General features: G+C 37.8%; 9 protein-coding genes across 11 annotated transcripts in view; 6 read left to right on the top strand and 3 right to left on the bottom strand.

Annotated features, from left to right (window-relative positions):
- The first annotated feature begins 2,523 nt into the window (after positions 1-2,523).
- LOC18013697 (DNA mismatch repair protein MSH1, mitochondrial) lies at positions 2,524-9,555 on the top strand. 3 transcript variants are annotated; one of them, XM_006418697.2, is made up of 22 exons: positions 2,524-2,723; positions 2,943-3,090; positions 3,253-3,350; positions 3,583-3,658; positions 3,844-3,963; positions 4,379-4,426; positions 4,529-4,593; positions 4,726-4,811; positions 4,904-5,068; positions 5,272-5,381; positions 5,481-5,586; positions 5,673-5,748; positions 5,857-5,915; positions 6,020-6,087; positions 6,181-6,354; positions 6,492-6,701; positions 6,807-7,063; positions 7,158-7,301; positions 7,765-7,822; positions 7,906-8,205; positions 8,282-8,929; positions 9,011-9,555. In XM_006418697.2, exons 1-22 carry the CDS (start codon positions 2,605-2,607, stop codon positions 9,242-9,244), a joined length of 3,369 nt encoding a protein of 1,122 aa, XP_006418760.1. In that variant the 5' UTR covers positions 2,524-2,604; the 3' UTR covers positions 9,245-9,555. The 3 variants fall into 3 exon arrangements, with proteins under 3 accessions (XP_006418760.1, XP_024009620.1, XP_024009621.1); XM_024153852.1 differs by having other exon boundaries at positions 2,946-3,090; XM_024153853.1 differs by having other exon boundaries at positions 2,955-3,090.
- A 492-nt stretch (positions 9,556-10,047) lies between these two features.
- LOC18013698 lies at positions 10,048-12,467 on the top strand. Its single transcript, XM_006418698.2, has 8 exons — positions 10,048-10,247; positions 10,376-10,677; positions 11,157-11,226; positions 11,324-11,379; positions 11,520-11,595; positions 11,709-11,745; positions 11,849-11,963; positions 12,056-12,467. Exons 2-8 carry the CDS (start codon positions 10,391-10,393, stop codon positions 12,282-12,284), a joined length of 870 nt encoding a protein of 289 aa, XP_006418761.1. The 5' UTR covers positions 10,048-10,247; positions 10,376-10,390; the 3' UTR covers positions 12,285-12,467.
- A 96-nt stretch (positions 12,468-12,563) lies between these two features.
- Positions 12,564-15,662, bottom strand: LOC18013804 (glutamyl-tRNA(Gln) amidotransferase subunit B, chloroplastic/mitochondrial). The gene is made up of 8 exons (XM_006418699.2): positions 14,897-15,662; positions 14,328-14,537; positions 14,037-14,177; positions 13,738-13,941; positions 13,386-13,583; positions 13,242-13,310; positions 12,992-13,108; positions 12,564-12,911 (listed from the first exon to the last, which is right to left on the bottom strand). The coding sequence occupies exons 1-8, from the start codon at positions 15,530-15,532 to the stop codon at positions 12,831-12,833; spliced, it is 1,656 nt and encodes a 551-aa protein (XP_006418762.1). The 5' UTR covers positions 15,533-15,662; the 3' UTR covers positions 12,564-12,830.
- A 12,502-nt stretch (positions 15,663-28,164) lies between these two features.
- On the bottom strand, positions 28,165-29,184 carry LOC18013572 (sm-like protein LSM1A). The gene is made up of 5 exons (XM_006418701.2): positions 29,169-29,184; positions 28,747-28,829; positions 28,594-28,656; positions 28,343-28,423; positions 28,165-28,233 (listed from the first exon to the last, which is right to left on the bottom strand). Exons 1-5 carry the CDS (start codon positions 29,182-29,184, stop codon positions 28,165-28,167), a joined length of 312 nt encoding a protein of 103 aa, XP_006418764.2.
- Positions 29,185-45,552: 16,368 nt separating this feature from the next.
- LOC18013573 (transcription factor MYB13) lies at positions 45,553-46,550 on the top strand. The gene is given in 3 exon segments (XM_006418702.2): positions 45,553-45,833; positions 46,005-46,501; positions 46,504-46,550. Coding segments are annotated over 3 exon segments (825 nt in total).
- Positions 46,551-51,443: 4,893 nt separating this feature from the next.
- LOC18013794 (putative ammonium transporter 1 member 5) lies at positions 51,444-53,129 on the top strand. The gene is given in 2 exon segments (XM_024153833.1): positions 51,444-51,879; positions 51,882-53,129. Coding segments are annotated over 2 exon segments (1,506 nt in total). The 5' UTR covers positions 51,444-51,470; the 3' UTR covers positions 52,979-53,129.
- A 1,054-nt stretch (positions 53,130-54,183) lies between these two features.
- On the top strand, positions 54,184-55,665 carry LOC18013795 (glucan endo-1,3-beta-glucosidase 8). The gene has a single exon (XM_006418704.2). The coding sequence runs from the start codon at positions 54,184-54,186 to the stop codon at positions 55,663-55,665; it is 1,482 nt and encodes a 493-aa protein (XP_006418767.2).
- A 3,378-nt stretch (positions 55,666-59,043) lies between these two features.
- LOC112084421 lies at positions 59,044-61,258 on the top strand. Its single transcript, XM_024153551.1, has 6 exons — positions 59,044-59,575; positions 59,649-59,855; positions 59,942-60,108; positions 60,165-60,488; positions 60,555-60,911; positions 60,959-61,258. Exons 1-6 carry the CDS (start codon positions 59,044-59,046, stop codon positions 61,256-61,258), a joined length of 1,887 nt encoding a protein of 628 aa, XP_024009319.1.
- A 7,672-nt stretch (positions 61,259-68,930) lies between these two features.
- Positions 68,931-70,146, bottom strand: part of LOC112084422 — a 2,214-nt gene continuing 998 nt past the window's right edge. Inside the window, exons 3-6 of the mRNA XM_024153552.1 lie at positions 70,128-70,146; positions 69,705-70,073; positions 69,416-69,631; positions 68,931-69,311 (exon numbers count right to left, since the gene is read on the bottom strand). The exon at positions 70,128-70,146 is cut by the window's right edge and continues 100 nt beyond it. Of these exons, the coding sequence (XP_024009320.1) occupies positions 68,931-69,311; positions 69,416-69,631; positions 69,705-70,073; positions 70,128-70,146 (985 nt within the window). The remainder of the gene's footprint in view (positions 69,312-69,415; positions 69,632-69,704; positions 70,074-70,127) is intronic.

A 70,146-nucleotide genomic window follows, 5' to 3' on the forward strand; every position in this document is an offset into this window, starting at 1 on the left:
GAGAGTTGTGCACAAACTTTTAGCACACACGATTTTCTCTAGAGCCAACATGGGAGGTGTTTTGAAGACTGAGCTCATCACACTTCAGATTTTGACCATTTTTATGGATCACTTTAATATCTTTTACAGGTGTTTTTACTCCCTTTTCAAAGGTTTTCAAAGGATTTCTATGTTTCCGGATTTTAAAAGACTTTTCAGGTAATTTGGGATAAAGAGGCACAAAATGGAACAAAAAGACTTTTTTGGATAAATGCAGACCGTCAGAACTCTCATGGAGAGACGAAGACCTTCTCACCGTCTGATCACCCTCAAAATTGGACAACTTATAGAAGAATCAACCAGCTTTCAAATGCACTTGGTTTGGAGACATTCCAACAGTTGGATCTCAAGATATTCCATTAGCCCCGGAGCCACTCGAAGTCGGCCAGCAAGTCACGCGACCGCGGCCAACAACCTATTTCCCGCGGTCAGAAGCTTCCCGACCGCGGCCAACCACTCAATCCTCGCGGTCACGACACTCCCGACCGCGGCCAACCACTCAATCCCCACGGTCACGACACTCCCGACCGCGGCAATCAATCTCCGAATTAAAGCCCATGTATCTGAAGCCCAAAGTCATTCTCAGCCTCAATTCCGGAACCCTAGAGACCATGGAGTATTGAAGACTATAAATACATGTCATTTAGGTCGTTTTTAGAGAGAACAATTGATACTTTACTGAAACTCTTTTCCTTTTGCCGTTTTTATGAGATTTTTGTAGAAGATTGTTCAAGTTCGAGTTCTTCAATAGAGAAGCTTTCTTTATCTCTTTTCTTTACTGTTTTTCATTACTTTTGTTAAAACCGATGATGATGTCGACCTCAGCTATGTCTGAGTAGATCCCGAGTTGGGCTTAGGGTTCCCGAAAGGGGCTCTCATAATCGATTAAGACATCTAGGTTTATAGATATGGGATTTCGACCTGTTCTCTGTTTATTCTTGTTCTTATTGCATGTATGCTTGATTGATCACCTAGTATCTGATCTAGATAGTTAGTGTTGCGAAAGTTTTCATTAAGTATCAGTCCTAGAATGAAACAGGCGATTTTTCCGTAGGAGTGGAAACCTACCTGCGGCGAGATCGTGAGTATTGACGAGTCTTGTGCATCTCTTGCGTTCTCTCCCTTCCAGGGCCAGAGTGGAAACCTACTGGTCAGGGTTGCGAGAAACAGTTGGTTATAATCACGACAGTGACGTAGTCATACCGCCGTACTCTAGCTCTAGAACCCATATATTGTTCTCCGTCAATCCCAGTCTATCTACCTTAGTGTTAAAACCGATTATGATCCCTTAGAGTTCCCAAAAGCTCAACGTTTTTAGCCATAGTTTACAATTCATTCGATTTTTATTTGCTTACTTAGACCTGCATTTCAATTCCCTTAGTTCGATATTTTACCTGCTTTAATTGCCTTTCATTCGATATTTTACTTGCTTTATTTGCCTTCTATTCAATATTTTACCTGCTTTAATTGCCTTTCATTCGATATTTTACTTGCTTTATTTGCCTTCCATTCAATATTTTACTTGCTTTACTTGTCTTTCATTCGATTTCTTTACTTGCTTTTTAGGATATATTTATTTGCTTTCTTTTGTTTTAGTTTAATTCGCGAAAAACAACCAACCTTTAAAACCAATTTAGTCTAGACATAAAGTTAAAAACCGTAGAAGAATACTAGGCACACAAATCTCTGTGGATTCGATCCCTAAATACTACAACTGATTAGCTGTGCACTTGCGGCTTTCATTTGTTTTGTTAAGGGTAAAACTTGTTCCCTCACGCAGTTGACACGACATCAGCATTCTACGCAAATCCGACCAACTTTCTAGTCGTTTCATTTCATTTCTCCTCCACGGTGGTTCCTAAACCGTGGAGCACTATCATTCTCAAAATCTTTTTTTTCTTTCTTTTCATTGCAAAAAGCCCATTCTCACTCTTACGCCCGAGTAAATCCATCTTTCTCAAGGACTCTCAGTCTATCTTCTTTCTTATAGTTTTTCGACTTCTTTCTAGTCTCCGAACATTTATTTTGTGGTCTTTTGGACTTGCTTTCTGATTTGAGTGTTCTCGGAAAACACATTCCATCATGTTTTTCGAATCTTTGACGTCTTTTTTGTTTTGCAAGAAACTTATCTCTCCAAGAGAAAGACTGAAAATTTTCTAAACAAAAACTATTAAAATATTACCCAAGTTTTTTTGTAAAATTTGTTTGGTTATTTGTTTTTTATTTTATATTTTGGCAAGGCCTCAAGTACTAGGTTTAACAACTTTGCTATTTTGTAATGTTTTTTTTTCGCTTTTATTTTGTAATGATATTTTACATGTAGCCATAGAATAAACTTTATTAAATAAATAAAACTTTATTACAAGCAAAAAGGATACTGGCCGTAATTTCTGAAGATAATTCCGACAAAAAAAAAAACAAAAAAAACGAAATTTCGTGTTCTGACTCGGTGACTCCTCGTCTGTCTCCGTCTTCTGGCGGGAAGCTACTCTCTCCTGAATTAGAGACAGAGACAAAAAGCCCTAGAAAAAAAGTCGAACACTTGTGGTGGAGCAGAGCACGAGGATGCATTGGGTTGCGACCAGAAACGCCGTCGTTTCGTTCCCTAAATGGCGTTCCTTCGCCTTCCTCTTCCGCTCGCCATTTCGCAATTACTCCTCCTTCAAACCCTCGCCACTTCTACTGTAATTTCCTTTTTCGCAAGCTTTACTATTAGGAATTTTGTTATTGAACATGGTGCAAGTTTAGATTTTGTAGACATGAGTTGCTGTAATTTGAAATTTTGGACTTAGATTTTCCCCAAATTTTCAAATTCTTTTGTTTTTTTCTTGCGATTTCGTACGAGTGCTTGTGTTTTTCTTGTTCTTAGAATCCGTTGTGAAATTGTATATGGTGTTGATAAGTAGCAATACAAGGTACTCTGTGAGGACATACTGTCTTGGAGATCGAAAGGCTGTGAAAGGAATCACTACGGCTTCTAGGAAAGTTAAGACCAAGCCAAGTGATGCTCTCACTGACAAAGATCTCTCTCATTTGGTCTGGTGGAAAGAGGTAAGGCTGTTTTGTGTCTTGTGATGTTTCTCAAGTCATTCGTTAAATAAAAAGAAAAAGAGTGTGTTTTTTTTTCATAACTGTTGATGATAGAAGTTGACTGATGCACACAATCACGATATACTGATTTGTTTTTCTATATCTTCCTTGAACACTTTTCAGAGATTGCAGACATGTAAGAAACCATCTACTCTTCAGCTTATCGAAAGGCTCATGTACACTAACTTATTGGGTTTGGACCCCAGCCTGAGGAATGGAAGGTTAGTTCCTTAACTGAAACTATTAGAAGATCTAATTGAGCTTAGTTATCGAATGACAAGCAATTAGTATATCTTAGTAATGACTTAGGAGACTTAACATACTTCCTTGATGAAGATTTATTGAGAATCAGAAAGATTTTTATTAAGTCGTAAGGCTTTAAGCAATCTAGTTGGAAGTAACTTTGTGGCATTTGTTTATGTAATCTTTTGTTAATGGCTTCTTACGTTTCAGTCTAAAAGATGGAAACCTCAACTGGGAGATGTTGCAGTTCAAGTCAAGGTTTCCACGCGAGGTTTTGCTCTGCAGAGTATGCCGCTTTCTCTCTTATGTTATCTTTGTTAACTTCAATCAAAATGGACAGTTCTGTAAACGATTTTTTTTTGCTGTTTTTCCTAATCCCATGAGTTTTGTTACTTTAGAACAACTAGTAGAATTTTGCCGTTTAACTCTCATATTATGAAGAAATTTTCTGCAACCGTTCTTTCTTTTCAGGTTGGAGACTTCTATGAGGCTCTTGGCATAGATGCATGTATACTCGTTGAGTACGCTGGTCTAAATCCATTTGGTGGTCTTCGTTCAGACAGTGTTCCAAAAGCTGGTTGCCCAGTTGTGGTAAAAAAACGTCCTTCTGTTTTATTTTTTAATGTGAATAGCATGACTCAAGTGGACATTTTGTTTATATGTCTCTTTAACAAGAGATAGGCCGGACCTTCTTATGGGAAAATGGATTGTTTGCAGGATCTCAGTATGCTCATACAGTAGATAGATATCTCAGTTTCTGAATCTTTTCTTTTATTAAAGGATAGATGTGAAGCTCTTTAGTTGTTGAGGAAGAACTTGTGCACATTACATAAGCTGCTTCTTTAGTAGCCATTGCTTACAAAAGTTGGTGTAGATATATACTGGACCACTGCTGCATTTTGTCATTCTTACGCTTTCCTTCAGATCTTCATTGTCTAAAATTGATCTTTCTTTTGTCACAAATTCTTCTTTTCGATCCAGTTTTAAATCTTTGTTCTTTCTGTAGAATCTTCGTCAGACTTTGGATGACCTAACACGCAACGGTTATTCAGTGGTGAGCTGAGTGTGATCAATTTATTTCCATTCTCTTAATCTTAAGCATGTAGAATTAAAACGGTTCTATAAGACTGTCGTTGCATGTTTTTCTCGACTGTAGTGTATTGTGGAGGAAGTTCAGGGGCCAACACCAGCTCGTTCTCGTAAAGGTCGATTTATTTCAGGGTATGTAATAAGTTAGAATCCGAAAATCTGATTTCAAAGCAGAAAAAATCATTTTCCTACTACTTAGCAAACCACACTGACATTTTGTTCCCTTCACATTCAGCTTTCTGACATGTATTTGTAAGTGTCTAGGCATGCCCATCCAGGAAGTCCTTATGTATATGGGCTCGTTGGTGCTGACCACGATCTTGACTTTCCGGAGCCTATGCCTGTTGTTGGTAAGTGAGTCTTTTCTTATGTTGTCAGTCACTTGAAGTCTTCATTTTTTTGTACATAAGTTACATGATTTGCTTTTGTTTTGTAATTACAGGGATATCTCGCTCAGCAAGGGGGTATTGCATGATATCTATATTCGAGACTATGAAAGCATACTCGCTAGATGATGGTCTTACAGAAGAAGCCTTGGTCACTAAGCTCCGCACCCATCGCTGTCATCATCTTTTCTTACATGCATCATTGAGGCACAATGCATCAGGTTTTGCATAATCTCTACAGTTCTACATTGTACTCATTTTCAGATAAGTAAAATGTTGGCGTGTAGCATATGGTCTAGGTATCAGTTTGATGTGTCAGGAGACTATTATAAACAAACTACTAACCATGATTTGTGTAAGCTTAAATAACTTTTGAGCTTTGTGGTCTTTGATGATACAATTCTTGAAATTTTTTACCATGCAGGGACATGCCGCTGGGGAGAGTTTGGGGAAGGAGGTCTGCTCTGGGGAGAATGCAGTGGCAGGAATTTTGAATGGTTTGAAGGAGATGCTCTTTCCGAGCTCTTATCAAAGGTCACAACTACAGACTTTGGATGCTGTTAAAATATGAAATTTACTTGAGACATTTCAGTTTGGTGAGAAAACAACGGTATACCTTTTTTTTCCCCGCAGGTCAAAGCTGTGTATGGTCTTGATGATGAAGTTTCCTTTAGAAATGTCAACGTACCTTCAGAAAATCGGCCACGTCCGTTGCATCTTGGAACGGCTACACAAATTGGTTGGCATAGGTCACAGTGTTTCACTAGGATGTTTGGGAGTTTTGGAATGGTAAAGATTGCTAATATATGTTTTGTTGTAATTTAGGTGCCTTACCCACTGAAGGCATACCTTGTTTGTTGAAAGTGTTGCTTCCATCTACATGCAGTGGCCTGCCTTCCTTGTAAGCAAAAAATATTGAAAAGAAAAAAAGAAAAATTTGCTACATTCTCCAAAGCATCATCTTTGAGTGGAAATCTGATTGCGTTTTTTTTTTTTTTGTCCTTTCCAGGTATGTCCGGGATCTTCTTCTAAACCCACCTGCTTATGATATTGCTCTGAAAATTCAAGGTATAATTTGACCAGTGGTGAAGAATTTTCTTCGTTTATCTCCTTTTGGGTTTGTTATGATTTAAGGCTTCTCATTCTTCCTGCCAAACAATTGTTATTTGCAGAAACGTGCAAGCTCATGAGCACAATAACATGCTCAGTTCCGGAGTTTACATGTGTCTCTTCTGCTAAGGTTTAAGTCAATTACCTTTATCACTGGGTTCTTTTGTGACTATAGCAGCATAATGCAAAACTGCTCCTAACATCTTTATACATCTTTGTGCAGCTTGTGAAGCTTCTTGAACAACGGGAAGCCAACTACATTGAGTTCTGCCGAATAAAAAATGTGCTTGATGAAGTATTACATATGCATAGACATCCCGAGCTTGTGGAAATCCTGGAGTTGTTGATGGAGCCTACCTGGGTGGCAACTGGTTTGAAGATTGACTTTGAAACTTTTGTAAGTTTATGCATTCTAGCACGAGTATGAGTTTGTGTTTTGCATGCTTTGTTAAATGTCTCTATCTAGTTTTAACAATTTCTGGTTTCCTCAGCTGATGAATATGAGGATTAAGTTGAAGTTTTCGGTCTTGCCAGGTCAACGAATGTCATTGGGCTTCTGAGTCAATTGGTGAAATGATCTCTCTAGACGACGATGAAAGTCATCAGAGTGTAAGTAAATGTGCTAATGTCCCGAACGAGTTCTTTTATGATATGGAGTCTTCTTGGCGAGGCCGCGTTAAAGGAATCCATATAGAGGAAGAAATCAGTCAAGTGGAAAAATCAGCTGAGGCTTTATCTTTAGCGGTAAGTATTCAAGAACTGAACCTTGTTTCCTTTAATGATGATCTGTAAATAGTATTGTTTTTGCTTAATCTTTTCTGACTCTCAAGAAACAAAACATCGGAGTAGGTAACTGAGGATTTTCACCCAATTATATCAAGAATTAAGGCCATGGCTTCATCACTTGGCGGCTCGAAGGGCGAAATAGCGTATGCAAGAGAACATGAGTCTGTTTGGTTCAAGGGGAAACGGTTTACACCATCTGTTTGGGGTGGTACTGCAGGGGAAGACCAAATTAAGCAGCTGAAACCTGCTTTGGACTCGAAAGGCAAAAAGGTTGGAGAAGAATGGTTTACGACCCAAAAGGTTGAAGCTGCTTTAGTCAGGTTGCTTTCTCCTTTTATTTGTACGTTCCATAAGGATTTTTTATCCAATAATACTGTATCTACGTATTGATATCATAACATGATTTCATCGCAGATATCATGAAGCTAGTGAGAACGCAAATGCCCGGGTCTTGGAGCTGTTGAGGGAGCTATCTGCTAAGTTGCAAACAAAAATAAATGTCCTCGTCTTTGCATCTATGCTTCTCGTCATTGCAAAAGCATTATTTGCTCATGCTTGGTACGTATGTGCTTAAATATGCTCACGGGTACGGTAGTTTGTAGACGTCTCACGTCCGAAACGTTTCGGGGACGGGTACTGATTGGGGACAGCTCGGAAACGTTTCTCTAACGTTTCTAGGAATTTGGGAAGGGTTATATTAATATGAAATTTTTCCTAGTATATATTAATGATCAAGAGTGGTTATTTCCCTTAGTAGTATAATATTTGTGGATTTAGGAAATGATAAAACTCTCTTGAAGTATTAAAAAAAAAATTTAGCTCAAATGTATGTGTATTATTTTGTTATATACATATATATTTTACGTATACATACCGTACCCGTATCTATAAATTTTTAATTTGCCGTTTCCCGTCCCCGTTCCCGTCCCAGTTTCCCGACCCCGTACCCGTCTCAGTGCAGCATAGGCTCCCATTAAGTAAATATTGATTTCTTTAGTTTTAATGTAAGTTCTGTGCACAGTGAAGGGAGACGACGAAAGTGGGTTTTTCCAACTCTTGTTGGATTCAGTACAGAGGAGGTAACTCATGGCTTTGGTCGTTTGCTTGGGGCTGTCTTATTCTTGTATCTCATATGTTTCTCTCACGTATTTTGATAATGTAGGGCGCAAAACCATTGGATGGTGCTGGTCGAATGAAGCTGTCTGGTCTATCACCTTATTGGTTTGATGTAGCTTCTGGGACTGCTGTTCACAATACGGTTGACATGCAATCACTGTTTCTCCTAACTGGTCCTAACGGTGGTGGTAAATCGAGTTTGCTCAGATCGATTTGCGCGGCTGCTCTACTTGGAATCTGCGGGTTTATGGTTCCTGCTGAATCAGCTTATATCCCTCACTTTGATTCCATCATGCTTCATATGAAATCTTATGACAGCCCTGTAGATGGAAAAAGCTCGTTCCAGGTATGTACCAAACTGAATTTGTTTCTTGAACTGGAATGTTTAGTGCTCTCTCTCTTACCTGTTCCTGTGCCATCAGGTAGAAATGTCGGAAATACGGTCTATTGTAAGCCAGGCTACTTCGAGAAGCCTAGTGCTTATAGACGAGATATGCAGAGGGACAGAGACAGCTAAAGGAACCTGTATTGCCGGTAGTGTGATCGAGTGTCTTGACGCAACTGGTTGTTTGGGTATTGTTTCTACACATCTCCATGGAATCTTCAGTTTGCCTCTTACAGCCAAAAACGTCACTTACAAAGCCATGGGAGCTAAAAATGTGGAAGGGCAGACAAAGCCAACTTGGAGATTGACAGATGGAGTCTGCAGAGAGAGTCTTGCGTTTGAAACAGCTAAGAGAGAAGGCGTTCCAGAGACAATCATCCAGAGAGCCGAAGCTCTTTACCTCTCTGTTTATACAAAAGATGCATCGTCTGGAGTTGTCAAACCAGACAAAACCGAAACTTCATCCAACAATGAACAGCAGATCCACAAACCAGTCAGCTCTGAGAGAAGCTTGGAGAAGGAACTAGCAAAAGCTATACTCAAAATCTGTGGAAGAAAGATGGTTGAGCCTGTAACTCTAGAATGTCTTTTCATCGGTGCTCGAGAGCTCCCGCCTCCATCTACAGTTGGTTCTTCATGCGTGTACGTGATGCAGAGACCTGACAAGAGGTTGTACATTGGACAGGTAATGTACATGCTTACCATATCAACATTAGTGATTGAAAGTTTATGATTCTGAGGATTTGTGGTTGTTATGAAACTGCAGACGGATGATCTTGAAGGACGGATACGTGCACATAGGGCAAAGGAAGGATTGCAAGGGTCAAGTTTTTTATACCTTGTGGTGCAAGGTAAGAGTATGGCTTGTCAGCTAGAGACTCTGTTGATTAACCAGCTCCATGAACAAGGCTACTCTCTAGCTAACCTAGCCGATGGGAAGCACCGCAATTTTGGGACGTCCTCAAGCTTGAGTACAACAGATGTAGTCAGTATCTCCTAGTTATTAACCTTAGCTTTGACTGTAGTCTGTTATTGATCACCTCTCTATTTGGGTTAGTGTAATTGCACAAGTTAGTTTAGATGTAGAGAGAGAGCTTGAGGACAGGAAAGAATGCATGCCGGTTTGCTTTTTGAGGCTTTTTTTGAGATTTAGCAAACGGCACGCAGTTCTAGGCTTGCAAGCAGATGCAGCAATTACAAATTTTGGGTCTTCGGTGTAACTGTCATTTTCATGTATCCGATCATGTAATATTTTTAACAAAACATTATTTGTAATGTACTAATTGTTCTGCATTTGTTTATTTATTTTTATCGAGTTAACTTCTTTATTCCTTGTTACAAATTTTAACCATGAGAATTTTCCGTAAAACGAATATTGGGACTCGTTTTTTCTCTTTGTTTAGATGATTTTCACCAGCCTTAATATGGTTTTATAAGATCTTGCATAGTTGCATTCGGTGTAGACAACAAATATCCAAATGAAATGGAGGATTAAGAATGTCTTAGGATCTAAAACCTGAAAAAAATCAAGTGGATAGTGGTCTAATGGTATTTGAACCTATTCAATGTCACTAGTTTAATTTCACGTAAAACAAAGTGATTTATGCCTTAAACGTGGTAATTATTATCAAAGACTTTCCGAACACCAAGAAAGATTGAATTACTTTACCCCAATTGCAAGATAACCGATATCAATTAAAACCAATAATAAAAAAGATAACCGATATTAATTAAAACCAAACAAAAAAAGATAACCGATATCCCCAGTCTCATATCCCCAACGTAATGTACCGAAAAACTACGTCGTTTTCAGTTATTTCTCATTTAATTAAAATTCTCCAGTCGCTTCTTTGCTTTACCGAGAGGCCAGATCCGAGCTCCGGCAGAGAACGATGACTGATGTTTGAGGCACAAATTTGCAGAGAATGGTGAATTAGGAGTTTTCGTTTGTGGGTTTTGAAGAGAATCTTGATTAGAAGTTTCGCAGAGCCACGATCGTTCGAGTACGCTCTCTAATCAAACAATGGCGTTTCTCAATGCTCAAAAGTTTTGACCTTTGATCTGTATTTGTTTAAAAAATTCATAGATGCAAATTACGATTTCACTCTACTTTCTTTCTGATTTTATATAGTTCTCAGTGAGAGACATGGATGAGGTTGTTGTAGAAGTGGAGAAGACGAAGAGGGAATGGGAAGATGCGTACGAGAAGACGATCGAACATATCATGGCGATACAAGAGTACGGAAAATCAAGGAGAGGAGACGGCGAGGGAAAGGTTTCGTTACAAAGACTCAACGGATTGGCTCAGGATGGTCTCTCTCTTCTCAATTCTCTGCAATTCAATCTCGACCTTCTCGCTCCACAGCTTCCTTCTGTTGACCAGGTCCAATCCACTCAGTCACTGCTTGAAACCTGGAAGAATCAATATCAAAGGTAATTTCACTCAAATCAAATTTGGCTCCTTTCTGCTTGTGGAATCTACAACAGTCTCTTGGATTGATCAATTCAATTGATAGAGTAATGCAATTTGTAAGACCAGTTATGTGATAGTGAGTTATTGATGGAGTAGTTTGGAATCTCGTTCAATGCTACATGAGTGTTGATCATCAATTGATAAAGTAGTGCAATCTATAAGAAAACTGTTGTGTTAGTGAGTCACATTGAGTAGTGTGGAATCTCGTTCAATGCTACGTGAGTGTATTAAAGTATCTCCTTTGCGATTGAGTTTGTTCTAAAGTTAGAATCCTGGTGTAAGCATGGGTTTAGGAAAACATAAATGGGTGATTAGTTTGAGTTTTGCCTATCCTATTAACTCTGTCAAGCAATTTTCAGATCAGGGTGTGAAAAGTAATGTTCACATAAATATGTTTTGTCTTTTTATTGAATTTGGATTTTTATTTGTTTGTGGTCAGTTTGAGGGTAAACTTGAGAAGTGCTAATTTGCAAGCAAAGAATAACATCAGGAAAACAGCTCAAGAAGAGGTAAATCTCATGGCTTAAGCACTTTCTCTGACGCTGTTTTTAGCAGCCATCTCCTTTGAAATATCTTGTATAAGGAGTGTGTTTACAATGGTTGTAGAGAGAGCTTCTCCTCGGTGGTGGAACAGAGTCCACAGCTCTCAGACGTAAACGACAGTATGTACTTCTCGGAAACTCTGTTACATCAATCCTGCTTAACCCAGCTTATTATTTGAATTTTTTGTTGAAATGGTGGTCTAACATGTACACACTTAAATGTTAGTTCTGGTGAATCTATTGTTCTTGGTTGTTTGTAGAGCAAATGCTGGCGTGACGTCGGATGCTGAAAGCATAACTGAAAGTCTCAGGCGTTCACGGCAGCTGATGGTTCAGGTCAGAAAATGTATTGTGCATTTACATCTTGTTTGCTTTTTCTGCTTAAAACCAACCCATAAAGAAAAGGTATAATGTTTGATCAAATACTCTCTTGACCTTTGGGGTTACAGGAAGTGGAGAGAAGCACAAACACGCTCGTGGCTTTTGGTATGTCATTCATAGTGTGCCAATATTACCTGATATGATTAAGTGTTCAGTGAAAACAGTAAAGACATCAAAACTGACATCTAATCCATGTTTACATTCATAGATGAATCTACTGGAGTACTTAAAAAAGCCGAGAGTGAATACAAAGGACACAGGTCTTTGTTGTCGAGGACCCGGAATCTACTTTCTACAATGCAACGTCAAGACGTAATTGACAGGTACTTGAGAAAGAAAACAGATTGTGGTTTATCAATAACTCCTCCTGTGAATAATAGTAAATAATAACTCTTTTTGGCACTATCAACAACAGGTTAATCCTCATAATTGGATTTTCTCTCTTCGTCTGCGCTGTTGTTTACGTTGTTTCAAAGCGCATAGGGATTCTGAGGCTGCAACAGATGGCTACTGCCGCCATTAAAGCTCGAATGGCTGGAAAAGCAGCAAATGATGATGCTATGCCACTCGGACAACAGTTTGATGGAAATACAGTTCCAAATGTTAATATTCCTCTACAACAACGCCTGCATGATGAACTCTGAAGCTTAAGTTCCTGCCTGATAATGACACTGTATCAAAAGTACCATTTGCTTGTTACATTTGAGTTCATGAATATATTACTATATCACTTAGGAATGTTCTCTCTATGTATACATGTAGGCTCTCTTTGTTCCTTTTTCTGACTCAGTGAGAGTTATATACAGTATGTTTTTGTTCCTCCTTAATTTCACTTGTTTGAATAACTAGAATAGAAATTGCAAAGTTCACCTTTATTTCATATATGCAAAGAGAAAAGGTAGGAAAAGAACACTCTAGTTGAAGGGGATTTGTAACTTTGAGAGTCAAAATCATCATGTACCAATTCAATGTCCATTTAAGACAATCTATCTAAAATCAACTCTTTTCAGAAGATTTTCAACATAAATCTTTAAAGCTTAACCGTAATTGGAGACGACACTTTCACTATTCTCATCTGCAATTTTGCTTCTTTATTCTTTTTTTTTTTTTTAATCAAAATCTGCCAGAAAGCTAAAAGTTGTAAATAACTTGAGCTTCTTCAATCAGTCCTTGGCATTGAGCTTCTTCAATCAGTCCTTGGCATTGAGCTTCTCCTGGAGAATCTTGTTAAGCAAGGCAGGGTTTGCCTTACCTTTCGACATTTTCATTACCTGACCAAAGCAATATATGAGTTTTAAACTGATTCACGGGGTACAAGTTTTCAAGCAAAGACGGATCGTATCTGCCATACCTGGCCAGCAAAATAGCCTTCAAGCTTGGTTTTCCCACTTCGGTACTGCTCAAGCTGCTTTGGGTTCTCTGAGACCACCTTTAAAACCATTTTCTCGATCTCCGCAGGATCGGTTATCTGCAATGTGTGTCACACAGAAGCAAAAATCATTCATGGTTTCTTTACAATAGGGTAAACCTACTCATTTCAGTTTGATACCCTGCTCAACTACCCTATAGCAACATATTTATGTAGAATAGCATGGACTTGCCTGAACCAAGTCTTTTGCCTTTATCATTCCTTGGACGGTTCCACCTTTGGCCAATAGCTCAAACAGTATCTGCGAAATGGAATAAATCACATTGATCCAATTCCAAACGAAAGATGATACATTTTTGGATAAAACTGAACTGACCTGTTTGCCAATCTTTCCGCTAATGGTTCCATCTTTGATGGCAGCTATCAGCTCAGCCAACTCTTGGGGAGTAAGTTTAGCATCGTTGATAGAAAGTTCCTCATTTTTCAAGTAAGCTGCAATATCGCTCATTATCCAATTTGCCGCCGACTTCACATCAGCACCCTTACCAATGACTGCTTCGAAATATTCTGCAACCTAAGCCATTCATTCTAACAACAGTTTACACGTCTAGCTGTGCTACAAAAAGTAGATATTCTCACCAAATAGATGAGAAAGTTCAACTCTTTTGCTCTCAGCATTGTCTTCTAGTGAAGATAGTTACTATCAACGTCAAGCGAATAGGACTTACACTGACGTCATTCGCGAGGAAAAGAACATCTTGCATGCCTAGACCCATCGCCTCGTACCTCCTGCGCTTTGCTTCAGGAAGTTCAGGTAAAGAAGCACGGATGCTATCAACGTATTCTTGGGTGAGGATCACTTCTGGAAGATCTGGTTCTGGAAAGTACCGGTAATCAGCAAGCCCTTCTTTTTTCCTCATTGTTACTGTTTTCTGAACATCTACTCAAGTTAGTTGCTGGTGGATATGATCAAAGAAAAAACAGATATAGCTATTGCAACGTAATGCAAGTTTATTTTGCTTAGAACCTGAGCTCCTTCTTCCCAAAGCCGAGTCTCGGTTACAATCTGGTCGGCTTGGCCCTGATTGTGGAGAAGTGCCTGTCTTGATATCTCAAAGTCAATTGCTCTGCTCACTGCTGAAAACGCATTCAAATTCTTAATTTCCACCTGAAAACAACAAAAAACTCAAACCATCAACTAGATAAAAATGAAAATGCATTGAATTAGATCATCCCTTCACTGGTTAAACTCAGAATCTACAAATGACAAAGAAAGAAACACACACAAAATTTGATGCAGTAAAGGAAACTTCTTGACCTTGGTGCCAAACTCAGTTTGCCCAATTGGACGGATTGAGATATTGACATCGCAGCGAAGAGAGCCTTCTTGCATATTCCCATTACTAACTCCCAAATACCTCACAATCCGTTGCATTTCACTAGCGTATTCAGCGGCTTCTATCCCAGTTCTCATATCAGGTTCAGAAACAATCTCAAGCAAAGGTACTCCTGCTCTATTCAGATCTACCTGCACCATAGAGTACACCAAAAATAAGAAACAAAGACATCTTGCAGGTTCCACATAAACCCCTAAAACCTAAACCAAGAATCTGTTTGCATAGCAATGATCCCATTTTTGCTTTGATCATTTTGGTTATCGCAAGCCTTACATGTAAGCAAAATCAATTTTTTCCTGCTTTATAAGACACAGGGACAAAGATTCGTGAAAGTATAATGATACAGTCATTGCTTAGTATTCATGATATTCAAACATTTCAATGACGTCTTATGAGCTTCCTACAAGATGTTCTACTTAAGCCCCTAAAGCCTAAAACCCTTAGCATCCTAACAATAAACCAAACTGAGGTTTTTTCATAAACTCCTTGCCTGAGAGTAATCTCCAGTGTCTGAATGGAGCAACTTGCCAGCATCTTCTTCCATGTGAACCCTAGTGATACCAAATCTCCTGTGTCCCCCACCAAACTCAAGAGGAATATCCACATCCACAAAACCACCAGATGCAATTGGTATATCAAACTGAGAAATCTGATAACCTTTAGGAAGATCTGGGTAGAAATACTGCTTCCTATCAAACTTGGACTTGAGAGAGAGATCGCAATTCAAAGCTAAACCCAATCTAACACCAAATTCGACAACTTTTGAGTTCAAAACAGGCAAAGCACCAGGCAAACCCATACAAACGGGACAGATACTTGTGTTCGGATGCGACCCGTAACTGTTGGGGCAATTGCAAAAGGCCTTTGTTAATGTCGAGAGCTGAACATGAGTCTCTATGCCGATTACAGCCTCGTAATCTCTCAGAATCTCATCAAGCTTGTTGCTTCCATGGTTTTTTGGTGCGATTCTCGATTGAGAAGGCTGTTTAATTTTCTGGGTCGTCGTCGTTGTTTGGCTTCCGCAACACCTCACGGAGAAGTTGCTACTCCTTCTCCATCTTAACAAGGTGCTTCCGAAAAGCGAGAACTGGTTTGGCTGAATCGTTCTGAACAATGTGGTAGACATCTCTTAACGATGGATTATAGAATCAGTTCATGAGGAAATGCTTCTTCTCACCGGAATCGTTTCTTACGAATTCAAAAAAGTAAGAAACGAAAAAAAGTTCGTAATTTTGGGCTTTGCAAAGGAGCAAATTTTTGATGTGGGAAGAAGATAGTCGTCATGACTGAGTGGTCAGATTCCGCCGATAAAATATTTCATTTTTGGTGACCTACATCTTTCCGATTATTAAACATTCACCCAATAACTTTATAATATCTATCCTAAGACCCTGATTAAGATCCATTAAAAGGAGAAAACATATAATTAGTTTCTATGTTTTTAATTCATAAAAGCATTATATTTATGTATTTGAATCTAATTTTATTATATAAAATTGGACGTTTTAAATTTATTAATTCATATAATCTTCATAAATACATGCCAAGTCAATCGATCCTGTTGTAACATATAAAGAAAAAAATTGATTAAATTATATCATATAATATTAATATAATAAACAAATTATAATCATAGATAAAGTTAAAAAGATAAAAAAGTAAATTTATCTTAAAATAAAAATTAATAAAAAAATATTTTAAAGTTAATAAGATATCTATTGGAGATATTCGTAAGCATATAAGTTGAGTGATTAGAATTAACATGATTTCATTAGAAAACTTTATTTATAAAATTAATAATAGTAATTATTCTTAAATACATATATATAATATATGTTATAGTTTTAGTGATAATACTACAATTTGTCTACAACATGGATCGTCATACTATTCAGCGAAAGTTTTTGGATATAATAGTTTAGTTAGAAATATGAAGTTGACCGGAGATGAATCGATGTAAAAAATGAAGTTAGATCTGAAAGTTATGGTTGTTGTTTCCCTCAAGAAAGCAATCGACCACATTTTTGAAAAGAATTGAATTTTTTTTTTTTTGAGAATTGTAAACTCATATACATACTTAATTTATATGTTTGCCTACATATATATACTAGATTGGATCATATGTGTTATGCAGATAATATATAAAATATTTATAATCAAAATGGGTAATCTTTATAATTTTGAACCATATAATTCGATTGTAAATTAGATTTTATAATTCATAAATAAAAAATTTCAAATTGATTAATATAACCTATAACCAATCTTTCTAAATGAATGAAAAAACTCAAATTTTTTTTTAATAGGATATATATGTTTATGTTAAATCATTTAGCTTTTTTGTAAACTTATTTTTACAATCAAAGCGTCTGAAATCCTATTACTAATAAAACTTGAAGCTAAATGCCTTAAAAAGTGTCAATATAAGATTAAAAATGATAATTCTATTGGTCCATATCAATATCTAAAATAAGAAAGTTTTTTAAATTCTAATATTATTGCTAATAAAAAACAAATAAAAAATAAGAAAATTATGTATAAAATTTTCATTAACAACAAAAAACAAACATGATATCAAATTAGAAACATTTCTTAAACAAAATAGTGGTCCCAATATAAATAACTAAAACTAAATATACTAGTAAAATATTTTTAAATATGTGTATATTGTATATGTACATGTTTAAAGAATACTTTCTTTATTATGAAAAAATAATTTTACCACCATTTTTGTTACAAACATATTAGCTATAAAAATATACATGTTAATTCTAAAAGCTGAAGTTATTTGATTCTAAGGTTTTCCAAAAAATATTAACCAATAATTATAATTATAATCTATATTAACATCTAAATTATTACCACATGTCCATAAAAATATCCACAAGTTCGCATAAAATAGATAATGCAGAGAAAGATATAAGAAATTACATGTTAGATTCAGTTTATGATTTCAATAGATTAGTGTAAAATATTTGTTTTAATTTTTTTAATTTTTTATTCAGTTTCTTAATTTCTATGTAAGTTGTACTGATTTTGCCTACTTATTTGTCTTCTTAATCAAAATTATGCTTTGACGAAATATATAAAAAATAAAGAATAATTTGAGAAAAAATTCAACTATAAGTTGAAAAAAAAACGACTACAATGAAGGGAAAGAGACTATTTATATATCAAAGTTCTCAGATATAAAATAATATACAATCAATTAGAGAAAGAAAGTAAATTTTAACATTATTTTTCTTTTACTAGTTTCTTATAAAGATGATTTAAAGAGAATGAAATTGAAGATGATGAAAAAATCTTATTTTCTTTGATCAGAAGAAGTAATGTATACTATTTTATTTCGTGTTAATATTATTTTTCATGTCAACTTTTATTAATACTAAGATTCATTTATTGTTTTAGTTTTAAAATATATGAAAGCAAAAGTTGTGTTTATTAGTTTATTTTTTTCAAATTTCTATTAAATTAAAAAATTTGTATTGATGAAACTAGCTAAGAGAATAATTTTTAATTTTATTACTTTTTCATGAAACATACATAACGAAGATGCAACTAAAAGAAAAAAAATTCTTGATTGAATAAGTGATATAATACTTTATCTTTGTATCAATACTAATTAAGTATTATTTAATTAATTTGTTATATTTTGTTTGATTTTAGTATCCAAACTTTTTAAGCGTTCGACAAAATAATATTTTTTAAATGACACATATATAGATTCAAACAAGATTGTTAAAACCTCAAATACTAGATATAAATTCTAAAATTAAAACTCAAGTAATATAATTTTATCAATAGAATGTAGAGAAAATTGCTGAATGAGATGTTTTTAAGTTTTAAATTTGAGGAATAGGATGTTTTGAAAACCGTAGAAGGAAAAGGGTGTTTTTACTGTTTGTCTTCCCACAAGGGCCCTTAGGCAATTTTTATTTTCAAAATTGCCATTATCGAAGTAAAATAACTAAAAATGCCTGATTAAATCCGATTTGGTAAACTGATTACACAAAATTATCAACCGAAGTCCAATATCATAAACCGAAGTAAAACCAAATTAAAAACCGAAGTATAATTTATCGACACCCTAACATTTAAATTAAAAATTTAATTCGGGATCCACATCTGGACGTCGTCTATCTACCATCTCCGGCAATCCAGCTCCGATTAGCCTCCGATAGACCTTTATAATGGCGGGGAAAGTTAAAAAATCGTTAACGCGGAACAACACCGTGCATCCGGTGTCGAGGCGAGTGCTCCGGAGTAACTCGAAGACAGCTCCGACGGACCACTCGCCCATGCTGCCCATGCCACCGCGACGGAGTGACCGGGTTGAACATCCCATTCACTCGAGTCGTCTGAATCCACGCCGGCGGTGTAGAGCCAAAGTACAATTCGCTCCTCTTCTTCTAGAATGGCCTTCTCAGAATTCTAAAAGTAAGTTACATTTATGAACTTCGACCTTGTCTGAACTGTACTGGCGGTTTGTAATTCAAATTAAGATTGTAATTAAGATTAAGATTGAAACGGGGCGCCTGATTGGCTTGATTTATGTATTGGCGGTTATGAACTGTAGTACTTATGTCTATATATTGATTTCAAACGGTTGGATTACTCTTATATCATCTAGAAACAGTTACAGAAGTTTTTATAGGAGACCATACGAATAGGGTAGTTTTCCGTTTATCCAGAATACTATATCTTTTCGTGCATTTCGGAATTGTTGTTTTCGTTCAAATACAGGTATGGAAGACGGAGAACCTTTAAATACAGGCATGGAAGATGGAGAAGCTTCAAATAACCTTTCGGAAAAACTAGCAAAACGAGTCCTCGGCGATGGTTGCTACCCCGTTGGTGCTCGGTTGAACATATATCAAAGGCCAATGTCATTGGCCTCCTTGTCGAGGCGTTAAAGGGTACTGAAGATCTTGAGAAGCTACTTCATTCCCAGTTTGGGAAGTTGTTCCATCTACCTATTGCAAGATGTTGCAACAGCGCCAAACTTGTCCATGCTCTTCTATCACGACAACTTGTGACCACGAAGAAACACGAGATTTGGTTCCTCTTTGGTGGACAGCCTCTGAGATATTCGATACGGGAGTTCAAGGAAATCACTGGATTGAATTGCAATCCCGAACCTGATAGCACAGAAGAAGAAGACGATGTGGGAAAAACAGGAATCTGGAAAGACCTGTTCGGAAGAGCGAAGGCGATGAACGTGTTTGATGTGCTTGAAATGCTAAAGGACCCGGATCTACCCCGATGGAAACGGCTTCCATTGGCCCTAATCGTTCTTGTCGACGGTGTTCTGTTTTGCAATAGCAAAAATCTGGCCCTCACCGAGAAATACGTTGCGATGCTGACTGACTTGGATAGGTTCATGCTGTATCCATGGGGGAGGGTATCCTATAACAAAACAGTATCTCGTTTTCAAGCTCCGAAGGCAATCAGGATGCCGAGAAAAGGGAGAATCCTGTAACATGATTGCGCCGTCAACTTAAACAGAAAACCAGTGCATGCTATGGATTCCCTCTATCACTACAACTCATGGCCCTCCAATCTATACCAATGTTGGTTTCCAAAATTCCTCAACCTGATAACTTGAAGACATTCCTTGAAGATCCCGAAGGCTGTCAAAACGTTATCACACTGTTGCATCTTGGGGACATACATGCCGTGGAATCCGACCCTCTGGTAAATTATTTGTAGTATTATATTTAGTAGTATTTGTAGTCTTATTTTGTAGTACTTGTCTTAAAAGATAAGTGCTCTGTCATTTTGGTTGGCAATTTTACAATTTTATTTTTTTGTCTTAGTTGTCTGTGAAACAGATGGTACTGGATGATGGTGACAATGACCAACAGAATGAATTGCGTTGGGTAGATGAGGTAGAGGATGCCGAAGTTGCATTCATGCAAGAACTCATGGCCGAGGGGTACACATTCACACCTTCGGATTTTGCAGTGGCACCGGCCCCTATCGTGGATATTAGTGATGCAGAGGACAAGGTTACCAATGAACAGGAACCTGAGCCATCCACCAGACCGAAGAAGAAACAGAAAACTCATCAAACTGAAAAACGCCCCATGCAGAGGAAGAGAGGCATGGGCAAGAACTCTTCTAATCTATCGGAAGATGAATCCCTTGATAGTGGACCCATTAAAGAGCTTAAAAGATGGATAGTACGTCAGAATACTTTGCTCCTTCGTGACATTAAGACCGAGTTGGACAAGAGATTGGGCGTATACCAAGAGGACGAAGAAGATGACGATGTACACCAGTCAAAAGAAGATGGGGAACAGGATGACGAAGGACAGAATACAAAAAAAGATGGTAAAAAACCGGATGAAGATGAAGACAAAGCCGAAGATGGAGGTGAAGAAGGAGGTTATGATGGGGCACAGTCTAGCGTACGCCATAACGATGGTGTACACCCCGAAGCTGGTGTACACCAGAAAGAAAGAGATGATGAAGAAGGGACATCTACTTACTACGGCGGGGACCATTATTCTCCCAGGGACCATGCGTACTTGAAGATTCCAGAAGCTCCGACGATGACCCCTGAACCGGGACAAGCCAATTCAGGAACAAGTCGTCCATCTCCTTACTTCGTCATTCCGGATGAAGATCCACCTACTGGCCTCAACGAGGTGAGCTAATTGTTTAGGCAGCAGCTGACTCTATTAAGTTTCATAACGTGGGTGTATTGTGCTATGTTATTTATGACTTATTCAGGTGGATGGTGGTAGAACAAATTTGGTGTCAGGCCCCTTAGTAGTCTACAAACCTCAGACTCCTCACCCATTGAGCTACGCATATAAGAAACATGAAGCGCAGACAGATGCGCAGGATGCCGAGGTCAGACATTAAAGTTGTTCATATGATATGGATGTGTATACAGTAGTGTTTAGGTATACGCTAGGTATACGATTGATATGTTATACGCTTTATTGTTACGGTGGTTTGTAGGCTGTGGCTAATGAGGACGACTCAAATTTGGGGAAAGATTACCATACTGCGCCTGAGGATGCAAGTGATGCTTCGCAGAAGACACCTTGTACTCCTAAACCCCCACAAGAAGTTGAAGGATCGTCTGGTGTGAGGCGAAAAAGTGGAGGAACAGGAAGAGGAGGAAGAGGAAGAGGAAGAGGTAGAGGAGGAAGAGGTAGAGGAAAACGTGCACGTGTACGGTCGGACAAGATTCGAGATATTTACTCCGCTGATTCAAAGGTGAAAGCTCTATTTGTATACCACTTCAAGGCATTTCAGGAGTTATTATCGCGTGAAAGAAACATGTAAGTTATATCGTATTGAAGGCAATTTATCCATAAACTTTCATTCTAATCAATTACCAATTGCTCTCAGAACAGCGACTTTTGCATTGTCACTGGTCATACTGTGAACAATCAGCGACTTTTGCATTGTCACTGGTCATACTGTGAACAATCAATTCTTCCTACAAATTGCGAAGCCTACTGAGTGTTTAATTATATGTAATATATGTTATTTATGTTTTGTTATTTGTCAGCACATGCAAGTAATAATGGCCATGCTTTGGAGACGTAGAGGTGAAATCTACTTGAAAGACAGGGTAGCATTTGTAGACACCTTGTTCATATCCATCATCGGCAACTACTACAACGATTTCATATCGCGAGACAAAAATCAGTATGACTGGGGGAAAACCATTCAGGGTATTGTATTGGGAAAACCAGCAAAATGGGCTAATCAGCGGCAGAGGCAAATGTTTCTACGGTTTGTGGATGTTGTATGCGTCCCGATGAACTGGGGGTCTGAGCATTGGGTGGGCCTTGTAATTGACTTTAAAACGGGCAACATAAAGATTTTGGACTCTTTCATCAGTCATAATGATGAAGCGGCTGTGGAGCAGTATATGGCGCCCGTGTGTCAAAGTATGCCATTTATATTGAAGCGTTATTTGGATAGCAAATTAACGGAAGGCGTACGCACCACCCCTTACACATGGAGTCGTTTGGAGGGCATATATCAGAACAAAAGATCCGGTGACTGTGGGCCATGTGCGGCCAAATTCTTAGAGATGCATGCTGCAGGGCTTGGAGTGGAGGATATGGCTTTGATAACGGACGATGCCGTTGACAGGTTAAGGGAGAAATACGCCATGGACTCATACGAAGAGTTTTTCGGGAATCCGGCTATTGCCAACGCTTAGGACGAATGTTGAAGTTTAATGTTGAACTTGACAATTTATGGAAGGGTTATTTGTTGGATTATGTGTTTGATAATGTTTAGGATGTGGGTTTATTTGAGAATTTTTATGGTTATACTTTAGGGTTTACTTTAGTATCTATTAAATGGTGTGTCAATTATTTAGTTTGGTTACAATTTAGTTTACTTTAATAATTGCGCATCCGTACACCTAACAGCGTTTAGTTGTACACCAATATGCATGAAATGGGAGTACATCAAGAAAAATTTGTTCATAGTTCACTTTATTTTAGTACTTATTAATTGGTGTGTGAATACTGTGTTCCAGGAGAAATATGTACCTGTACACCAATATCCATTTAGGTGTACATCTACTGGGTGTACAAGGAAATTTATGGTTTATGCAATAATTTTACAAACTCATTTACAATCTTAACGGTAACCGCATTTAATGTATACGCTCAATTAGTGGGCTTTTTTATTATTATATATATGCAACATAAAGAACCGTTCCGCTTCACAAATCTTAAACCGCAGTTATTCTATCTCCATAAACAACCGTTTTCATCACAATTGAACCTCACAAATTAACTATGGCACCAAAGAGAGGGCGATGTGATGCGGATATCCGTGATTGTCAATCCCCTCTGATGGCGCTTCCCGACGAACTATTGGAGAAGGTTCTCGCATACAGTTGCAACTCCGTCCAAAAAATTTTCACACTGAAGCAAGTTTGCAAACGGTTCCAGGCCTGCACTTTAACCCAAAATTTTCTGGCATCGGTTGATCCCGTGGAATTAGAGATGCCTATTCCCGAAGATTTCGATATGCCTTTTATCGCGTTTTGGGAATTTCCCAACTTGTTGAGGAGGATGTATGACGCACGCAATCCTGGTTTGCTGTTCATGAAGGGGATGCAAGACTACTTCTGCTGCCGTGGAGACAAAGGTGGCATAAAACTCATCAAGGAATCGGCAGATATGGGATACGAAACAGGTATTTACATGTATGGCATGTACATGAAAGCAGTGGTCGAAGACCCCGTGGGTTTAGAGTATCTTTCAAAACTAAGCAGGGGGGCAATGAGGAGAATAATTCGGAAAATTATTGATGGAGGTGAGCGTGGTTATGTTAATTTGCATGATGAGTTTTCGAGGAGGAGATTTGAGACTAATGCTCAGTTTTCCACACTTTGGTCTTGTCGATGTGGTGTTGCCAATGCTCAACTTGATTGGCATGACGAATTGTTAAAGGGGCCAAGCATGTGCACGTCGTGTTTCTGGGCACAGGAAACGCAAAAGTTCTTCGTATTTGTTTGGTATGCAGCGCGTTCTGGGCCGTCAATGGAAGAATGGTGACTGATTGGTGAAAGACAACCAGTTTCGGTGTGTACACCTGCATTGTGTACACCTTGGTGTGTACACCTTGGTGTGTAATCGATTAGATTCCATATTTCGTACTTTATGATTTAATCTTTTATTTAGGCCTGTATGTATGTAGGTGTACTTTGTTTTGCTTTCTATCTATGTATACTTTAATTGTGTTGACAATATTTAATTTCGGTGGGTGGTAGTTTCAGTTTTTCGAGAACCATTCTGTTATATCTTTAAAGTCTCAGTTTACCTCTCTTTGTACGTCTAATAACTACAAAAAAAGAACACCTCAATCTGGACTCAATATGTACACCTAAATTTGTACACCTGAATGTTACATTTATCACATATTATATATTTGTGTATACAAACGACATTATCTCTTTTGTGGGTATTTTCGGAGAATATGGATATACAAACGACATTATTTATTAAAAGTCTTACCTTACCTATTTCTGTACGCATATTTTAAAAAATATGCATGATTTCGTCTATGTGGACAATCTGTACTCTATATCTCGGTTTACGTGATGTTGAGAAAACGTCTGTAATGATGACAAGAAATTTAGTTTCCAACAAATAAATAAAGGGCTGGGTTGTCAATGAAATTTCGATATTATCATAAATACTAATAGTATTGTCTCAGATATCATAAATGTATTGTGGTATATCAAAAATTAAATTAAATCATTCGTCAAAAAAGTTTAATGGTGAAATTTGCTTTTATTTGGTAATTCTCTGTATTTATTGTGGTAATTTAATTTTGCCGGTAAACGAAAAGACACATTTTCGTCTCTTTTCAACGTCTCTCTTCAAAGACATCTATTCGGCTCTATTAAAACTGCACTACTACCTCTTTAAATTCAATCCCTTCACCATAACTGCCTACTTAGCACCATAATATTATATTCGGAGAGAACAATCGCAGGTAGCTGACTCGCACATGACCCAACTATTGCATTCTCATACTTAGACTTCAGCAGAGCCGCCATGACTTTAGAAGTAGCATGTTTAGAAAATTTCTTTCTTGTATCCGGGTGGCATGTATGCTTCAAACACGCCTTCCTCACCTCATACAACGCCGAGTCGCCAACTTGACCCCCCAACACTCTCCAATCACAAATCTTTGATGGACATTCGGCGACTGTGTACTTCTTCGCATGCTTTTTGAAATTGAACGTCACTATATTCTTCAGCGCATTGATGGCCAACGTGATTTTAAAGTGTTCCTTGTTCCTGAACTTTTTTCCAACCCATATCTCTCCATCTTCATTTGACAAATCAAGTTCATCGAAATCCCCTGCCATTTCATCAGAGACTGGTGCCACATCCGGAAATCCATATAGTTCTGTACGTTTAATCGCTTTCTTCAGCTCTGCACCGCCATTCTGACGCCCCCAACTGACATCACCTGTCGGAGTCTGCACAAAATCATCATCATCTCTATGGGGAACCAGAACATTCTCACATACAGTCCTCTTTCTTCCAGGAAAATGAATAGGACTCTCCGTTAAGACAATAGAGTTGTCCATATGGTTTGAATCACTCGGCTCACTTCCGCGAGTACTACCACAACCCCCTGAACTACCACAGTCATACTTATCCTCATCAACTCCAGGTTTAGAATGGAAACCCTTACCATCTGCTAGTACGTAATCATTCCACCAGTCAAAATCATAATCCGGATCATCATCATCATCAGGTCCGTATTGTGCATCGTCAACATCATCAGCTTCCTTCTCTTCCGAATCTCTCGCCTCATCTGATTCCTAGGACATTTTTATTTCCAACTCAGGGTGATCAACAGAGAGAGCGTGACTTGGAACATCCGGTTTGACATTAACGGGGCTGTTAGTGCTGGCCTTAGCCTCTACTTTCTCTGATTCCTGGGACATTTTTAATCCCATTGGAGGATGGATTACAGAGACAGCTTCAGGTTGTACACCTTTGGAGGTGTTCATTGCGGCCTCTGCCTCTACTTTCTCGGCATGTGCTATCAGCAAACAATCATCGATATCTTCATCATCTGCTTCTTCATCATCGGGTTGTCTTGACTCAGCCAAAGAAGAGGCAATGAAATTTGTTGGCCCTAAGGACTTTCGCCGTTCCCTCGCAATTTGAACTTCAAGACTGTCCTTCCGTTTCAATCTCACCATTTCACCATTTACTGACTCCTTGAATGTGACAAATAAATTCACAGACTTGTCAGACTTATGCAGCGAAAGGAAGAATTTGTACTCTCGAGGAGTAACTATTACACATGGACAACTCCCATCACCATTAAGCTCAGCTAGAACATCATCAAACCAGTAGGAAATCTCCACCGAAACAGCTCTCGTGTCTAATCCGAACTCATGCGCAATCAGATTTCTCAAATCATCTGGTCCGGACACATCTTTGCAATTTATGCACCTTCCACGCCGAGATATGTCCATTTTGAAATCCCATTCTCCTGTATATTACCTTATCCACGTTCCCGCCATAACAAGAATGAACGCATCCACTGCAATTCGCGAACACCATATCTATAAAACTACTAGAAAATCGCGAACACCAGACCCAAAAAATTCGAAAATAACAATGACAAATCTATGGGTGTACAATCATAGGATTAAGTAACTAACCGTGGTTGTTGTCCTCTTGATCTTCGCATAATTTCCCCTTCAATTTCAACATCTTTTGGAAAGGGAAACTAGGGTTTCTAATTTGGTTAGGGTACTTTGTTTATTATTTTTACCAATTTATCTCCATTATCTCTAATTAACCACACTTTTCCCGCCAAAATTAAAAAGATACTGCAAAGGGTAGTTTATCGTGTAATTAGTTGGGTATTTTCCGGCCCATAACCGAGGCCCATAAAGGTGGTTTTTGGGAATTTCATTCCCAAATTCGAAATCAGGCCCAAAAAACGACCCAATCACGTGCGTGAGTGCTCTCTTCCCGCTTGTTACGCGCCCGGACGTAGACTTCGCCTGGGACCCACGGTATTTTCTGTGTCTGTCTCTATCTAAGGAACAGACTGCACTGTCTCTCTCTCTCTCAGAAAGAAGGGTAAGCTTGCCATTATGAAAATATGTCCCTACCCCGACCAATTAAAACTTAAAACTACCCATTTCTCAAATTAAAACTTAAAAACGTCCTTATTTTCAAAACAACCCTAGAATGTATTGATTCACACTGGATGTACTCCTAGTTTCTACTGCAATAGAACAATGATGTAGTTGTAATATAAAGGATTCGGAATCCAGAGGACCAATGTTACTCTATGAATTTGTGAGGATTGAATTAAAGCTAAGACGAAAGATGGTTGTTTCGAAAACTAAAAAGTAAACAGAATGGCAAACAACGATTTAAATTCAAATTAAAACAAGCACTAGACCAAAGCAATTCGCAGGAATTTCAGAGATAAGAATCAGATGACTATTCAGGGCACAAGTGTAACGCAAGTCTCGAACTCAAACAGAAAAGCTTATCGATCCACTGTCGTGATCTCGATAACTTTGTCTAACAACCTAAATCCTAAACTGTCGTTTGAACCTAGAAAATTGCAGACAAGCATTAGCTAGCAGGTGTGATCTGTTCACGATTTGCCTTAACTTCAACTGTCGTTGGCTAAGGACAAATCGCTCACCAATGTTTATTCTAGCAACCTATTACACTTTTGATGAATAGATTAACCTAAAATCGCAGATTGAGTGATCAATTCAACCTAAGCATTAAGTCTAACAATGGTGAAGACAATAGATATCAAGTCCTATTTGCATCTAATCCTCTAACTCATGAAATCCTTTGAACGCTTTAATCTAGCTAAGAGATCTACTCAGACATGGAGAAAAGAAACACAGAAACAGATGGAAAGGAATTCATGAATTAAAATCGCAGAAGAGATAATAGGGTTCAGAATTCTTCTCAAAGTGTAGCAGATTTCTTCTCCCAAAGGCTTACAAGTAAAAACTCTATGGTTCAGGAAATTGTAAAAAGAAAGCGTAGAAGAAAAGATAGGCGGCTTGGACTCTTTTTTATTCCTTTCACGCGGCTTGAGATTAGGTAAAGATGTTTTCCTTATTTTTCTCCCGTCTGGAGCAGGTGCTCCACGAAGGGTCCAAACCGGGAGCAGGTGCTCCGCGGATGATTTCTCCAAAAGCGTGTGAAATAGCTCCTTATTGCTCCAATTCATCTCCTTTTGCTCCAATGCCTCCTAAACACTCCAATCCTCTGATAAGGTCTCTAAGTCACCTGAAACTTCATGAAAAGACTCCAAAAACTCCTAAAACAATTAGTAAACACAGGTTAGAATGAGTCAAAATCTCCACTCATCATGTATGCACCTTCACATTTTCTAGTTTCTACAATGCTGCAACACATAGGTAAAATGCCTCATAATCGAGATCAAGAAACTCCATTCTTTTCTGCTTCGTACCCGTTAAAAGCATTTCTTCCTTCTCTGCATTCTGAGCCTGACTAAACAGAAGAGTGTAATTGAGGAGTCAGTAGAATCCAAATTCACAAAACAAAAACAAAGCAAATCCACCAAAAGATCGGTTCGTGAGAGAAGCTCCCCCAATCAAGCGAAATTTGAAGCACGAGAATCAACAAATAAAGGGAAGTAAAGAGATATTGCACTAACCCTTTTGATCTCTGTTTCTGAAACTTGAACCATTTGAGCAGGAAGCTCTTCCTTTTCAACGTCCTAAGAGCAACAACAAAAAAAATCGTTTTAGAAGTGGAAACTTCATATAATTAGATGCAAGAGGAATCAGATTGTTTAATTTTGATTTACCAATTCACCAATCATGACAACATTCTTTTCACGGATTATGTATAGACCCAAGGGAATATCACAGTAGAGATCACCCACGATGACTTGTTAGTTTTTATCATGTGAGTGTCGTCTGTGTGCGACAGGGATAAATGGTTTTCCTTAGATTTTGGATTTCTCTCATGAATAGTTGATTTTGATTAGGTTTTGGGTTTCTCTCAATAGATAAGGTAATATTTGCGGAATAATGTTGAATGATGTCATTTTAGTTTCAAACCGAACCAGTTGGATTCTAAAGAAGTTGTTAGAACAATAGTCGCAGAAAGTGTCTTAAGCTATGATAGTTTAGAGTCTAAACATGAATAGTGGGAACAGTTGAAGTTAGGTGTTTGTGTCAGAAAATAGTGGTTGTGTCTTTTGGTTGTATAAGTCGATGAAGAGACAATGTAAGAGATACATTTTTTGAAATGAAATGAAGAAGATGAGTTTCAAGTTTATCTTCTCTCAAATATCGATTTTCAAAATGATAAGAAACAAGTCTCAAATACTCTGTTTCTGAATATATCTACATGGTATCAGAGCTCATGATAATCTATGGAGATTCCCTGAACAAGACAAAGATTGCGGATGAAGAAAGTTCGACAATGAAGAGAACAAAAGTCAGAGAAACTGGTACAAAGGTTCAAGAAACTGACAGGAACAAGATGGTGATCAAAGATGAAGAAATCAAAAACAGAAAGAAGAAGAAGAAACAGGCGTCTGAGGAACATGATGAAAAAGAGAAGAATCACATGTTCACTGCAAGACAAGAAGAAGAAGAAGAATCAAGTAAGGAGAATATTTGGCTCATAGACAGTGGATGTACAAATCACATGACCCCAAATAGGAACCTGTTTGTCAAAATAAACACAAACATCAAAGTTCCTATAAAGGTGGAAAATGGAACTGTGGTAATGGCAGAAGGAAAAGGAGATATAAAAGTAACAACCAAGAAGGGAAAAAGAATCATAAAATATGTCTTTTTAGTACCCAAACTTGGAAAGAATCTTTTAAGTGTTCCAGAGATGATCACCAATGGTTACAAAGTCACTTTCCAGGGAAACAAATGCATCATTCACGACAAATCTGGGAGAGAGATAGGAGAAGTTCAAATGGTTAACAAAAGTTTTCACATCAAATGGCATTCAAGAGAAGAAACGGCGATGGTGGCTGCAGACAAGACTGCAGAGCTGTGGCACAAAAGACTTGGGCACACGAGTTATACAAACCTGAAGATCATGCAGTCAGAAGGAATGGTCACCGGTCTACCTAAGTTCAAAATAGCTCAGGACCGATGTGAAAGCTGCCTTATCAGCAAGCACAGCAAGGATTCATTTCCAAAAGAATCTGATTCAAGAGCAACTCAGAAGTTAGAGCTGATTCACAGTGACTTGTGTAGTCCAATGCAAAACACCTCCTTTAGTGGTAGCAGGTATGTACTCACCTTCATTGATGATGCGACTAGAATGGTGTGGGTTTACTTCTTAAAGGCTAAGTCAGATGTCTTCACAACCTTTAAGAGATTCAAAAATTTGGTGGAAAATCAAGCTAACAGCAAAATCAAGAAACTCAGAACTGACTGAGGTTCAGAGCATTTGTCTGGTGAATTCACAAAGTTCCTTGAAGAAAATGGAGTTGAAATGCAACTGACTGCTGCTTATTCACCTCAGCAAAATGGAGTTTGAGAAAGAAGAAATAGAAGTCTGATAGAGATGGCTAGAGCAATGGTTAAAGCAATAGGTTGGCCCTTGAAATTTTGGGCAGAAACGGTCTATAATGCTGTTTATGTTCAAAACAGAACACCAACAAGAGCTCTTAAGAGCACAACTCCACTTAAAGCTTGGAACGGTACAAGACCAGGAGTTGGCCATATGAAAGTATTCGGATGCCTCTGCTATGTCCATATTCCAGACGAGAAAAAAAGGAAGTGAGATGATAAGTCCAAGAGGGGAATATTTGTTGGTTACAGCTCTCAAACAAAAGGGTACAGAGTGTATCTCCTGGAAGAAAACAAGATAGACATTTCTAGAGATGTCATTTTCGACGAAGATAGAAAATGGGACTGGAGCAACAAAGAAGTGGTAAAAGATCAAAGTATACCTCTTGAAACCGAAACTGAAGTGAAGATTCTAAAATTGGAGAAGCAGAACCAAACAACTACAATAAACCAGCTGATATAAGTCCTGCATCAACCAACACTGATCACAGAAGTCCAGGAGGAAGCTCAAGCCGTGTAAACAAAAGAACCAGATCACTTGCAGATATTCTGCTTACTTCTCCATACGCAGATTTGGAATACTCTGCAGTGATGGAAGGATGCTACAGCAGTCTAGAATAACCATCTCTGTTTGAATAAGCATTCAAATACAAGGAGTGGAAGGAGGCAATGAAAGAAGAGATACAAATGATCGAAAAGAATGAAACTTAGGAACTAGTCAAAAGATCATCTGGCAAAAACGTTGTGGGAGTGAAATGGATATACAGATTGAAAAATGATTCCCAAGGAAATGTGGTGAAACACAAGGCGAGGCTAGTTGCCAAAGGCTTTACTCAACAGTATGGGGTAAACTATCATGAGACCTTCGTTCCAGTTTCAAGACATGAAACTATTAGGTTGCTTCTTGCTGTGGCTGCTCAAAAGAAATGGAAGCTGTTTCAGCTAGACGTTAAATCAGCCTTCTTGAATGGAAGATTAGATGAAGAGATATATGCTGAACAGCCTCTGGGATTCGAAAGAGAAGGGAAGGAAGGACATGTTCTGCTGTTACACAAGGCTCTCTACGGCTTAAAACAAGCTCCGAGAGGTTGGTACAGTAGGATTGATGAATTTTTCAAGAGAGAAAGCTTCAGGAGAAGAGATAATGACCATGCTCTTTACACAAAAGAAGACAATGGGAAGTTACTGGTTGTTTGTATCTATGTAGATGACCTCATCGTTACAGGAGATGATGAAGATATGGTGAATGAATTCAAAACAGCAATAAAGAATGAGTTCGAGATGTCAAACTTGGGGCTACTTAACTATTTTCTAGGAATGGAAATTGTTCAAAGCTCAGAAGGTACATTCCTGTCTCAAGAATGTTATGCTAAAAAGCTGTTGAAGAATTTCAACATGGAGGAATGCAAGATCATGAGTACTCCTCTTATACCTCAGCGTAATAATCAACAAGAGGAAGATGATCTGGCTGAAAGCAGTGTCTACAGAAGCTTAGTCGGAGGGTTGATGTACTTAACAGCTACTCGACCTGACCTAATGTTCTCTGCCTCTTACTTATCCAGGTGCTTAAAAGAACCAACTGTCTCTCACTTCAAGGATGCCAAATGAGTTCTAAGGTACATTAAAGGAACAATCGATATGGGGTTAATGTACAAAGCAGTGGAAGAATATAAGTTGATTGGCTACTCGGATAGTGACTGGAGAGGATGAAAAGAGGATCTAAAGTCTACAGTAGGTTATTGTTTCAGTATTGTATCAGCTTTCTTTACTTGGCAAACCAGCAAGCAGGATACGGTTTCTCAATCAACCATAGAAGCAGAGTACATAGCTCTGTGTGCAGCATCAAACCAAGTGACTTGGTTAAGACGATTACTTGAAGATCTACGGATTCACACCCCAGTGGGAGTATCCATTTACTGCAGCCAGTCAGCAATAACCATTGGAAAGAACCCGGTTCAACATAGAAGGACTAAGCATATTCAAATCAAATATCATGTTGTGAGATATTATGAGAAAAATGGGGAGATTCAACTACATTACTGCAAAGGTGAAGAAAAACTAGCAGATATATTGACTAAAGATTTGGGAGGTCGGAGTTTTGAAAGATTTCGCATCAAGCTCGGTTTGATTGATAAAATGGCAAGTGAGAGTGTTGAATGATGCCATTTTAGTTTCAAACCGAACCAGTTGGATTCTGAATTGAACTTGTTAGAACAGTAGTCGTAGAAAGTGTCTTAAGCTATGATAATTTAAAGTCTAAACAAGATTAGTGGGAGCAGTTGAAGTTAGGTGTTTGTGTCAGAAAATAGTTGTTGTGTCTTTTGGTTGTATAAGTCGATGAAGAGACAATGTAAGAGATACACTTTTTGAAATGAAATGAAGAAGATGAGTTACAAGTTTATTTTCTCTCAAATATCGATTTTCAAAATGATAAGAAACAAGCCTCAAATACTATGTTTCTAAATATCTCTACAAATGAACAACAAATGCACTCCTTTGAAGGGAAAAGAGAGAAGAAAGAGAAATTTTTCTAACGCACTCCTTTCCGCAATAGATGCATCCTCACGAATACCTTTAGCAATTTCTTTTTCCGAAAGAAGAGCATCTCCTGAACACCAATTCAGATATACAGTCAGCTCCAGCCTTCTCGTCCTTAACAGGAAGAGTACATAACCTAATTTTACTTTCAAATAAATTATTACCTCCTGAGATTTCAGTAGGTTGGCTGTCCTTGCAGTATTCCGCTCCTGTATTTATGGTAGTAGATGTAACCACTTTAGATTTAAGATCCTGTGCACAGGTCTTGTTTCAGATGCAACTGAGCCAGTAGCGCCACTTGTCTTATTTTTTCCTTCTCATTACTTACCTTTACTATATCACTGCTGACGAGAGAAGATTCTCTGCTGTCAAAGCTCTTGGTAGTGGAATCATCTTCTTCATATGTTTTCATCCCAGATCCTTCTTTTGTGTCTGATTCTTCCATCCCAGAATTTTCTTCAGATGGTGTATCCTCACACACATCAACATGAGTGGTCTTCGTGACACTCACTTCTGAACCACAAATAACTTCTCTGTTTTTTTTTACAGTCTTCAACACCATGTGGTTCAATGCCTGATTGCGCAGCTTCTGATTTTATTGCTACATGGCCCGTTTCATCAGACGCTTCTTCCGCTGAGCTTTCATTTGGTCGCCGTTCGTAAAAGTCAATAACTCTAAAGTTCGACAAGAGATGCATGGGTCGCTGTGTGCGTCGAACCCTTCTGCAACTTTCTTCATCATCAGAAGTCCCACTATAAAATACATGGTTGATAAGCACACAAATACATAACCATAAAAACCAACTTGCAAACCATTGCTCATCTTGCACATGGCGACTAGCCTTCCATCTATTTCCAATACTCTAACCATAATAACAGTGTGATATCCTGACATTCCCCTTTCTCTTGATCGGAGACAAAGATGATTAACATGATAGCGAGAATTGGGACCAGCATAAACTCGGATCCCAGTCACTCTCAATTCTTCCCAGAGACTTGGCTCTTCAGTTTTTCCAGAGCATGTAGTGTAGGGATTCTCCTGATTCTTATTATCGGTTGTGTGATACCTCTAGCATTGATAGAAATTATTGGTGGCATATCTGTGTAAGGGAAGTTCGAATCACGTGAGTAAGTTACCGCTACAACCCCAAATTGCCGAATTAATTCCAGTGCCCCTTCTATCATCCAAGTCCAACTATAGCACATGTGTCCAGCATAAACTTCTCGATTTGGAACAAGGTTGACGTATCTCGATAGAAACCAGACACAAAGAGGAACGTGAGTTGCGTCCCAACCACGAAGCACTCTCATAGCGCTCAATAGATTACCTGAGGCATAAGCCCAACACAATAAGTGTCGGAACTGGTCTTTAATGATACCTGTAATGGCATCCAATTAGCCGCAAAATTGTCACTAGTTACTTGTGGTCGCACTAAAGCAATGAGAAGGCACCGATCTTTCTATTGCAAGACAAGACCAAGGGACCAACTATCCCACTAGCCCTCGCCCGAGGCTTGTTCTTGAAAATATTTCGCCGAGAAACATATTGCTTATTTCGGGTGATGTAGACTTCAGCTAACCTCTGACAATCCTACAAGAAAAATGTTGCAACACATTCTTTTACAAGACGAAGATGCTAATAAATCACTTAAAACTGAAAAAACCATTGCATGGTACTAGGAGAAGATTTTACACAGTTATACGTATTATCCTTCTCTCCGAGTAAGTTGCAATTTCTTATCTAATTTTGTTTTGATAACCATAATTTGATGAAGTGAGTCATATATATAGTGTCTAAAAAATATGAAATTTTTGTTTGAGTGCACAACACATGCACAACATATTTAGTCTGTCGTTATGACTTTCTTTTCTTATTGGTGGAAATAAAGATATCTTCACTTGAAACTGAGTTTCGATTGGCTTTCGTATGATCAAATTGTTATCAAAACCTTGATAAAATGTATAATAATAATTTTTTTATCGTATATAAGAATTTATGGTTATGATGATTAAAGATCCATCACTTATCCATAACATAAATTCAGTGGATATAAGCTTGTTTGTAATTTTCTGAACTTATGAACTGATATTAACAATTTAAAAATAATTTATAATGGATTTATAATCTTAAAATATAATAAACTTATGAAATAAAAAGAAAAAGACAGAAGATTTCAATTTTTCTTAGTAAAAAAAGAAACTTTGAGAAAAAAATTATAATCTATTTCTAATTAAACCCATTAGTTTCAGAATTTAATTTGGGTAATGGGAAAATATCAATTCTAGCTTGGCCCATATGCCGGTTTTGATGATAGTTTAATAGTTGAAAAATGAAAATTAATGGTTATATTTATCTATTATATTATTTCATTATATTTATGTTGTTATAAACATTTTAAGTGAAAAAAAGAAACTGAATTTTGATAGGTTTAAGAAATAGTCTAAATGTGGATTCATAATTCGTCACGCTATTCAAACAATGAAACCTAAGTCATATAATACAAGGAATTTGTGGGGGAAAAAAGATTTTATTTATTATTTTATAACAAAAGGAAGAAAGAATAATTTAGAAGAATGATGTAAGACTTTGCCTACTAACACTAATTATATAAACTAACTAGATTTGTTTTGGCATTCGTGAGCAATGTGATGATGATATTTGAACCCCACCACCCTCAACCTCAAACTCAAGCTTTTAACAATTCTATTCTTTTTCTTTTCACTTCTACTCTTATGCTCATAATTTTCTTAATTTTGGACGACTCATATCTCTCTATCTTCTAGACTTTTAAATCCATTCACTAGAATCGAACTTGGGATATCGAAAAGACAATGTATCCTTTCTTTTAACCAATTGAGTGGACTAAGTAAAAGTAACTAAAAGGATGTTACTTGTTAGGTATAACATTTAAGATTAATAAAGTAATCAAAGGGTGTCTGTTTTACAACTCATAAACATGGGTTTTCGTCAAAGTAAAAAAGGTAGCTTAAGGTGGATTGGTCTTTAGTGTTTAACAGCCAAACTGGATTTGCTGTCATTAAAGATTTGTATGCATCGTATTTGCTTAACTAGTTTGTCTATATCCAATCTTACGTTTTGTCCAAGACTTTCTGGTAGAAAAATGTAGTTGAATGTGTTTGTGGTCCTTCAACTTTGTTTGTATGCATGACACAATTTTCCAAACTTATTTAAAAAGTGCCCTGGTTTAGACATCTACATATTGTAAGAAACAAAAAAATTAGAATTGATTACTTTCCCTTATATTTTCCCTTTGTTATAAGCTTGGGATTATGAAATGATTCATCATGTGTACTCATGAATTCCTAAGCCATTTACTATCTCCACAACTATTTGACCACAGCTTTTACCGAAATGATTAGAAAATCCACTGACATACACAAAAAAATACAAAAAACACAAAATTAAATGATAAATCGAAATTGATAATTTCAACACATCTTTCAAATGTAGCTTGGTAATGATCTATCATAAATATTTGAGTTTCTAAAGCTACCATCTTCGATCATTTTTGTGTGTCTCCACTATCATTTTGGTGTGCCAAGTATCGGATACGAATTTATACTTTGTGTTCTAGTATTTCTGATAATTTATTTTCAACTCTTATCAAAATTAAAATCCATCCAAACTTTATTAGTATTTTCTAGTTTATTCCTGCCAGGACAAATTTATCATGACGTTTGTTTTGGATTCAAAAGACTGTGATCATCGAATAAAGACGAGAAATCGACATAACGCTAGGCCGGTGGTGTAAAGTGAAATTTATCCTAAAGATTAGCCTGATTATGACTCTATCCTCATAATATATAATAATTCTTATGGTATGCCTTCTAAGTTTACTATGTTACCTAATGTTCTTTCTAGACAAAAAGTTTGTTTCTTCTATGATATTATTGTTTATGTTGTTCCTTTATACGTTTATTCTCTACTATCTAAGATGAGAACAAATATTGTGAAAGGCTTGTCTCTTACTTTTCGATAGTTAGAAGACCAACATAGATTCACTTGCTGATGAGTTAAAAAAAAAATTTAAAACGGATAAATTCCTACCTTCCATAATTAAGGATATCTATTATTCTTATTATTATTATTATTATTATTATTATTATTATTATTATTATTATTATGTTTCAATACTTACTTATATTAAACTGTACAACAGTAAAAATAAGCATGAAGGTCTATGCCAGAGAGTCCGCGTCTACACGATTAGAAGGAAACACAAAAAAAAAAAAATCATAAGACAGAATGGTATCTCGAAAGATATCGTGAAGCTCGGTGAAGAAGGTTTCGAAAATGATCAATTTGAAGTGGATTTTTCAGCTCTCGGAGTTGCTTGAGTTGTGAACTAGCTAGTTGTTCAGGCGAACTAACAAATCTCATATTAGCTCATAATGGCCAAAAAGATGTTGCTTACTGAATCGAAAGAAGATCCCAAGAAGATAGCCACCGATGGTACTCAGGAGAATGGACATGCTGAGGAGATCTGGCGGTAGAAGGCCATTCTAATGAGAAGCCTTCGATGTCCACTTCATTTTTTTTTTGGGATATCTGCTAAATAGGATATTTTTTTGGTTCGTCCATCTCATAATAATTCCAATGTAGCTAAGGAAATAAGCAGTACAATATTTAAACGTCTTTCTTTTAACAAAATTTAAGCAGTTCAACTGATGATAGAAGATGACATAAAAAATTTGATGGTACAAAATATTAGTATGGTACCACCTTACCATATCCTACCACTGCACCGAATGGTTACACACGAAGTGGCGTACATTTTACCACGGCAATGATACAACACTACTAAATCAAAGCCAAACAGTTTATAACTCCAGCTTACGAATTTAAAATTGGTCAAAATTACTTATTAATTGTAAAGAGATAACGTTATCTATACCTGGATTTGAACTAGTACACTTTTTATAAATAAAAAAGCGTGATCGACTTGTACTTAATGGGAATAATTATTTTGGTGGGTGATATACTGAAAAGGTAAATACAATAAACTAATAAACTGATGTAGTAATAAAACTAATGTCTTTATATAAAATGGAATAATAATAATGTTAAATTTATTCTTCGACCTAATAACATAGCTAAAAAAGGGAAATGTTGGAAAAAGGTTCAGAAAACGAAATGTGCAGAACATGCTTACCTTCAACATAATCAAAAGTCTATGCAAAATAACTAAAAGAATCTAGAGATTAATAAATCCGTAATCCATAAGGATATACAGTGTATGCTCCAAGATGGTATCCTAGTTTTATATATTAGGTTTGTAATTTAAGCTATTTGTTCTAAACACTAATACTATCAATGAGATCACCAACATTTATTTATGGCTCCTCTTAGTTATGCAGAGTCACTATTATTTTTCATTTTATCATAAGTTAATTAAATCATATACTCTTCGTACATGTTGGGCTATTATAACATTGGTGTAACAAGTGCCTACTGATAAAAAGAATATTAGTATTCGACTAATCCATCAAGCTTTTAATAGTAAACATCAGTCGCTAAAAAAAATCCATCAAGCTTTTACTGGTTATATACTTTGCAGGATTTATATTTAATAACATATCTCGTATAGCGGACGGTGGATAATAGAGATATATATTATCGACTACATTAATATTTAGAGAAAAGGTACATGTACATAGATAAGTATTTTGGACAAAAAATCTCGTATCGATATCTAATCCCCACATGTGAAGATTTGGGAATCATTCTAATTAAAGCAAACTTACTGAGTTTGTAAACTATATGACCCAAGTGCTTTGTCATTATCAGGATTCAGGATACAGGCAAACAACGTATATAGCCGCAATAACTATACGTTTATAATAAAACAAAAAGTGAGCTGATCTACGTGAAATAGCAACAAAATTAGATATTAAACTATATGGTTATATTTGATATACACTAGTGAAACTCTTAATCAACTAAAACAAAATCAATTACAATTGACAAGATATAAGTGCTTCTCTTCCTAGAAAATCGTGTGCAAATTTTATTATACGTTTGGCTGGTAGATTTCGGAGAAAGTTGATTTAGCCAACTTAACATATATATTTTATCTACTTTAGTAATCTCTCATGCTAGTTGCCACAATAGATTAGTATTTGTCAAATAAACACATACATAAATGATATACTAATACCAGTATATGATGATTTTTGGTGAATATTTGCAACTTCGAATTCTTCATTTGAGAGTCCGTAGTTGTAGTAAATTTCTAGAAATTTGATTGTGTTCGAGAGTATCTGCATGTGTGATAACAGCTGTGGCCTCTTTAACAAACAAAACCTTTGATAATACCGTCAAGAAAACCTCAACCAAACCTTTTAGCAAAAAGAAAAAAAAAAAATTTCCGGTGGATGGATTAGGGGTCGATGCTTTCCGAACCCTCTATGACTCATTAATAATCCGGTTCCAACTGGTCCATCACTAAACTTTTAGCAAAAAAAAAAGGCAATAATTTACCGAGGTTCTAGAAGCTTAATTATTGGCAAGTACACATCCTACGCTTTCAACATAAGATAGGAACAACATTATTTATGGTTAAAATAATATTTCACAGAATCGTGCAAACTTTATCTTTGATCGACAAGAAATAAAAGTCACCAAAAAGGAGGCAAATATTTAAAATATTGTATAGTTAGCTCAAAAGAATACGATGATTTAATCAAAGTACTTGCCAAGTTGCAGTTCACGCGGAAACGTTGGATTCCAAAATTTATTTATCTTATATACATTTACGACTCTAAATCGTTATAACTTGTTATATCTATTTATTGTTGTAGTTAAATTGTCGTATTCTAATCCAACTTCATTTTCTCATCATTTGCAACTTTCTTTGTTTAGTTTTCACAGCCCTTACTAGTTACTAATACTACTGTACATTCAGATATCGAAATGGCCAAATGTGTATTAATGGATAAGAGCCATGCATATAAAGATTTACGAATATTTTAAACTATCACTCGAAATTTCCCAAATTAACAAAATGAATGGTAGCCTAGTTGTAATACGTACAAAGGGTTTGATTAGCTCTCTTATATATGGTCCGGATTCAAATCCTCTTTGAAATAGAGGGTTATTCTTATAAGTTGAAATATCTAAAGACTAACTTTAAATATTGCGAGAGATTATAGATCGAAGATCCAAAACTTCTACGGTTAATCAAACAACTAGCAATTCTTCACGTTTGTGATATATCTTATAAAATAGGGGAATTGTAACATTTTCGATAGATAATGTATATCACTATAATTTTTTTAATCCTAATTCAAACACTTATTCATCAAGACATTCATCCTAAATTACCAAAATCTAATCATGTTGAACAATAACAAGACACAATTCGTCACTATGTTGCTATAGTATTACAAATTATGAAAACACTTGAATAACGAACAATTTTTTACTCTTTACATTGGATCCACAATTACGATAAACAACTCTACTTGCACCAGGTGCTGAACATTTTCTATAAACTTGTCTCTATTCATCAATCACTGGATTAAGATACTTCCACACACACACACAAAAATATATGTAACAGGGTTCTTGTTCTTTCCATCATAATAATTTTGGTAAGTCCAGATCTAGCTTCTGTTAATAACAAATATGGAAACGTGAACGGCATATTGCCACTTCAGGCACTTTTCATATACATCACCACACCACATTCATATCGGGTTAGATGACACATGCATATGAGGTTGGGTGATAGTTGTCTTGGCGCATTTGCGTAATCCCATTTCAAAAAAACTAAAATAGTTATCCTCTAACAAGTATTTAAATCAGTTTCTGTTGATACTAGATTTCACCAATCTGGTAATAGTTGAAATCAGTTTGGATTTAGAATAGGGATCAAGCCATTTTATATAACAGAGAGAATTAGGTCATTAGAAAATGAGCTAAGGAATAAAAATAATATGTGTTCTAGATTTTCTGTGGACTTGTACATGATTGTGTTTGAATGATAAGTTTTCTATTTATACATGTTGAAATCGTTTGATTTTTCTTTTTCTTCTTGAAATTTATAGATGTTAAAGTCGTTATATTTATCATAATTTATCAAATTACAATCGATAGATTATCATAAAAAAAAAAATATGTATACTAAGTCATGTACAACTTAATGTGTCCTAATAAGGTCGGGTATTATACTTATAAGATAGAAACATTAGCTTCTGTATTATAAGTCAAAAAACAGAAACAAACTTGTGTTTCTGATATTGTGGACAAAAAATAAAAATGAAACAACAGCTTTTCATTGATAAGAATACAATTGAAAAAAAAAAACCATTTCTCATCGTAAAAGCATATCTTAGAAAAATCTCATGCTTACCTGCTAAACATGTCTTTGTATAGTGCAAAAGTTATAAACAAGTTGAAAGCCCATACGAAACACGGAGTTTAAATGATCTCCAACTACAAATAGTTATTAGCTGATTCCATTAAATAACTAGTTATGTCGGATAAAAGTGATTAGTGTCTCTAATTAATCAGTCAATTCATTTTTTTATGTATAATCGGTGAATGATATCGCTGACGTCTTATAGGCACGCCTTTGTGTCTGTAGTATCTGAGCCGTTGAGGTACTTTCACATCTGCAACTCTTTGATGTTTCATTTAAAAATGTAGATTTGCATTGCAAACAAAATCTGATTAAAATATTTTTAAAACAAAAATCTGCTGATCCTTAGAATAGAGAGAATCTACACCTTTTTAGTACGGAATTCAAATATCTAACAATACAAAAATGTTGCTGATCATGGATTTGCACTATTGAAAGTCCTCATATACGCATCTACGTAGAACAATATCATGTTTGATTTCAAATCGGTGAAACTTAACATGATAAACCCTAACTCTGACCCTAGTACTAGAAAATTACTTTTATGTTTGTTTTGCTAAATAGCTATTATGTTTCTAAACGTAACAAAACATGACAGTCGACAGTCGTTTTTAAAATTCTGATTCACCATTACAGGGGGAATCTAGTATTTATGAAAAATATTTTCAACATGTCCCATTAAATTTTTGATAAATAGCTTCCGATATATTCACATAATTAACTACATAAGCTTAACCTTCGTTTTCCAATTTTTGGATGATATTGAAAAGGTTAAATGTATTTAGAAACAAAAACCATTTGATAATTTTGGTTTAAAGGTCATTTGGAAGAGTTGTACAGAGGGAAGTGAAGCAAGAACAACTATTGTACTCAACCAAATGTCTTTATAAATTTTTGGTAGATATTTGATATAGAAAGGTGGAACACTAGACACTGGTTCTATTGAAATGTTAAAAAAAAAAAAAAGAAGAAAATATTTAAAGAAATATGAAGATAGAGTACTTACAATCTTACAAATATCTAAGAGGTATAGAACTATAAGACCACCTGTCTCATGGTGACGCATAAAGACCATAAACTCTTTCATTATTATTTAGTTCACTTCTATAGTTTATTTTTTGGTTAAAGACTTCTATAGTTTATTGCCATAATTCATTATGTGGAATCCAACGAATCTTATACGACAACAACAAACATTATTGTAAGATCGCATGTATAAATCTCTTCGACACTTGGAGAAACTTTAGTGGCTCAATTATGTGTATCAATTTCAAATAATCAAGCACCATCAAATTCTTTTGTTTTAGTTGTGCTTTTTAAGAAACAGTTGATTAAGAAAGTTAAATAATAACAATAAATCACAATTATTATCTCTGCATTAAACTCCTAGATCATATACGTGGCAACAAAATAGAAGTCTCAAATAACTTTAGCATAAGAAGTATTATTCTATTGGATTTGATGCTCGGAACGCCATGTTACCCAATGCCTTAACATGATATCTTTATTCCTGCCTATGCACAAAAATAATTAATACTCTCTGTTTCAGAAAGAATGTTTCAGAAAGAATGTGGTTCTGACACTCTTCACACAAATTAAAAAATAAGATAAAATGTATTTTATACCCTTATTAATTTATAAAAAATGATACTTAAAATTATATTTATAACTAATTTTTTGAATTTATTTTTGAAGTTAAAAATGGTATTTTATGTCAAAATTTACATTGAAATTCTAAAACGACATTTTTTTTAAACAAAAATAAAGTGTCAAAACGACACTCTTTGTGAAACGGAGAAAGTATATAGCCCTGTAATATTCTTGTTTGGTCTTTATGAAAATTTTTTATCGGATGTCCGCGAGGGGACAGTGCTCATAAAAAAAAAATGAAGTTCGGATGACTAATTATAGCATTCATACCACTAAACTAGGACTAGAATCCGGACCGTTTAGTTTTTATTTGGTTAATCCGGTTTAGTTTTTAACTCGATTTTGGTTTGGTTTGGTTTAGAGTTTTTTTCACCTCTGATTTAAAACGGAGCTGAGATAGAGCAACAACACATATCGATTGATCCCATGATGAATCGATCGATCCTTGGAAAATTTTGTTTTTCTAATTCTCTTGTTTCATCCAAGTTGAAATTAGTCAATTCCGACCTAGATCATACCTAGACATATTTAAACCTATTTATAGTTATCTTTTAGACTATGTTTTATTTTTCATTAAGACTTGGCAACTTTTCTTTGCGCGACTTTGGAAGACTAATATTTGACTCTACACTTTTAAAAAAGATTTCTGAATATTAGTTTTATCTATTCTATTTTATTATGTGCTCTTTTTCATCTCTATGTGTTTTCTCTGTAATTAATGTCTGAGTAATCTCTTAATCCTATTTTTTTTGGATTTCAAAAAATATCATAAATTACAAAATCAGATTTGTTAAAATAGGGAATCACTTTAGGGTTCTTCATCTGTAGTTCTAACATTTAAACCACTAAACTAGAATTAGCAATCCAATATATGGTTTACTTTTTATTTGGTTAGTCATGTTAATCAGTTTTTAACTCAGTTTTAGTTTGATTCTGTTTAGAGTTTTTTTTTTCTCCCCCTATTTCAAAGAAAATGTACAAACAAGAAGGAGTAAAATAGTAGTCATTTTGATGATGCCTTTGGGGATGGAGACTTTTAATGGGCAGACGAGAGGATATATACGAGAGACTTATGAAAGCGACCTGTGAAAAGGGGTAAACAGAGCATTCAACTTCTTAATTAGTTTTAATTAGTTCTAAGTTGTACTCTTCTTTTCTTTCTAATAATATTCAACTAGTTAACTTTCGCGCGTCTTGCGTGGACTATATAATTTCCATTTGATTGTTTGAAAATCTAATAGTAGTTTGGATTCATTTGTTTTTTATTCTTGAGTATATTTATTTGTTAGATTTTCTTGTATCTTAATTTTGGAAGACATAATCGTGAAACAGTATAGAATAGAAGAGAATAAATAAAAACATAGTAATATCCAAATAATTTAGTTTAAGTAGTTTTGAGATCTTTTGATCACTGTTCTATGTATTTTAGACGTAATATTTTGAAGTACTGTATGAACTTATTCGGTTTTGGTCACTGTTTTATGTGTTTTAAATATCATAAATACCGTCATTATATATATATTTTTTTTTAAAAAAAAAAACTTTTTTGTTAGAGTTATTTTTTCTTAAATTTCAGTTATTTTTCTTTTGAAACGACATTCCATTAATTTTAAAATAGTTTTCATTTTTTGTTTCTTTTAATATTTTTGTTAGATTTTTTTCTAAATTTTGGAAATATAAGAAATGGTAAACACTAAGAGATATAGATTCTATTTTTTTATTTTTAAATTTCAGTTATATATAATTTTAAAAACGGTTTGTCTGACTATGAAATTAAACATTAAATCATAATAATTTAGACCAGTTTGTTTAATTTTTTTTTACACATCATCAGATAAGAATTAATCAAAAAATGACAAGTAATTGTAAAATAGGCCTAAATAGTTGTTTTTTACAGCCAAAATTCATTATAGAGCTGACAAATAAGCGAAAGACTGTGAAAATTGCTGTGAGCGCGACACATAAGCAAATCACTACACAAACAAGTATATAGAGTTTTTCCTTTCTCATGTCTACAATTCTAATATTATCTTGTTTGGATAAAATTTGCTGAATAGATTAGTTATTCTTATTACTAATTACGAATTGAAGAGCTTGTAGAACTATTTTTGTAACTTGAGATTGAAAAAAGTATATATATATATATATAATATTTCCAAAGAATCTTGACTTTAGATAGTGATAACCTTATAATGTTGATTCTAGAAAGAACATAACTCTAAAAATGAAAAAAGATCTTTGTCTTGTCACTAGTCTGTATCTCTATAGAAAATAAACAAAAAAAGTGGTGGAGCCTAGGCGTTAGAGTGAGTGCGTGCATATATAAATATCGAAAGGGCAGAGAGAAAACAGAACACAACATTACGCAAAGGAAAAACAGAGGAACACTTAGGTTTTATAAGACAGAGAGACGACAAAAACAGATTGGTGGGTCTGAGGGAGAAGGAGATCTAAGTTCCTCTTTTAGCTTTCACTTAGAGAAAAAAATAAGAAGAAAGGATGAGTTCGTGGGGAGTGATGGGAGGAGGATGGGGAATGGTAGAAGAAGGTTGGAGAAAAGGGCCATGGACTGCCGAAGAAGACCGTCTTTTGATCGATTATGTGCGGCTTCACGGTGAAGGCCGATGGAATTCTGTGGCGAGGCTTGCGGGGTTGAAGAGGAATGGCAAAAGCTGTAGGTTAAGATGGGTTAATTACTTAAGACCAGACCTCAAGAGGGGACAAATCACTCCTCATGAAGAAACCATTATCCTTGAGTTACATGCTAAGTGGGGCAACAGGTAATTACCGTTAACTTTGATTGTTTATTTGCATTTACATGTTAATAAAGTGTGTTTTCTTCAAATAGAACCGCAACCTTTAGCTCAACCTTTTTGCCATCAAGATTGAAGTTTGATAGTTGAAACAGCTGTAGCCTTATTTTTTCTTGTCTGATGGTTTTGTAACTATAGGTGGTCAACAATTGCTCGTAGTTTACCGGGAAGAACAGACAACGAAATCAAGAACTATTGGAGAACCCATTTCAAGAAGAAGACAAAATCTCCAACTAACAATGCGGAGAAGACGAAAAACAGAATCTTGAAGAGGCAACAATTTCAGCAGCAAAGACAGATGGAGTCGCAGCAAGAACAACAGTTGCTTCAATTCAACCAAATCGACATGAAAAAGATCATGTCTTTACTAGACGATGACAATAATAACAACAACAATGGTGATAATAACTTCACTAGCAGTAGTAGCGGCAGTAGTGGCGAAGCCGGTGCATGCTATGTTCCTAATCAGATTACACATTCAACAAGAAGTTCTGGTTATGACCCAAATGATAATGGGTATTACCCGGTGGTTCCGGTGCCAATACCTGAGGCTAATGTGAATGAAGATTACGCGATTTGGGACGGTTTATGGAATCTGGATTTGGAAGGACAAGGAAGCTTTGGTGGTAGTGCTTGTCCCCAAGAAAGCATTGTTTACAGAACTTGGTTATTCCCTTCTGTTAGCTTGACCATTTAAGTATCTTATCTGCCAGAAAATGGAAAAATAAAACTTGACTGAGAAGTTAGGTCGAGTTTGAGTCTGATTTTGTTTCATCTATTTTGGTTTTTCATTTAACATTAGTAGTTTTGGTATGAATTGTGTGTGATGTAAGAAACTCATTGTATATTCGAGCCGTGTCAGGTTATCCCTTACAAGAATGATGTAGTAGAAACTCTCTATGGAAAAAAGGTGTGTTAATTGTAGTACAGCACAACACACTCGAATAGATCAAATAAATTTTTATTGATATTTGCAAACTTTAGTGAAAATATCTTCTTAGTGGGACGAATAGAGTTTAGTAAACTATCCCAACTTGGATTATTTTAAATGAATTTTTAGTACATTATTTACTTTTATGAATTTTGTTGTTTTTAGTAGTTAGGCTTATGATTCATTTTTGTTTCCAATTGTACTACGCTCTTTGCCTCTTTCAATAAACCTCTGGTACTCTATTTCTGTCTCTAAACTCTATTTTTAGAGTAAAATCATCTGCATTAGTACTCTATATCTTACTCTATAAATAGAGAAATGAACAGTATATCTCTATATATAGAGAAATACCGTATAGAGAAATACTGTTTATTTCTTTATTTATAGAGTAGAACTTTTTTATTTACAAAACAATCCTTAAACTTTTATATCTTTTTATTTGACACTTAAACAATAAGATATCACCTAATATTATATTTAATTAACATATATTAATAATAATTAGTTATATAATCATTTAAAAGTTTAAAATAAAACAGCAAAATATAATAAATAAAAAAATTTAAAATATAATAATGTTAAATTATTGTTAAAAAGAAAATAAATAAAAGTTTTTTAAAACATTTAAAAGTAAAAAGACTTGTAAGTAAATAATAATAAGATTTACAGTCAAATATAGAGACAACCATTGCAATAAAGAACTCTATTTTTAAAGTAAAATATAGAGACAACCATTGCAGATGCTCTTAAGCTTAAATGCAACTATTTTTTATTATTTTACTAAACCTCTAGCCAATTGAATAATCCTCCAGATCATATCTCACTAGACCGTTCCGTTCAGGATCACTAATTAATATATGGTTCCCGTGCAAAAACTAGCCGCGTTCTAGGTACACGTGGATATTATCTTTTACCTCCAAAGTAAGCTGATCATAGAGAATATCTGGAATTGTCGAGATCTCTGGAATTGTCATTATACATACCTAAGTGGGTCACTTGCAAACGTTAATTAGATTTAAGCCTAAATGGGCTTCTATTAGCTTAATTAACAATCGTTGCATTACTTAACCTTTTCAAAGAATCCAAAAACTCTAATCAAATTATTGCGTTCCCCTTTACTAACAAAACGGAGTGGCCCATATTGGGTGGCAAATTAGTTCAAGCACCTAAATTACTGCCATAACCCTATCTTTTAAAACCACTAGCTAACACAATGATACTTTTATTTCAACCATTCTCTAATCCAAAATGTTAAAATATATAGAATCCATTACCTCGTGTTAATTTATATTCAGTTTGGATAACTGTAGAATCGTGGAACCACGAAACTTAATGAGATTCCATTAGCTTCTTCCTTACAATGTTACGCATCATGTTTTAATTGTTGCATATGTATCAAATTGTAATTGGGTCATGCATTTTTTTAGTTCAACGTATCTTTCGTTTGTTACCCAAAAAAAAAAAAAAGACAAAAAATGCGAAACTTTCAATTACAAATTACAAATCTACAATATTGTATAACTTGAATTTTAAGTGGGTGGTTGTAAGAAAAAAAATATTAAAATACTTACGAAACCCTTAAAAAATCTTGTTGCAAGTGTTATTATATTATACATATAAACACACGGCCAAAAATAGGCCTATACGTTGAACTTTGAAACCAAAGTAGAAATTTTCTAAGGAATATCTGAACTAGAGACATTTTCCAGTAAAATACATAGAATTTGCTGGCAGCAATAGTTTTCAATGATACTAAACTACTACTAATATAGTTAGAATCCAAGGGAATATTTAAGTACCGCAAGCAATTGCAAAGTCAGTCCTTGAATCACTATTATTAATAAGTAATTACTACGTATTACTTAATTTTTAATATGCGTTATGTGGTAATCCATGATGTCACCTCATTTCGTACGATTAAAAAAGCTACCTACTAAAATATGTGAACATTCTTCGACATTAAAAAGAAAAGGTTTGATTTTGTCTATTTTGCTGAGTGTCAATCCTCATTATAATGTATTTACTCTCTTTATTCTATTTCTTAGGTTTTCATCAGCTAGTTTGTAATCTGATGAGCTAATTGATTCTCATTTGTACGTATATATTATGATTTGAGTAGATATTTATATAAATAAATTTTTATTTGTAAAATATTATAGAATATTCTACATAAATAAATATTTATTTATAAAATATTACATAAATAAATATTTACTTCAAAAATATTATATAAATAAACTTACAAATATAGAAAGTTAGTTAAATATTCCACCATACGAGATAGTTAAATATAGAGTTCGCATATTTGTTTTGAATATATATAAATATAAATTAAAAGTATATCGTTATTTATTAAAATATTAAAATATATTATATAATTTTAAATAATAGTTAATCCATATATATGAAAAAATACATTTAAATTTTTGCAATATTTTTTATTTTTATTTTTATAATTAATAGTATCACTTTCGAAAATCAATTCAATTATTTTTATAAAAAACTAAAATATATTTTCAAAATTTAAATTATATTTTTTTACGAATTGAAAAAAAAAAAATATTTTACTAAATTGCAAAATAGATTAAGTAAATGGATTTGTCCACTTTAACAATCCAATATCTAATTATTATTAACACATATTATATCATTTATTAACTAAATATGATAGTTTGATCTCTAATAAAATATTCAGAATTAAATTCTTATTTTATAGATAAAAATATATTTAGATTCTAATCCATGTTGGTATATATATAAGTATATATATATAATATAACCTCTATAAATTAATACTCGATAAATTAATATTTCGATAAATTAATACCTCAATAAATTAATATATTTTTTAAATTTCAAATTAATTTTTCGGGCTGATTTTTATATCGATAAATTAATAACTCGATAAATTAATAGAATATTGCAGTCCCGACATTATTAATTTATAGAGGTTTAACTGTATATATATTAACATCATATCACTTTTATATTTAAAAACTACATATAATTAAACCGCATAACAAAACTAACTAAAAAGTTTTATTCTATGATAATATACAAATAAATATTGGTTATGTGATATTTATATATGTATTATTATCTAATTACCACTAATTTTATTTATTTATATTTTAAAAGGATTTTATACCCAATTTTAATTTAATAAAAAAAAATTTAAAGATAATTTAAAAAACATTACACCGCATACAATGTGCATGTTAATATGTTAATTCTTTATAAGTGAATAACAAGTGTGTCCTGTAATATAATGATTAAGTTTACATATATAGCCAAATAGGCATAGGTGGGACATTAACCATTATTATTATAGCCATAAGGTTTGCTAATTAATGAAATCCTATTAAACGCCATTGATTTGTTGCATTTAAGGGGATTTCTCTTTTTGGACGAACCTACAACGTGGGAGAAAAGTGTACATGAAACTAGTCTGGACTTAGCCAGTAAATCCATCTCAGCATGACAGCATTGGCAGCTCAAGGTACAAAATGAAAGAAGGTAGCAGCAAAAGAAGACATAATAGTCCTAGTTAATTCTAACAAAAGACCATTAGAGTTTACTCGAGTGGCCATCAGATTTGAGGAGGAAAGTGAGCTCCTGACAATCCGAAAAACAAGGCAACTTTGAGATGTTAGCAGTTCTAGCAGAGGAGAGAGCAAACTTGACCACCATAGCTTTGGCTGCAATGGCAAAAACAACAAAAGTTCGATGATCCGGTCCTTTGAAAATCTCTAAACCATCATTATTTTTAAGAATCCAACCCACACCACAGTTTTGCCTATTAAATGCAATTTAAGATTTTTTTATGATAATTATGCTTTTAATTTATCTGAAATCAACCATATTAGATATTGTAGTGAAAATTTATTTAAATCGTATATTTTTTAAGATTATCTATATCTGATAATTATATTTTCGTTTAGCTAATTGCCACAATTTTTGTTGCTAGATTTAATGTTTTTTTAATGTCATATATATACTAGAAATTTGAGAAAAAAATGGAAATATACATTCTAAGAGTCCCACTCTGTGTGGGAATCTTTTTACCTCTTCAAAAATCTTAGATGCAGGTTCCTTGGTCAATATTTTGCTAACGTTCTACGTCATTCATTTTTTGTGTGGTTAAAGGTTAATTCGAGTAACTAACTTGATTAAATTAATTCGATTAACTAACTTGATTATTCAAATAAATAATATGACCAGATAATTTAATATTTTTCTTGTTTTTGTTTATGTGGAAGTACCTTGAATACAACTAGATTATCATCGTTGTAATTTTTAGATATTACGATAAATTGACGACCAAGAAGTGAATAAACAATTGCGTCGTCCGATTTATTAACTATATAATTCATTAGACAATAAGTTTTTTTATAAATAATTTATATATGCCCTCGCTTTTTATATTTATTAACTACATGCGTATCACTAAATCCGTAATCGTAGATTCCAAGTAATTAAAAGATTTGGCAGATTCCATCTCCAATTCAATAATGTTGTTATCAACCTTTCATTTTAATTACTAAGTAACTACGAATTCAATTGGTAGTAGGAATCAAAAGTCAACCCTAAAGCTCCTCTTCCTCCCTTTAATAAACACAAAGACACAATCTTTCTTCTTCGTGTCTCATTTTTCTCTCTAAGGGTTTCTCAACATGTCGGGAGCTATAACATGCTCTGCGACCGATCTCTCCGCCCTGCTCGGCCCCAACGCCACGGCGGCGGCTGCTTACATCTGCGGCCAATTAGGCACCGTTAACAACAAGTTTACCGATGCATCCTACGCGATAGACACCACTTACCTCCTCTTCTCTGCTTATCTCGTTTTTGCGATGCAGCTTGGCTTTGCTATGCTCTGTGCTGGTTCCGTGAGAGCCAAGAATACGATGAACATCATGCTTACCAATGTCCTTGACGCTGCAGCCGGAGGACTCTTTTACTATCTGTTTGGCTACGCCTTTGCTTTTGGCGAATCCTCCGGTGGATTCATTGGAAGACACAACTTTGGACTCAAGAACTTCCCAACTCTTACCTTGGATTACTCCTTCTTCCTATACCAATGGGCGTTGCAATCGCAGCCGCTGGAATCACTACCGGTTCCATTGCTGACAGGACTCACTTCGTGGCTTACTTGATCTACTCTTCTTTTTTGACCGGGTTTGTTTACCCCGTCGTCGCTCACTGGTTCTGGTCAGTAAATGGTTGGGCTAGTCCTTTCCGTTCAGCAGACCGTTTGTTTGGCACTGGAGCCATTGATTTCGCTGGATCTGGAGTTGTTCACATGGTTGGTGGTCTTGCAGGATTATGGAGTGCACTTATAGAAGGTCCTCGTATTGGCCGGTTCGAGGAAGGGGGTCGTCGTGCCATTGCTCTGCGTGGACACTCTGCCTCGCTCGTTGTTCTAGGAACTTTCCTCCTCTGGTTTGGTTGGTATGGATTCAACCCCGGTTCTTTCACCAAGATCTTAGTTTCTTACGAGTCTGGTTCTTCCTACGGCCAATGGAGTGGAATCGGCAGGACAGCAGTTACAACCACGCTCTCTGGATGCACAGCAGCTCTAACCACACTCTTTGGAAAACGTCTTCTCTCAGGCCACTGGAACGTAACTGACGTTTGCAACGGGTTACTTGGTGGGTTTGCGGCTATAACCGCAGGTTGTTCCGTGGTACAGCCATGGGCTGCAATTGTTTGTGGGTTTGTGGCTTCCCTCGTCCTTATTGGATGCAACAAGCTCGCAGAGATCCTAAAATATGATGATCCTCTTGAGGCAGCGCAACTACATGGAGGGTGTGGAGCGTGGGGGTTGATATTCGTAGGACTGTTTGCAAATGAGAAGTATATAAACGAGGTTTACGGTGCCGGCCCGGGAAGGCGTTACGGGCTATTGATGGGTGGAGGAGGAAAGCTGTTGGGAGCACAAGTGGTTCAAATACTTGTGATTGTAGGATGGGTTAGTGCCACAATGGGAACACTGTTCTTCATCCTCAAAAAGCTTAAGTTGCTTAGGATCTCGGAGAAGGATGAGATGAGAGGAATGGATATAGCACGTCACGGTGGTTTTGCTTATATCTATCATGATAATAATGATGATGAGTCCAGTCAGTTTCCAAGGGTGAGCCCTGGATCTCCTTTACCTCGTTCTCCTAATCATCCAGCCGTTTAATTTTGTAAGCTTTTTTAATGTGATTTTATTGCCGTTAATTACTGCTGAGGTATTTTTGCATTTTTAAATACAAATCTTGATTGGATTTGATTTTTTTCGAGTGATTTATATATGTGTGTGTATCCTTTTTCTAACTCAATAATTCCAAATTCTATTATTGCTTGACTCGTTTAGTGTTTTTCTCTATTTTCTAGAAACTAATACATATTATGGTTACACAAAAACTATAACTTAGTGGTATAGTAGCAGAACTTTAATAATAGTAAAAAAAAAAAAAGAGTGAATCCACCTAAGAAAAAAGCATCTATCATCAAGCAAACAACTATAAACTATCTGAAACCTGGAAGAGATCAAAACTTGTAGAAGTTGAGAACGCAAGAACCTTCAGCGAAAAGAGTGATGTTTATAGCTTCGGGGTAGTTCTCATGGAACTGGTTTAGGTCACAGTTCACAGAGCCAATAAAACTTGGTTAGTTACTCGCTTAGTTTCAGCTCTAAAACAGAATCGGTTAGATCAAGTTAATCCGACAAACGGGTGGTGAATGCAGTGAATCATATGGAGATTCAAGAAGCAGCCTTGTTGGCGGTTAGGAGCACAAGATTGAAGGGAGAGGAGAGGCCAAAAATGAAGGAAGTAGCTGCAGAACTTGAAGGTTTGAGAGCTCTGGTTAAACCAAGGTTTAGTCGATCTCTATCAGGGTTTGAAAAAATGAACGCAATAAATGACATGTCCTTCATTGAAGCTGAAGTAACAATCTATCTCAATCTAGCTTGTTTCTTTCTTCTCTTTGGTTGTCTTTGTGAAGCCTTTAACTATTATGTTGCCATTTATGCTAATTAATCAGCAATAGAATATCGTTGATTGTTGACATGTGTAACAAGAATTTTTTACTTGTGGTATTTTAAGAAAAGAAATTTTTGAAACAATGTAACTTTTATACAATAAAAAAGAAACATGTGTATTAAGTGGGGAAAAAATAAGTTACATGAGGTGGGTCAATGCCACGTGGATGTCAAATAGTCATGCACAAAGTGTTTCCACAAAGACAATGGCTCTTTCGCATGCTGTGTCTGCCTCTTTAACTGAACCAAGGACAAAATCTCAAATCCAATCACCTTTCATCTTCGTCCTTATGTTAAAACCATTAAAACCTCAAAACGGAAAGAGAAAAGATTCAACAAAGAACAAACAAGAGAAAAAAAAAATGGCAGAATCAAGAAACAACTTCTTTCCTCATCAGATTCTCTGTCTCTTTCTTGTCTCACAAGTTTCCATTGTCTCTAGTAACAGTAGCAGCGTAGGAGTGAACTGGGGAACAATGGCGAGTCACCAGCTCCCGCCTCAAAACGTTGTGAAGATGCTAAAAGACAACGGCTTTACAAAGCTGAAACTCTTCGAAGCCGACCAAAACATCTTAGACGCTCTAATCGGTTCAGAAATCGAAGTCATGATCGGAATACCAAACCGTTTGCTTAAAGAAGTCGCTCAAGATCCAGACGTAGCAGCTTCATGGGTCGAAGAAAACGTCACCGCTTATTATTACCACGGTGGAGTCAACATCAAGTACATAGCTGTCGGAAACGAGCCGTTCCTTCAGACATATAACGGGACTTACGTTGAGTTCACTCTACCAGCTCTCGTCAACATACAACGAGCACTAGAGGAAGCTGATCTGAAAACCGTGAAAGTCACGGTTCCTTTCAACGCAGACATCTATTTTTCGCCAGAATCAAACCCTGTTCCATCAGCTGGAGACTTCAGGCCTGAGCTCAGAGATGCAACGATCGAGATAATCAACTTCTTGTATACACACGATTCGCCTTTCACGGTCAACATCTACCCTTTTCTCAGTCTTTATGGAAACGCTTACTTCCCTTTGGATTTCGCCTTCTTTGATGGGACAAACAAGCCTTTGAGAGATGGAGATTTGGTTTACACCAATGTCTTTGATGCCAATCTCGACACTTTGGTTTGTGCTATGGAAAGATACAGCTTCTTGGGGATGAAGATCATCGTGGGAGAGGTCGGGTGGCCTACGGATGGAGACAAGAATGCTAATTCAAAGAGTGCAAAGAGATTTAACCAAGGAATGGTGAAGCATGCTATGTCTGGAAATGGAACGCCTGCGAGGAAAGGAGTGATCATGGATGTGTATCTTTTCAGCCTTGTAGATGAAGACGCCAAGAGTATTGCGCCAGGGACTTTTGAGAGGCATTGGGGCATCTTTGGTTTTGATGGGAGACCCAAATACGAGCTAGATTTGTCTGGTCAAGGCAAAGACTATCCTCTGGTTCCTGTGGAAGATGTCAAGTACCTGCCTAAAACATGGTGTGTTTTGGATCCGAATGCGTTTAACCTAGATGACTTGGCTGATAACGTCGACTATGCTTGTAGCTTATCTGATTGTACATCACTCGGGTATGGTTCCTCGTGCAACCATCTTACCAACATAGGCAATGCTTCATATGCGTTTAACATGTATTATCAGATGCACGATCAGAACACGTGGGAGTGTGATTTCTTGGGTTTGGGTTTGATCACAGATGAAGATCCCTCTGATGAGCTTTGTGAGTTTCCTGTGATGATTGATACAGGAAACTCACCGAGGTTGCAGCATAAATCTTTAAGAATGTTGACGCGAGTCGCAGCCACGGTTTTAGTTGTTTTGGTCCTTTCCCTCTTGTAGTAAGTATCATTGTAAATTTCCCAAATATTAGTACCTACAAAATAATCTTTCAAGCTAAAAGATTGTCCCCTTCGATTAAAATATACACATCTTCATTGATTAGATGAAATCAAACTTGAAAATTACATATAAACGCTAGAGAGTCTGAGAGTGGGATTAGGAGAGAGAGAGAGACCTGGTCCATGATCAGCTTTAGAGTGTCGATATATTGACTAAACACCAACACTTTCTCTTTCACTGTTTCACTGAATCGGATGAAGTCGATCAGGAACCTTGTCTTCACACCTTGGAGTTTAGTCTAAGCCTCTCCAGGTTTGAGTTTCCCAATATTTTTGGCCTAAAGGTAAGGCTTTCAATCTTTAGAACAAATGCCTAGAATACTCCTATATTTTAAATTTTATTCTCTAATACTCCACCTCTAATATTTTTTTTTTTTAATTCGATAATAATGTATAAAATCTAAAAACCCAATCATCTCTAATATATTAATGTGGATGCACTATTGAACACTTGGCAGCTCTAAGATTAAAGTTGGTATTTAGCTATATTATTAATTCGTTTAATTTTAATTCTCCTACTATCTCTATAGCCAAACAGACCGTTATTTCCTAAAACACATTTAACTGCATTAAAATTTTCAAATATTTTCACATATTCTACTTTTAATTCTTTCATTCCTATAAATTCGAAAGGTGAATATTTTCTTAGAGAAATTTTCTAAACAACTAATAACAATATTTTAAACTTCAAACGGATTTAGTAAGTATTTATATTTTCGTATATTCTACATTGAATTTTTTGGTTCCTATATTTTCGAAACGTAGATATTTTCCTAGATAAATTTTATAAACTACTAATAACAATAATTTAAACTTCAAACGGATTAAGTAAGTATCCCTCAATTTATATTTTTTGCATTGTTTGCAAACGTAGATATTTTCTTTGCATATATATATATATATATATTGTTCAATACTAATTTACGGATCCCTCAATTTAAGCAATAATATGATACAATATTAAATAATTTTTCTTTCTTTCGTCTAAGATCTTGCAATGATTTCTAAAGATTACGCAAAAATCTTAACAATAAATAGAATATTTTAAAAGATTTCATAACAAGCTTTGTCTCACTCTTTTCACTATATAAGAAGATCATTCCATTGAACGATCATGAGATTTTTTTATTTTTTATTTCTTATTGTTTTCTCTTCTATTAACGAATATAGCCGATTTCATGAATACTAATGTGGTTTTTTAATATGTTTCAGATGATGTTTAGCGGATAAATCTATTGAATATGGATGAAAGTTTCTTGGTAAAGCTCTTCACCAATCTTCCACCGTCTTCTTAAGTACTCTCTCTCGATTTCCTAAATCTCTCTATATATATATTATATATGTGTATTCTTATGTATGATTGTTTGAACTTTGTAAACTGTTTTGTCACAAAATCTACTTTCGGTTTGTAAACGATATTGTTTTAGCACGGCAGTGTTCTGGAATATATCCATGGCCGTGTTTTTCCAGATTGTCACTTTTATCACCTAAACTGAGGTGATCGTATAAGTTGATCGATTATATATTTCCTTATTTCTCTTAACCTCTTCTTTCGCCTGATCAATTTCATGATCTCTTATATAGCCATCGCACAAGAAGTTGATCAGGAAGATGATAAAAAGAAATATTCTTTGTTTGTTTAATTTTTATTTTCTCTTTTATTTAGCGCACATATGTTATTGGCATGTTTGTTACTTGCTTTGTTTTGTTTTTTTGTACATCACAAAATGGCGAGAAAGTATGTGAGACTTTAAAGTTAAAGTTAAAAAATCCATACCTCTTTTGAGATTCTTCGACGTATCTAAATGTCATAATCCATGTGAAATCGTTCTTTGGATTTTTTTCGATCGCCTTACTTCGTCTATTTCTTTGGAGATCAGGTATGGAGATACTGAAATTTCCAAGAAATAGAAAACAGTTTTAGCACAAGAAAAAAAGGAAATTGAAAAGAGAATCACTTACATAAACATTAAAATGTGTTTCTATACATTCATTAAGTTCTCTTTGTCACTGTCTCTGGCTCATTCTTTGTTTTTTGTAATTTCAGATTGTTGGTATCTTCTCATATGAGTTGCGCGCAATTATTTTGACGAATAGATCCATTGAAAAGAAAATATGTAAACATTTATTATTGCAGGGGATTAATGGCAGACAAATGCCATTGAGATACCGATTTATTCAGCTGTTCATTCATACTACTGATGGTTTCAACGATGGAAACTATGTCAACATACAGCTCCTTCGTATGACTATGTTTCAAGGTTATCTCTTCTTCGTATGGTGATGGCTCGATCTGCTCTACTGTTTTTTGTTGCTTTTGACTCTCATATTCACGGTTTGATATGATTGTATTTGCTTTGATCTCTCATAACCACCTTTTTTTTTGCTTGGATATTGTGGATCCTAAATTCCACACTCAAAGATTTAGTGTTTAGTTTAGTGGAAGAAGAAAGTGGGCAAGAATTCTGATAAAGATCGATGTGAAATAGAAGACTAAGATCGACGAATTGGATTTGTATTAATGATATTATAAGTTTACAAGTGTGTTTCTATCTGAAAATCAGATGATCTTTTACATAGAAGTGATATCCTATTTATACTAAACAGACCGACTCGAACTCCTTCGAGATTCGCGGGATGTTGCGATCTCCCATCTTCCGATATCTCTGAGATCTTCTCTTATCCAGGCTGCTTGCTCCTAAAAGCTCGCCACGATCTATCGAATATCCTTCCAAGATGCTTTTTCCTTTCGTTAACGAGCTTTGGGCCCAGAAAGGCTGATGTGATGATTAACTCGAAGTATGGGCCGGACTTGTGCTAAGTCCAACACCAACATTTGCCCCCCAGCCCATTTAGTGAGCTTCGAACTAAAGGGGCGGATTAATTGCGGGATACTTTGATTTTCCCTCTTTCTTTAGAGATCTTATTTAGACGGTCTAGATTGTCTTTCCTACGAATGAAAGGCCGAGATTTCTTTAACCATCAAGCCTTAAGATTTTCCTCGATACGATGTATTCAAATCTTACTGAGATATGGTAAGATCTTGTTCGCAGATGGTGATGAGCGGTTCGGATTTGATCTCGCGATGATTTTGTCAATCTCAATAGCAGTAATAATTGCTACTTTATAAGGATCAACTTCCCACGTCTTTTCACCATAACTGCACGCCTCCACTTTCTACAAGGTAACTTCTCACCTCCTTTTCTTTTTATTTTGGTTTTCAGCTTCTCTCGATTTCCTTTGCTCGAAAAACAAAACAGTTTTATACTTTTCGCTAAAACTTCGCTTCGAGAAGAATTCTATTCCGAAACATTCTCCGATGGATCATCCCGATGTCCCAACAGTCTCGATCGTTTCACCGAAAGAGCTTGTTCGCCTCCGCCGAGTTCACAACTTTCCCTCGGCGATCGAACTCATTGTCCCGGATAGAGGAAAGACGCCGAAGACCGTGCGTGCGGGCTATTGCGTCGCATACACCCCATTTTTTGATGCATGCGGGCTTTCCTTCCCAATTCCGCTGGGTCTTCTTGTTATCCTGGCAGATCTGCAGTTGGCGTTTCCGCAGATGAACCCTAACTTCGTCCGCCATGCCTTGGCGTTGCTGGTTAGGGCGGCGGAGTCTCGAATTCCTTTTGGAATTAACGAGCTCCACCGAGTTTGCTCTATTAAGAGCAATTCATCCTTCCCGGGATCGTTCTATCTATCTCCTCAAAAGAATCGAAGCATCTTCGAAGACATTCACGCTCGCGACGATCGCTGGAAGGAGAAGTATTTCTTCTTTAGGATCAACGAATACTCCGTTGGGTCTTTCGATTTCAGTCGGCTACCGACTGTTTGGTCTCCGAGAGTTGGTCAGCATTAGGGGAGTTGATTTTATTCTCGCTTCTATGCCCTTTGCTAACTATCATTTCTTTTTTGTTGCAGTTGTTCCAACGAACACGGGCTTAGACAAACCGCTGCTTGCTGCTTTGAAGGACGGTGACTGTTCGTGGCCCAATTTCACGAGGGAGAGGATTCATCGTGCGCTTGGAACGGATAACCCGCAACTCGCTATCGCTCCAGATCCCGAGATTGACCCGTTGAACCCACCTTCCATCAACCGTCCCGCTAATTTCCACCAGATCCTGATTGGTTAGTTCGATTCATTTTTAGTTCGTCCGAACCATGCTCTTTGATTTGGCGAGCTATTATATAGTTCGTGCTTTTTTGTTTTTCAGGTACCAGCCGTCGGGAAGTCCTAGACGCAACCTCTTCGAGTACCTCACATCAGCCTTTGATCCGCAGGCCATCTAAAGAAAAAATGACTAGGAGACCATCAGCTCGCGAGGCCGAAAAGGCAAGGAAGAACAGGGCTCAAGCTGGGAGCTCCGAGCTGTCCGTACTGGTGAGATCCATCGCGCTGTGAGCGACGCGCTTGAACAAGCCTTTGGGGCTTACGAGACTCCGGCCGGAGTTCTTCCCGCCGACCCAACATCGAGGGCTATCTCGCTTAGTTCGCGAGATTCCGAGAAGACTTCGCGTTCAAAGAAGCAAAGGGTGGAGGATCCGGCTCCGGATAGGAGGTCGAACTCCTCAAACGGGTCAGGTGGATCGATCCCGTATGGTTGGACTTTCAACCATACTAAAGGGTGTCCAATCGCTGATGATCCGGAGGGGATAGCTTTCATTTTCCGGCACTTCAAGCCTCCGGGTTGCGTGCTGCCCCCAGTTCGGGATATGGCGGAGCATGCCGCCTATGTGAAGATGATGGCTGCTCACGGCCGGGTACATGTTTTTACTTGTTTTTTATTTCTGGTGTATGCTCGTACTAACGGGCTTTCTTTTGGTCAGGCTCTTGAGGCTGTCAACGAGTACTCTGCCGTACTTGAGGACAAGTCTCTGACCATGCCCACCTCCGACGAACTCGAGGAGATGAAGAAGACTGTGTTCGACCTTTCGTTGAAGGTCAAGAACGCGGAAGACAAGGAAAAACGTCTGGAGGCCCAGCTTCGATCTGCGAAGACGGTGGCGGACTCTGCGAGCCGGTGTGCTGACGATCTGACCGAACAGGTTGTGGTCTCAAGGAGGAGGTCGATGCGAGGGTCAGGCGGGCTGTTAGGGAGGCAAAGCGGGAGTTCACTGAGAAATATCTGGCCATCTTCCATTCTCTTAAGGATAAGTGGGAGAAGAAGAAGGTCGAGGCTGCATGTGAGGCATAGCTCCAAGAGGTTGAATCCAACTTGGATCTCATCAAGGATCTGATCAGCGGAGCTCTCACAGCTCCGGACGAAAAAGCTTGCTTCGAAGAGAAGATTCCTGAGCTTGCTCAAAAGCATGCTGATGCTGAAGTGTCTGATTTCTCCCTCGCCAAGCTCGATCTCCCGCAGATCTCGGAGGCGTCGGTGAGACCGATGGAGGTTGATCCAAGGACGCAAGTTCCGCTCGGGTTTAATCAGTTTGGGAGTAACGCCGCTGCTGGAGGTGGAGACGAGCTTGTTGGTGACTCGGCGATCCCGATGGAGAAAGATGATGGCGAGAACGAGCCTAAGGAGTAATCCTCCTTTTTTCTTTAGCCCCTCCTCTCTTTTTACTTTTTCGTGAACTTAGTTGCCTGTGAGGCTTTTCGTTGTGTTTTTTTCTTGATTTCAGTACTTTTGTTACCCGGGAGGGTTTTAATCCGTACTTGGTTGTTTTTGCCTAGAGGAGGCTACTTAGCTTGCCGGTGCCTCGCTCCTTAGTGTTGTCGAATACCTTGCGTAGCACGAGGTCGCCAATACTGAAGCTCCGGTGTTTGACTCTGGAATTGTAATAGCGAGCTGCGGCCTGCTGGTAATTCTGGATGCGGACTAGGGCTCGATCTTGTTGTTCTTCGATCATATCTAGCCGATCTCTTAGCATTTCTTCATTGAGTTTTCTATTATCGGGACAAAAGGTCCGACGGATGCTCGGTACCGATGCTTCGGCCGGGATAACAGCTTCCATGCCATTGGCTAGAGAGAAAGGTGTTTCTCCCGTAGTTCGATGGGGCGTAGTCCTACACGCCCAAAGTACCCCGGATAGCTCGTCGCTCCACCGCGATTTCTTTGAATCCAGCCTCTTTTTGAGGTTGCTTAGGACAGTTTTGTTAGAGGCTTCCGCCTGTCCGTTACCTTGCGGGTATCGGGGTGTGGATGATGTGAGCTTGATTTTCCAAGTATTACAGAACTTTGTGAACTTTCTCGATGTTAAGTTCGTCCCGTTGTCCGTTATGATCTCGTCAGGGAGGCCGTGTCTACAGACATTGTTTTTCCAGACGAAATTTTCGACTTCCGATTCGGTGATTTGTTGGTAAGCTCGGGCCTCTATCCATTTGGTGAAATAGTCAGTTAGGACGAGTAAGAAGCGGACTCTAGTGCGTCCTGAGACCACCAGTGGTTCCACTACGTCCATCGACCATCTCATGAATGGGTAGGGTGCGGATATTGAAGATAGCTTTTCAGCTGGTTGATGGATCATTGGTGCATGTCTTTGGCACTTGTCGCACTTCATGGCATAGTTTTCGCAGTCTGCAATGATGGTGGGCCAAAAATAGCCTTGTCTTTTGATGCGGACTGCCATAGCTCATCCTCCGGAATGGCTTCCGCACATTCCTTCGTGCATTTCGGCCATAATTGTTAGGGCCTCGATACCGTGTACGCACATGAGGTAGGGTTCTATCAAGCTACGCTTGTATAGTTTATCTTCCATGATGCAGTATCGAGCACTTTGAGCTTTTAACTTTCTTGCTGCCCATTTGTCGGTGGGAGCTATACCGTCCTGAATATACTCCGTGACTGGAGTTCTCCAGTCCGGTCTATCTAAGAACTCTTCGCAGTCATCCAGTTCAGTATCGGGCGGTTCACTCAAGTATGCCATGAGCTGTTTGAACGCCGTTTCACACTCATCATTCCATTGAAACCTTTTGTTCCCTTTTAAGAGTTGGTAAAAGGGTAAACATTTGTCTGTTGACCTCGAAATAAAATGGTTAAGGGCTGCTATTTGTCCTGTTAACCTTTGGACCTCCCTCGTGGTTCTAGGGGATGGCATTTCGAGGAAGGTTGCGATCTGTTTAGGGTTCGCTTCTATTCCTCTTTCGGTCACGATGTAACCAAGGAATTCTCCGGATGGTACTCCGAATGAGCATTTGGTCGGATTGAGTTTCATTCCGTACTGATTCAGTATTGTGAAGCATTCTTTAAGCTGTGCAACATGTTCCTCTTCTTTCGAAGATTTAACGAGCATGTCATCGATATAGACCTCCATGGTCTTACCGAGCTCTTTAGCAAACATTTTATTGACTAGGCGCTGGTAAGTAGCTCCCGCGTTCTTTAGACCGAATGGCATTATTTTGTAACAGTATGTGCCGCGGTCTGTTATGAACGCAGTCTTCTCTTGGTCTTCAGGGTTCATGAGTATTTGGTTGTACACTGAGAAGGCATCCATGAAGGACAATAGTTCGTGTCCTGCTGTAGCTTCTACCAATCGATCTATGTGAGGGAGTGGGAAGCTATCCTTCGGGCATGCTTTGTTTAGGTCGGTGAAATCTACACAGACTCTCCACTTCCCGTTTTTCTTTTTAACGACCATCGGATTGGCTAGCCAATCTGGGTACTTAACTTCCCTAATTGAGCCAACTTTAAGTAGTCGGTCGGGGCCGAGCTTACGGCGTTTTTTTTTGACGGGTTTGAAGGTCGGATTGACATTCAGTTCGTGGAAGGTTATCTGCAAGTCGATTCCAGGCATGTCCTCTGTGGACCATGCGAAGGTTGTAATATTCTCTTTGAGTAATTTTACGAGCTCGTCGCGGATAGAACTCGAGAGTTCTGATCCAATGTTGACTACTCGGTCGGGGTCTTTTTCGTCGATACAGACTGGCACGGCGAGGTCCTTGCACGGACCGCGAGTCGTGGGGTCGTTTCCCTGTTTTGCCCGCTGTTCGGCGAGTTCTTCTTGTTTCTGTAGTTGCTACAAAGGGGATTGTTCGATTTGCCTGTGTCCGGTCATGTAGCACATTCTGGAAGCTCGTTGGCTTCCGCGGACTGTCTTGACTTCCTCAGCGGTTGGGAAGTTCACGCATTGATGGTATGTAGAAGGTACTGCTCTCATATTGTAGAGCCATGGCTTCCCTAGTATGGAATTGTAGGGGGCGGAGCGATCTACAACTTCGAATACTGTCAGTTGTTGGACTCCACCAGCTACTATCGGGAGCGTGATAGTACCCATCGAATAAGTTGTTTCGCCTGCGAAGCCTGTTAGCGGCGATCTAGTGCTGCAGTATGTCGTCACCAAAGCCCATTTGTTTGTACGCGTTATAGAATAACACGTCGACCGAGCTCCCCGTATCGATCATAATCCTGGATAGCTCGCACCCCCTACGTTTAGACGAACTACTAGAGCGTTATCGTGTGGTTTGTCTAGATCGAGTGTTTCGCTTTCCAGGAAAACTACTTTGTGGTTGGGACCATGTAGGGGAGCGCACTCCCGCATATCGGTCTCGACCCTTCTTTGGTAGGCTTTTATCGAATTTACTGAATTTCGGCAGTATTTGGAGCCCCCGGATATGAAATTTACTCGCTTAGGCTTGGTATGCTCGAAGAGTTCCCGGACTCCCTGGAATTTGAAGAGTTCCAGTTTTGCAGACTTACGAGCTTCCACTAGCTGGTTGTTAGTTTGCGGCTTTGCATTCTTTTTGGGAGCGGGTGAAGGTGAGATCACCAATTTCATAAATCCTCCACACCGAGTTATTCCCCTAAATATGAGGTTTATTCTCTTTTAGGGCCCGGAGGGGGGGAGCTCGGATTTTCATCCGTGGGAGCTCGATCTCTCTTCTTATTTGAAGTTTTTGAGTTTTCCGGTTCCTAGTTTTTTCCTGTGGGCTCCCCCTCTTGTTCTGCGGCTTTTGCGGCGAGTTTAGCCTTTTCGGCTAAGACTGTGCGGCATTCTTCTGTAGAATGTCCCTTCTTATTATGATGAGTGCAGAATTTGCTCGCATCATAGGTCGATTTTTTATCCTTCTTTGGCTCTTTTTTCGATGAGCTACCTATTTTGAAGGCATGTATCCCTTTGCCGCCGGGCTCCTTTTTGGTTGCCTTTTTGGTAGTGGCGGGACTAGGCACTAATAAACCTGCCTCGTACTGTTCTCGGAGGATATTCTGTTCCTCCTCGTACTGGGCAAAGCTCGCGGCTCTATGGAGCGCATCATCTATTGTTTCCAGATAACGAACTGATAGTTCTTGTCGGAAGGGCGAGTCGAACCATAGCCCTTGTTTGAGCGCAGAGAGTGCTATTCCCTCATTCAAATTGGCTATCCTGGACTTAATTTCTTTGAACCTGGCCAAGTAAGCCCGCAGGGGTTCCTGGTGGTTCTGTCTGCATGTTCTGTCTGCATGTCTATGGATCCTTCTTCTAGTCCGGCGAACCATTCTAGGGCGGATCCGGCTAAGTTTTCGGCGAAGAGCCGGCAATAGCCTGCTTCCTTTTCCTCATCGTTGAGGTGAGCTCGGGCTACGGAGAGCCTGAAAGCTCTGAGGTGAGCTAAGGGATCTGCTGTTCCATTATATTCTGGAAACTGCATTTTCCCAGTGTCCTTGATCTTAGCATTAGCTATGCGATCTGTAAAGGGATTCTTTCTAGTTTCGTCCAGCACGCGATCTATATCAAGAGCCTCGTTCGTTGCTTTTTGTACTGCGGCGTACATACGTTTCAGCTCGGCGTTGTTTGCTTCGATGTATCGCTGGAGCGCGTCGAAGTCGTTTATAGATCGCGGATCTGTGATCTTTGGAGGATCCTTCGCGCGCTTCTTATGCCATCGAAGTCGTTTATAGATCACGGATCTAAAGATTGTTGCACGAGTATGTCAATAAGAAGCGCGTCGCGGATATATAATACTATGACGCGATCCCTAAACAGATCGCAACCTTCCTCGAAATGCCATCCCCTAGAACCACGAGGGAGGTCCAAAGGTTAACAGGGTGAATAGCAGCCCTTAACCGTTTTATTTCGAGGTCAACAGATAAATGTTTACCCTTTTACCAACTCTTAAAAGGGAATAAAAGGTTCCAATGGAATGATGAGTGTGAAACAGCGTTCAAACAGCTCAAGGCATACTTGAGTGAACCGCCCATACTAACCAAGCCTGTCGAAAGAGAACCTTTGTACCTCTACGTAGCTGTATCTCCAGCCGCAGTAAGCGGTGTGCTTGTTCGGGAAGAACAGAACGAACAGAAACCAATCTACTATGTGAGCAAAACACTAGTAGACGCCGAAACAAGATATCCTGCTATGGAAAAGCTAGCTCTAGCGGTCGTAATGTCCGCCAGAAAGTTACGACCGTACTTTCAATCGCATTCCATAGTAGTAATGACCTCTCAACCTTTTCGCACTATATTGCACAGTCCGAGCCAATCCGGACGGCTCGCGAAGTTGGCTATCGAGCTAAGCGAGTACGATATAGAGTACAAAATCCGGACTTGTGCGAAAGCCCAAGTCTTAGCGGACTTTGTCATCGAGCTTACCCCAGATCCCGACGATGTATCACCATCCAGCCAAAAGTGGACACTCCACGTAGATGGCGCATCGTCAAAACAAGGATCAGGAGTTGGAATCAAACTGGTTTCCCCAAAAAATGAAGTCCTCGAACAGTCTTTCAGACTAGGATTCCAGACCTCCAACAATGAGGCCGAATACAAAGCCCTCATAGCCGGTCTCAGACTAGCTCTCGGGATCGGAGTTCGAGAAATAAGCGCGTTCAGCGACTCCTAGCTCGTAACCAGCCAATTTCATGGCGACTACATAGCAAAAGAAGAACGGATGGAAGCATACTTAAACATCGTCCGCCAAATAGCAAATCAGTTTAGCTCATTCGAGCTAACCAGAATTCCTCGGGGGGAGAATACCTCCGACGATGCCCTGGCAGCCCTAGCATCCACCTCCGACCCAATGGTCAAAAGGGTGATTCTCGTAGAAGGAATTGAAAAACCAAGCATCGACCTAGCTCCCAAGGCAGTCAACTTAGTAACCACCTCCGACGAGGCCGGGCCATCCAACACACCTGGGCCAGAAGCCACGACAAGCCAGCCCGACAGCCCGGTCAATGCACCGCCTGATCCCAAGAACTAGTCTGCTCATCCAGAGCCCGATACTGAACTGGATGACTGCGAAGAGCTCTTAGATAGACCGGACTGGAGAACTCCAATCACGGAGTATATTCAGGACGGTATAGCGCCCACCGACAAATGGGCAGCAAGAAAGTTAAAAGCTCAAAGTGCTCGATACTGCATAATAGAAGGTAAACTATACAAGCTTAGCTTGATAGAACCATACCTCATGTGCGTACACGGTATCGAGGCCCTAACAATTATGGCCGAAATGCACGAAGGAATGTGCGGAAGCCATCCCGGAGGACGAGCTATGGCAGTCCGCATCAAAAGACAAGGCTATTTTTGGCCCAGCATCATTGTAGACTGCGAAAACTATGCCACGAAGTGCGACAAGTGCCAAAGACATGCACCAATGATCCATCAACCAGCTGAAAAGCTATCTTCAATATCCGCACCCTACCCATTCATGAGGTGGTCGATGAACGTAGTGGGACCACTAGTGGTCTCAGGACGCCCTAGAGTTCGCTTCCTACTCGTCCTAACTGACTATTTCACCAAATGGATAGAGGCCTGAGCTTACCAACAAATCACCGGATTGGAAGTCGAAAATTTCGTCTGGAAAAACATTGTCTGCAGACACGGCCTCCCTTACGAGATCGTAACGGACAACAGGACGAACTTAACATCGAGAAAGTTCACAAGGTTCTGTAATACTTGGAAAATCAAGCTCACATCATCCACACCCCGATACCCACAAGGTAACGGATAGGCGGAAGCCGCTAACAAAACCGTCCTAAGCAACCTCAAAAAGAGGTTGGATTCAAAGAAATCCCGGTGGAGCGACGAGCTACCCGGGGTACTTTGGGCGTGTAGGACTACGGCCCATCTAGCTACGGGAGAAACACCTTTCTCTCTAGCCTATGGCATGGAAGCTGTTATCCCGGCCGAAGCATCGGTACCGAGCATCCGTCGGACCTTTTGTCCGGATAACAGAGAACTCAATGAAGAAATGCTAAGAGATCGGCTAGATATGATCGAAGAACAACGAGATCGAGTCCTAGTCCGCATCCAGAATTACCAGCAGGCCGCAGCTCGCTATTACAATTCCGGAGTCAAACACCGGAGCTTCAGTATTGGCGACCTCGTGCTACGCAAGGTATTCGACAACACTAAGGAGCGAGGCGCCGGCAAGCTAGGCACAAACTGGGAAGGCCCTTATAGAGTCACCGAAGTAGTGCGCAGCGGCGTGTATAAGCTCGCAAACAATAAAACCGGAGTGCCAGAGGAAAGACCATGGAACGTTATGAATCTCAAGCGTTACCATGTCTGAGCATTGACAATAATCAAACTACGTTCAGGCTTGATCCCTTGACGGGGTACGTAGGCAGCTCGACATTGAGTCCAGCCACTATCTTTACATACTCAGATACTTTGTAAAAACGTATGTGATCAAAAGTTTTGTGAATAAAAACCCTTGTTTCAAAACACTCTCTTGCGATCTCTTCAAACGATCTCACAGCTCGAGGCTCATAGCCCGCTATGCATCGATTGAGCCGAACTATCTCAGCTTAGTTCGCTGCTAACTTTAGGTAGCTTCCAAACGACCCCCCAAAACGGTCTCATAACTTATAGATTACGGTTCACTAACAAACATTAAAACAAAATTACAGCAACCCCGTTATTCACAGTAAGTTATCAATAAACGATCTGTTCAAACGATCGCAAAGCTCGTAGCTCGCTGAGTCACTTAGCGCTTACAAAATAAAGTTACTATCACAGTTCGATACTCGCAACTTAATACTATGACGCGATCTCCATAAACGATCACATAGTATTCACTTCGGCACTATCTAAACAAAAAGTCTTTTCGAAATCTTTTTCTAAAGTCTTAAAATACAATCAAACAAATCGATTACTTAGACGAAATCGAAAAGTGAAAACAAATTCATAAGCAAAGTAGCCTCCTCTAGGCAAACAACCAAGTACGGATTAAAACCCTCCCGGGTAACAAAAGTACTGAAATCAAGAAAAAAACACAACGAAAAGCCTCACAGGCAACTAAGTTCACGAAAAAGTAAAAAGAGAGGAGGGGCTAAAGAAAAAAGGAGGATTACTCCTTAGGCTCGTTCTCGCCATCATCTTTCTCCATCGGGATCGCCGAGTCACCAACAAGCTCGTCTCCACCTCCAGCAGCGGCGTTACTCCCAAACTGATTAAGCCCGAGCGGAACTTGCGTCCTTGGATCAACCTCCATCGGTCTCACCGACGCCTCCGAGATCTGCGGGAGATCGAGCTTGGCGAGGGAGAAATCAGACACTTCAGCATCAGCATGCTTTTGAGCAAGCTCAGGAATCTTCTCTTCGAAGCGAGCTTTTTCGTCCGGAGCTGTGAGAGCTCCGCTGATCAGATCCTTGATGAGATCCAAGTTGGATTCAACCTCTTGGAGCTCTGCCTCACATGCAGCCTCGACCTTCTTCTTCTCCCACTTATCCTTAAGAGAATGGAAGATGGCCAGATATTTCTCAGTGAACTCCCGCTTCGCCTCCTTAACAGCCCGCCTGACCCTCGCATCGACCTCCTCCTTGAGACCACAACCTGTTCGGTCAGATCGTCAGCACGCCGGCTTGTAGAGTCCGCCACCGTCTTCGCAGATCGAAGCTGGGCCTCCAGACGCTTTTCCTTGTCTTCCGCGTTCTTGACCTTCGACGAAAGGTCAAACACAGTCTTCTTCATCTCCTCGAGTTCGTCGGAGGTGGGCATGGTCAGAGACTTGTCAAGTACGGCAGAGTACTCGTTGACAGCCTCAAGAGCCTGACCAAAAGAAAGCCCGTTAGTACGAGCATACACCAGAAATAAAAATAGGCCAACAAGTAAAAACATGTACCCGACCGTGAGCAGCCATCATCTTCACATAGGCGGCATGCTCCGCCATATCCCGAACTGGGGGCAGCACGCAACCCGGAGGCTTGAAGTGCCGGAAAATGAAAGCTACTCCCTCCAGATCATCAGCGATCGGACACCCTTTAGTATGGTTGAAAGTCCAACCATACGGGATCGATCCACCTGACCCGTTTGAGGAGTTCGACCTCCTATCCGGATCCTCCACCCTTTGCTTCTTTGAACGCAAAGTCTTCTCGGAATCTCGCGAACTAAGCGAGATAGCCCTCGATGTTGGGTCGGCGGGAAGAACTCCGTCCGGAGTCTCGTAAGCCCCAGAGGCTTGTTCAAGCGCGTCGCTCACAGCGCGACGGATCTCACCAGTACAGACAGCTCAGGAGCTCCTAGCTTGAGCCCTGTTCTTCCTTGCCTTTTCGGCCTCGCGAGCT

The sequence above is a fragment of the Eutrema salsugineum genome, unplaced genomic scaffold, assembly GCF_000478725.1.
Source record: "Eutrema salsugineum unplaced genomic scaffold, Eutsalg1_0 scaffold_4, whole genome shotgun sequence".
NCBI lineage: Eukaryota > Viridiplantae > Streptophyta > Magnoliopsida > Brassicales > Brassicaceae > Eutrema > Eutrema salsugineum.

Coding starts and splice junctions, on each gene's coding strand:
- LOC18013697 (XM_006418697.2), top strand. CDS start 2,605: ATGCATTGGGTTGCGACCAGAAACGCCGTCGTTTCGTTCCCTAAATGG. Junction 3,659..3,843: donor GCGAGGTTTTGCTCTGCAGA/GTATGCCGCTTT, acceptor CTTTCTTTTCAG/GTTGGAGACTTCTATGAGGC. Junction 8,930..9,010: donor AGAGGTTGTACATTGGACAG/GTAATGTACATG, acceptor ATGAAACTGCAG/ACGGATGATCTTGAAGGACG.
- LOC18013698 (XM_006418698.2), top strand. CDS start 10,391: ATGGATGAGGTTGTTGTAGAAGTGGAGAAGACGAAGAGGGAATGGGAA. Junction 10,678..11,156: donor TGGAAGAATCAATATCAAAG/GTAATTTCACTC, acceptor GTTTGTGGTCAG/TTTGAGGGTAAACTTGAGAA. Junction 11,964..12,055: donor CGTCAAGACGTAATTGACAG/GTACTTGAGAAA, acceptor TATCAACAACAG/GTTAATCCTCATAATTGGAT.
- LOC18013804 (XM_006418699.2), bottom strand. CDS start 15,532: ATGTCTACCACATTGTTCAGAACGATTCAGCCAAACCAGTTCTCGCTT. Junction 13,584..13,737: donor TCCTCGCGAATGACGTCAGT/GTAAGTCCTATT, acceptor TGAATGGCTTAG/GTTGCAGAATATTTCGAAGC. Junction 13,311..13,385: donor GCGGAAAGATTGGCAAACAG/GTCAGTTCAGTT, acceptor TCCATTTCGCAG/ATACTGTTTGAGCTATTGGC.
- LOC18013572 (XM_006418701.2), bottom strand. Junction 28,657..28,746: donor TTGTCATGATTGGTGAATTG/GTAAATCAAAAT, acceptor TGTTGCTCTTAG/GACGTTGAAAAGGAAGAGCT. Junction 28,424..28,593: donor CAGAAACAGAGATCAAAAGG/GTTAGTGCAATA, acceptor CTGTTTAGTCAG/GCTCAGAATGCAGAGAAGGA.
- LOC18013795 (XM_006418704.2), top strand. CDS start 54,184: ATGGCAGAATCAAGAAACAACTTCTTTCCTCATCAGATTCTCTGTCTC.
- LOC112084421 (XM_024153551.1), top strand. CDS start 59,044: ATGGATCATCCCGATGTCCCAACAGTCTCGATCGTTTCACCGAAAGAG. Junction 59,856..59,941: donor TTTCCACCAGATCCTGATTG/GTTAGTTCGATT, acceptor TTTGTTTTTCAG/GTACCAGCCGTCGGGAAGTC. Junction 60,912..60,958: donor GAAGAAGGTCGAGGCTGCAT/GTGAGGCATAGC, acceptor GATCTCATCAAG/GATCTGATCAGCGGAGCTCT.